Source organism: Ranitomeya variabilis, chromosome 4 (genome assembly GCF_051348905.1).
Source record: "Ranitomeya variabilis isolate aRanVar5 chromosome 4, aRanVar5.hap1, whole genome shotgun sequence".
In the NCBI taxonomy this organism is placed as follows: domain Eukaryota; kingdom Metazoa; phylum Chordata; class Amphibia; order Anura; family Dendrobatidae; genus Ranitomeya; species Ranitomeya variabilis.
Window position 1 is genome coordinate 392,748,647 of NC_135235.1, and position 72,089 is coordinate 392,820,735.

Below are 72,089 nucleotides of genomic sequence, written 5' to 3' on the forward strand. Positions count from 1 at the left end.
TCTGCATAACCTTTGCTGGTAATTATAGGGGACCCTACATAATTTTTTATGGGGTACCCCATTTTAATAGCCAGTAAAGGCTAAGTATACAGTTGTGAGCTGCTAATAGCCTGGGAACCTCCATGGGTATTACCCTCTTCCCAGACTATAAACAGCAGCCCAAAGCATTCCCTCTGCTGGATAAGAAAATTATGCAGAAGCCCATGCCATTTTTTCAGAGAAATAATCTTTTAATCATTAAATACATGTACAGTGCACTGCACACACATTGTACTAATAGTATATGTCACTGACATCTGTATAACTATTCTATATGTATATACTGTATGTAATTCATCTATTCTATGCTGCCGGGTCCTGCTGTGATTTTACAGTACGTGGCTTCTGAATTTCCAGCATTTCTTTTATCTACTATATATATGTGTGTCATTGACATCTTTATATCTATTCTATCCTGTCACGCTGTGATTTTACTGTACGTGGCAGATAAATTGCTGGCTTTTATTATATATAAAAAGTGTTTTAAAGAATGAAAACACTGTGTAAATGATAGCAATTCTCTATGTAAAAGTTCTTGTTAAAATCGCATTGCAATTGGATATCAATCGCACTGTTTACGGAGGTAAATCTGATGCTAGGTATGAAAAATGTTGTACTCTCATGACACTCGTGCAACTCTTGGCAGTGAGAATCAAACCAATTTTTTTATACGTTTAGTGTGACTCCAGCCTTAGTCTTCTACTGCCTGGTGTGGAGGAGTTGGTTCTTCGTAGAAGCGTTTGGAGTGTTGATCTGTGACTACTGCTTGGTGTTTTGGTTGTGTACAAATCCTCAACCTCTTCCATTTGATTTACCTTCATTTTCTCCCTGGTGTTACTGTTGTCTGTGAGTGCATATTTGTATGTTTGGCATTTCATTTATCCCTGTACGTCCTCCCTTGTTAGACTGATTTGTGTAAATTCTTACATTATTACTCCCCGCTTCCTTGGATTTGGAGGGGAACAGATATAGGGTTGATTCAGAAGTTCAGCAAGGTACGTGGCCCTGGCGTATGCACCATCAGAAGTAATAAGGGAAGCAGGAATAGCTAGGGCTCCCCTAGCATTAGGGACTGGGAAGGGGCCCCTGGGCCAGGGTCTTCAGACAACAATTATATGTGGCACTCACCAATTTGAACTCCTAATCTATATGAGAATTCTATTATTGGAACATCTATTTTGTCACACATGTGAAAGACATTTTTGTATTTTTGCCCTGAGAAATAAGAACACAGGCCTCAATTCATAAAGACCGTCGTTTTTCACGCCAGTCTTGATGAGGGGGCATGGTGGAGTGCAAGGCATCCAATTTATTAAGAGGTGCAAATCGCACTGTAGTTGGGGACTGGAGTAAGATTTGTGATGAAGGAACTCCACCACTCATCCTTAATTTGACAGGCAGGAGTCATCACGCTCTGTCCCAGCTTCATCAACTTTGTTGGAGCTAATCAAAAATGGCCTTGAAAATGTCAAAAATTCACTAAATTTTTGTGCATCCTAGCGTTGCCTTAAAACAATCTGGCAACTTCTCTAACTTATTTATGCCAGTTTTCGGGTGTAAAAGCTTTGCTAAATCGTGGCCACAATGTTAATGACTCCAGGTTAAATATACTGTGTATTAGAAAATTAGAATCATAGAATGTTAAAGTTTGAAGGGACCTCCAGGGTCACCATGTCCAACCACCTGCTCAATGCGGGATTCACTAAACCATCTCAGACAGATGTCTGTCCAGCTTCTGTTTGAAGATTTCCACTGAAGGAATAGAAAAAATAGGCACTGTGAGCTTGTCCTTATGTGATTCTCTAAAAGATAATCATTTAGGTAACTCTCACCTCGGAATAATCATTACAGAATAATACAGATCTCTTAGAAAGATATTGGAGATTTTATTTTTTTTACAATTCTATTTTTTAAACACCTCCATCTGAAATGTCTCGTTTTCATTTGAGGGTAAAGAAGGATTTGCACAACCATTTGGATTGCTGTTTATTACATTAAAAAATGCATCCATGTGACAAGTTTTTACATGTGAAATAACAGAGGAAATACAGGAAAAAGAAACATGCATAGCTTAGGACTATGTGGATCACCAGGTAAAAATCACCAAACCCTCGGATATAGAAAAAAAGATAGTGGACCGCAAGATTTTTTATGTGGTATTTAAGGGTTTAGAGCTTATCAGGTCCTTGGATAACCTAACATCATTACCAGCATATGCCATACTCCGAGAACCAATTGCAGTACATATGAATATTAGAAATGTGTGCAAACAGCAAGGAGGCACATAGGTGGTTGCTCTGAGCACAAAATTTCAATTGAAACCCCTAAGAAGTGGTATCGGTTTCGCTATAGCTGAAAATCAAGGGTAGTGTATGTGACAAGAACTTCTGGCAAGGTGGCCATGATCTCAGGGCGAGCCTTACTTTGAACTGCATTGGTTTCATCATGATGATAAAGCTGGATCCTCTGGTAGGACATAGGCTCCGTTCCCCTGGCCTACAAGATGTCCCAGTGCAACGTCACTGTATTGCGAGACCTGTGCTGGGTCACTGTGTGCGCAGCGGAGGACTAAATTCTTTAGATTAGGTGAGTATAAACTTGCTTTTAACAGGGGAGGTGGCATAATTTCTTTTTGGGGGAAATGTAAGGGCCATAAATAAAGGTTACAGGGAATTAATATTTTCTAAAGGGGGCACTCAAGGGTCATTGTTTTAAGAAGGCAGCACATTGTCATTTAATACATTTAGTGGGTTCTTGATGTGAAGAGCCAACATTGCGTACTTTCTATGTTGTATACCTGATGTGGACCCTTTGATGTCTAACAAGATGAGAATTACTCATAAAACATTTCCCACATTCAGAGCAAGAAAATGGTTTCTCTCCTGTATGACTTTTCTGGTGCCGTACAAGTTTGGAGTTATTGAGAAAACATTTATCGCAACTTGGACAAGAAAATGGTTTTTCTCCTGTGTGGAACCGGTTATGTCTATTAAGCTCTGATGAGCTACGAAAACATTTTCCACATTCCGAACATGGGTATGGCCTCTCATCTGTATGAATCCTTTGATGTTTGATGAAGTCTGAGTTCCTTATAAATCGTTTCCCACAATCCATGCAAGAATATGGCTTCTCCTTGGTGTGGATTCTCTGGTGACTGTTTCGTTCAGAGCTACTTAGAAAAGCTTTTCCACACACTGGACAGGAATAAGGCTTTTCTCCTGTGTGGATCCTCTGATGTCTGTTCCGTTCTGAATAGCTGGTAAAACGCTTCCCACATTCTGAACAGGAATACGGTTTCTCTCCCGTGTGTATCCGGTGGTGTACAACAAGATATGAATTACTGCTGAAGCATTTACCACACTGAAAACAGGAATACTGCTTTTCTCCAGTGTGGATTTTCTGATGCGCAATCAAGTTTGAGTTGGTACTAAAACTTTTATCACATTTTGGACAAGAATACGGTTTCTCCCCTGTGTGTGTTCGCTTGTGCGCTATAAGGTTTGAGTTACTGCTGAAATATTTACTGCATTCTGTACAACTGTATGGCGTTTCACATATGTGAATCTGCTGATGTTTCTGAAGAAGTGATGTTGTTTTAAACCACTTTCCACAAGTAGTACATAGCATATCTGTCTCTTCTAGAGATTGATTTGTGTCTTCACTCCCATATTCATCAGTAAAAGTAGACAAAGTGGTATATTGTGTATCATCTGTGGGTGTATAAATATCAATGTTTGATAAATTGACTTCTTCATAGGAGGTGGATTCATCCATAATATGAGAAAACGTGTATTGTGAATGACCTATGGGTATGTAAAGGTCCGTATCAGTGATACCTCCTTCTTCACATGAGATGGGTTCCTCTTTAATATGAAGAGACATGTAATGTAGAGGATCTGCAGGTGTATAAAGTTCAGCAAGCTTTGCATCTTCATCAGACACAGATTCCTCCTTAATAATTGGTAGATATTGTTGCATATGATCTGCAGATTTATAAAGGTCATTGTCTACGAGATTTCCTGCAGCAAATGGAATGGATTCCTCCTTGATATAAGCACAAGAATCCTGTTGTGTATGATTTGCGCCCATATGAATTCCTGCATAAATTAATTCATCGGCCTCAGTGGAGTCATATTCCTCTTTTATATGTATAGATATATATTGTGTGTGATCAGAAGTAATTGCTTGATCATGTGTGACAGATTCCGTCTTTATACAGTAAAAATGTTGTGAATGGTCGTTTGGGGTATAAATCGGAAATATTTCTTCTTTAACAGGGGTAGGAGAATACTGCTGCTGAGTATTCTTTGTGAATTTATAAAGATCAGAGGCCTCCTTAATTTGGCTGGACCGATCTGGTTGTGTATGATGTAAGGATGTATGAATGTTAGTAGAATTTTTTCCTACATAGCATAAATCTTCATTTATATGATCTGTAGTTATATTAATGAGATTTTCTTCATCAGATGATTCTTCTTTAATAGTTGTATATGGCCATGTTATATCATCCACAGTTGTGTTCACCTTGGTATTAGTGAGAAGTTCTGTACCGTCTGATACAGATATCTTAGTAGCGTTCTCCATACAGGTGATCATATTTAGTTGCTTTGATGAGTATTTTTTATAGTCTGAAATTTTTAAAAGGTACTTTGATTTTCATTCATGTTGTCTGGTGAAGAAATGAGGTTTCAAATACTTCAAATATCTCTGTATTTCTAGTGACATGTGCTGGGGAGAAAAAGAAAACAAAAAGAAAAAAAAACAGTTTGGTTAAAGGGTTTCCCCAAACATTGCATGCAAATAATTGAAATCCAGTAACATTTCTTAGTTAAGTGTGTATTCTTATTGTTAAAGAGGCCCTCCCAGCCCTTAAACCTGTTTAAATGTTAGCGTAGTATCAGTGTGTTAATATACTCACCTATCGCTATCTTCTCCAGTATTCAGCGCAGCTTTGTACCTCTTCTCATTCATGCAACAGCAATTCAGACTCTGAGCCACACTGAGATGTGTGACCCAAAAGTGGCTTTTTACAGTGTAGCCTATGGAAGGTCAGAACGAGGCTCCATAGACTTACACTATATGACCACATTCACATATTCAGTATGTAGTCAGTATTTTATTTCAGTATTTACCGGTAAGTCAAAACTAGGAGTGGGTGAAAAAAATACATAAGTGGTGCATATGTTTCTATTATATTTTTCCTCCAATTGTTCCACTTCTGGTTTTGGCTTACAAATACTGATGTAAAATACTGACTGCAATAGAAAACATTAAGATCGATAACACAGCTCCAGTGAGTGGGCATTCACCCCCCCTCTCACACAGAATCGTAGAAGGAGAAAAAAAACTTACAATCTACAACCCTGCCAGTAGTAGAATTACACAGTTGCCATCTGGGAAGTGAGAAAATTACGTATAGCTGAGAAATGACAAAACTAACTTAGGGTATGTGCACACGTTGCAGATTTCCAGCGGATCCTCGTTTTTTTTACGCGCAGATTCACTGCAGATCTGCAATTGATTTACAGTACAATGTAAATCAATGGGAAAAAAAATACTGTGCTAATGGTGGGGAAAAAATCCACACGGAAAATGCAGCAGATTCAAAAGGACCATGTCAATTCTTTTTGAGGATCTGCAGCGTTTCTGCACCCATTCCATAATAGAAATCCACAGGGTTAAAAAAGGTATGAAATCCGCACCAAATAAGCAGAAAAAACCAGCACAAAATCTGCAAAAAAAGCGTGGATTTTTACCTGCGTTTTCTGCCAAGAGATGCAGAATCTGCACAGAAAATTCCACAGTCTAATCCGCAGCGTGTGCATATAGCCTATAATTCCTTTTAAAGCCCAGACTCCCTGGTGTGAAGAGGCGCAGAGCCAATTTGGTACTTAAGGACCAAGCCAATTTTTACAATTCTGACCACTGTCACTTTGAGGTTCTAACTCTAGTACGCTTCAACGTATACCACTGATTTTGGAAAAATTTTGAAAATGTCGCAATTTTCAAACTATTAATTTTTGTACCCTTAAATTAGAGAGTGGTGTCACACAAAATAGTTAATAAATAACATTTTCCTCATGCCAGCTTAACATCAGCACAATTTTGGTAACAATTTTTTTTTATGTTAGGACGTTAGAAGGGTTAAAAGTTGACCAGCGATTTCTCATTTTTCCAACAAAATTTACAAAACCATTTTTTTAGGGACCACCTCACACTTGAAGTGAGTTTGGGGGGTCAATATAACAGAAAATACCCAAAAGTGACACCATTCTAAAAACTGCACCCCTCAAGGTGCTCAAAACCACATTCAAGAAGTTTATTAACCCTTCAGATGCTTCACGAAAACTAAAGCATTGTGAAAGGAAAAAAATGAATTTTTTACTTTGTTCACAAACAATTTACTCTGAAACCAATTTTTTTTTATTTTCAAAAGGGTATCAGGAGAAAATGGACATTTGTTGCAATTTCTCCTGAGTACGCCAATACCCCATATGAGGGGGAAAGCCACTGTTTATGCGCATGGCAGGGCTCAGAAGGGAAGGAGCACTGTTTGACTTTTTGAACGCAAAATTGGCTGGAATCAATGGTGGTGCCATGTCACGTTTGGAGACCCCCTGAAGTACCTCAACAGTGGAACCCCCCCAATTCTAACTCCAACCCTAACCATAAACCTAACCCCAACACAACCCTAACTTTAGCCCAAGTCTAACCCTAATGGAAATAAATACATTTATTTTATTATTTTTACCTAAGGGGGTGATAAAGGGGGGTTTGATTTACTATTTTTTTTATTTTGATCACTGTGACAGGTTTTTGTTTTCCTCATTAATGTACACTCTGCACGCATCTTGACTGAAAAAAAAAAAAAGTAGACATTTTTGTAAATTTATTAAAAAAGAAAAACTGAAATATCACATGGTAATAAGTATTCAGACCCTTTGCTCAGTATTAGGTAGAAGCACCCTTTTGAGCTAGTACAGCCATAAGTTGTCTTGGGAATGATGCAACACGTTTTTCACACCTGGATTTGGGGATCCTCTGCCATTCTTCCTTGCAGGTTGGATGGTGAACGTTGGTGGACAGCCATTTGCAGGTCTCTCCAGAGATGCTCAATTGGGTTTATGTCAGGGCTCTGGCTGGGCCAGTCAAGAATGGTCAGTGTTGTTCTGAAGCCACTCCTTTGTTATTTTAGCTGTGTGCTTAGGCTCATTGTCTTGTTGGACGATGAACTTTTGGCCAAGACTCCGGTCCAGAGCACTCTGGAAGAGATTTTCATCCAGGATATCTCTGTACTTGGCAGCAATCATGTTTCCTTCAATGACAACCAGTCGTCCTGTCCCTGCAGTTGAAAAACACCCCCATAGCATTATGCTGCAACCACATTTCACTGTTGGGATTGTATTGGGCAGTTGATGAGCAGTGCCTGGTTTTCTCCACACATACCGCTTAGCATAATCAATAAAAAGTCTTATCTTCGTCTAATCAGACCAGAGAATCTTATTTCTCATAGTCTGTGAGTCCTTTATGTGTTTTTAGCAAACTCTATGTGGGCTTTCATATGTCTTGCACTGAGGAGAGGCTTCAGTCGGGCCACTCTGCCATAAAGGCCCGACTGGTGGAGGGCTGCAGTGATAAGAAAAAGTTCCACAAAGTCAACTATCTCCCTACTGCATCTCTGGAGCTCAGACACAGTGATGTTGGGGTTCTTCTTTACCTCTCTCACCAAGGCTTTTCTTCCACGATTGCTCAGTTTGGCTGGACAGCCAGGTCTAGGAAGACTTCTGGTGGTCCCAAACTTCTAACATTTAAGGATTATGGAGGCCACTGTGCTCTTAGGACCCCTGAGTACTGGAGAAATTCTGTTGTAACCTTGCACCTTGTTACCTTTTGTTGTTGCCTTGCCACAGTTCTGTCTCTGAGCTCCTTGGCCAGTTCCTTTGACCTCATGATTCTCCTTTGGTCTGACTGTGAGCTGTGAGGTCTAAGGTTGCTTTCACACTAGCGTCGTACGACGCACGTCGCAATGCGTCGTTTTGGAAAAAAAACGCATCCTGCAAAATTGCTTGCAGGATGCGTTTTTTCTCCATAGACTTGCATTAACGACGCATTGCGACAGATTGGCACACGTTGCATCCGTCATGCGACGGATGTGTTGTGTTGCGTCGGACCGTCGGCACAAAAAACCTTACATGTAACGTTTTTTGGTGCGTCGTGTCCGCCCCTGCCTCACCGGACATCACAATGGGGCAGCGGATGCTGCCCCCGTTGTGTTTTTTTGCCACAGTATGCATCGGTATGTCGTCATGTTGCATTGCGACGTGCGTCGTACGACGCTAGTGTGAAAGTAGCCTTATATAGACAGGTGTGTGCCTTTCCAAATCAAGTCCTATCAGTTTAATTAAACACAGCTGGACTCCAATGAAGGAGTAGAACCATCTCAAGGAGGATCACAAGGGAATGAACAGCATGTGACTTAAAGGGAACCTGTCACCTGAATTTGGCGGGACAGGTTTGCGGTCATATGGGCAGGGTTTTCGGGTGTTTGAGTCACCCTTTCCTTACCCGCTGGCTGCATGCTGGATTATATTGATTGAAGTTCATGCTCTGTCCTCCGTAGTACACGCCTGCGCAAGGCAATCTTGCCTTGCGCACGCGCAGTATGCTTTGCCCATCTGCGGGCAAAGCCGAAGAGCATTAGTGCACATGCGCCGGCGCACTATGTCCCGGAAGTATTTCGCTGTGTTCCGGGACATAGTGCGCCGGCGCATGCGCACTAATGCTTTTCGGCTTTGCCTGCAGTTGGGCAAAGCATACTGCGCATGCGCAAGGCAAATTCAGGTGACAGGTTCCTTTTAAATATGAGTGTCTGAGCAAAGGGTCTGAATAATTATGACCATGTGACATTTCAGTTTTTGTGTTTTTTTTTAATTAAATTAGCAAAAATGTCTACATTTCTGTTTTTCCTTCCAATCAAGATGGGGTGCAGAGTGTACATTAATGTGAAAAAAATGGACTTTTTTTTTAACCCTAGAACGCATACCTGGGGCCTCGCAGGCCTGCCAGGTTACTTGTTTTCTATTTTCTGTAAAAGTACTTTAGTTAGAATTTTGAAAATCTAGGTAATCCTCAGGTATATAGTTGTTAGTAATTTCCAGTTATTCATATATTTTTATGTTACAGACATTTCGGTATAACAACCTTTTTTTGGGACTACCCCATATTCACGCACCTGGGACCTTTTAAGGCCTGTACTAGGTTTACATGTGATACTCAGTCTTTTTGTCTGTATTGTTGCTGGGGAAGAACTTTTGTGACTCTGCTATTGGAAGTATTGACACCAATGACAGGAAAATAAACCTGAAATCATACTGCATTATAATAAGACAAAAGGAGGTGTTGACAAGATGGACGAAATGATTGGAGAGTATTCGTGCAAAAGGCAGACTAAACATTGGCCTGTTGCCATTTTTTCCAATATCCTTGATGTGTCAGCCCTCAATAGCTACATTGTTTATTGTCAAACTAATCCAGAATTCCATGCCAACAGGAAAGACAAGAGACGTCTATTTTTGACAGAACTTTGTTATGAACTTTTGATGCCTACTATGATGGAGAGAAGCAGCATGCTATGCTTATCAAGGCAAATTACGGAGGCAATGATCCGATGTGGAATACGCTTTCTGGAAAATCCAGAGCAAAGAGAAAATAAAAGAAAGCGTTGCTATATTTGTCCAGCAAAGAAGGAAAGAAAATCGGAGCGTTTCTGTTCTACTTGCGGACAAAATGTATGCAAGGAACATTCAGCCGAAAAAATAATATGCGAGAATATGTAAAGTTACAAATAAATATTCCTGCACCAAGTTTGCTACAACCAAAAAATGTTTTCATAAAAAAATTGCATATAGAATGCCTATATTTGGCGTGCCCGTTTACTTACTTTTTTGTTGTTTTATGCACATAATTATGTTTTGAAATATACACATCTTAGGCTGTGTTCCCAGTACCGCTGGGGTTCGCCAGAAGGGGATCCGTAATGGATCTGACCTCCTGGGAACTCCAGCTAAGGCTGCCGGAATGGCGGGATTCCACCAGCCTTAGCTGGGGTCACCAGGAGGTCAGATCCATTACGGATCCCCTCCTGGCGGACCCCAGCGCTAGTTGGAATGCATCCTTACCTTGCTATTGTAAAATAAATTTTGAAAAGTATTTTTATTTGAGTTATTCCGTGTTATTTGCACACAGGCCTAAAAGGCCCCAGGTGCATGAATATGGGGTAGTCCCAAAAAAAGGTTGTTATACCGAAATGCCTATAACATAAAAATATATGAACAACTGGAAATTACTAACAACTATATACCTGAGGAATACCTAGAGTTTAAAAATTATAACTAATGTACTTTTACAGAAAAAAGAAAACAAGTAACCTGGCAGGCCTGCGAGGCCCCAGGTATGCGTCCGCCAGCCTTAGCTGGGGTCACCAGGAAGTCAGATCCATTACGGAATCCCGTCCTGGCGGACCCCTGCGCTAGTGGGAATGCATCCTTACTTTGCAATAAACTTTGAAAAGTATTTTTATTTGAGTTATTCCATGATAATTGTAAACAGGCCTAAAAGGCCCCAGGTTCGTGAATGTGTAGATTTCTATGGGTATGGGTTCTAGGGTTAATTTACCAAATGGCTGCAATGAAACAAAGAGTGAAAAATTTAAAGAGGTCGGAATACTTTCTGTACCCACTGTATATTCCATGAGTTGGAATCGGAAATGTGTATATACCATATACTCACTGTTAGTTCTCCAATAACCAACCTAATAGTGGTAACAGCCGCAGCCTCATCCATTAATCCTCGATCAATTGTGTAATTGTCCTGATCTTACGGGCAGCAGAGGGCTGTTTGTGACAGAAAGAGAACAGCTTAGTGGGGTCAGCGTGACCACCCTGGCTGTGATCTTTGACACTGAGCAAATTCTGAACATGGCCTTAAAAAGACATCCAGCTCACACACAGACTTTCCAGATTACTCTATGCTCTAAGGCCGGCGTCACACTGGCGAGTTTTACGGACGTAAGAGCGCAGAAACTACGTCCGTAAAACTCGCATTACATACGGCACAATTATTCTCAATGGGGCTGCTCCTATCAGCCGTATATTACGGTTCAGTATTATACGGCTTTCTACGGCCGTACAAAATCGCAGCATGCTGCGTTTGTCAGCGTATTGCGCAAAAAAATCGCTAATGAAAGTCTATGGGGGCGAGAAAAATACGGATTCCACACGGACCTGCAGTGTGACTTGCGAGAAATACGCAGCGGTGTTAGTGAAAAGTCGGTAATTCAATTGCCGGCTTTTCATTTCTCCTGCACAAACCCGACAGGATATGAGACATGGTTTTCATACAGTAAACCATCTCATATCCCCTTTTTTTTGCATATTCCACACTACTAATGTTAGTAGTGTGTATGTGCAAAATTTCAGCGCTGTAGCTGCTAAAATAAAGGGTTAAATGGCGGAAAAAATTGGCGTGGGGCTCCCGCGCAATTTTCTCCGCCAGAATGGTAAAGCCAGTGACTGACGGCAGATATTAATAGCCAGGAGAGGGTCCATGGTTATTGGCCCCCCCCCGTGGCTAAAAACATCTGCCCCCAGCCACCCCAGAAAAGGCACATCTGGAAGATGCGCCTATTCTGGCACTTGGCCACTCTCTTCCCACTCCCTGTAGCGGTGGGATATGGGGTAATGAAGGGTTAATGCCACCTTGCTATTGTAAGGTGACATTAAGCCAGATTAATAATGGAGAGGCGTCAATTATGACACCTATCCATTATTAATCCAATTGTTTGAAAGGGTTAAAAAACACACACACACACACACATGATTTAAAAGTATTTTAATGAAATAAACACAGCGGTTGTTTTAATAATTTATTGTTCTCTCATTCCATTTCCAGGCCCTCGCTTGGAAAAATAATAAACGCACAAGATACATACCTTCTCATGTCCGATCACTTCCCACGATGTAATCCATCTGAAGGGGTTAACTAATATTACAGGCACGAGCCCTGCTAAATGCAGCGGTGTGCTCCTGCTTGTAATTCCCCGCGAATGAATGAAATGTAGGTCATTGACATACATTTCCTTCAGTCGCGGTGATGCGCCCCCTGGTGGATGTCCTCATATGACCTGGAGCGTGGGAAAAAGTTCCCAGGCTGCAGTTCATGAGAACATCCACCAGAGGGCGCATCACCGCGACTCAATGTAAGTACAGATCCAGCTTTCCTTTCAGCACCCGGGGATTACAGGCACCAGCGAGTGGTTTATCGCAGCTCGTGCCTGTAATATTAGTTAACCCCTTCAGATGGATTACTTCGTGGGATGTGATCTGACATCAGAAGGTATGTATCTTGTGCGTTTATTATTTTTCCAAGCGAGGGTTTCCTAATGGATTGAGAGAACAATAAATTATTACAACAACCGCTGTGTTTATTTCATTAAAATACTTTTGAATCATGTGTGTGTGTGTTTTTTAACCCTTTCATACAATTGGATTAATAATGGATAGGTGTCATAATTGACGCCTCTCCATTATTAATCTGGCTTAATGTCACCTTACAATAGCAAGGTGGCATTAACCCTTCATTACCCCATATCCCACCGCTACAGGGAGTGGGAAGAGAGTGGCCAAGTGCCAGAATAGGCGCATCTTCCAGATGTGCCTTTTCTGGGGTGGCTGGGGGCAGATGTTTGTAGCCACGGGGGGGCCAATAACCATGGACCCTCTCCTGGCTATTAATATCTGCCCTCAGTCACTGGCTTTACCACTCTGGCGGAGAAAATTGCGCGGGAGCCCACGCCAATTTTTTCCGCCATTTAACCCTTTATTTCAGCAGCTACAGCGCTGAAATTTTGCACATACACACTACTAACATTAGTAGTGTGGAATATGCAAAAAAAAGGGGATATGAGATGGTTTACTGTATGTAAACCATGTCTCCTATCCTGTCGGGTTTGTGCAGGAGAAATGAAAAGCCGGCAATTGATTTACCGGCTGTTCACAGATATCGCGCTGAATTAAATATAAATACAGAATATATATATATGTGTCTCAATGACTTATATATATATATATATATATATATATATATATATATATACTGTATATATGTTTTCCCTAACATTTGAGCACATAAATCCATTAGATGTCGGTTTTGCAAGCCTGCGCGAAAATCTCGCAGTACGGATGCCATACGGATTACATACGGAGGATGCCATGCGCAAAATACGCTGACACACCCTGACTACGGATCACTATTTTGGGAACATTTCTCCGTATTACGGCCGTAGTACGGACGTAAAAAATGGACCGTATTGTCTTACGCCGAGTGTGACGCCGGCCTAAAGAGCCGATATCTCCTGGACAGCACAGGAAATGGTGATTGGTGAGTACAGTATCTCACTGCCACTACACTAACATTTAAGTTTCTATGCTAATATACAATAATGTTAGTTGTATGTCGTTTTCTATATTCCTTCCTATTCTATAACATTTTCCCTCACGGCTTTTCCCCACTCGCTGCCAATGACTGCCCGGTCTTTCCCTATACAAGCAAGCAAGAAGAGACGTATCATTAAAGGGGAGTAGGTGCGAAGAAACCACTTGGGACCCGCATTTTCTACTAGTCTCCCGTGCAGTTTGGTCTCCAACGGTTTTCAAACTGTATTTTGCTTTGTAAAGCAGCAGTGTTTCAGAGTCTGATACATGCTGTACGTCGGTCTGGCAGCATATATCAGCTCCGTCAGGTTCTTATAAGTCACTTCTCCTTTCTGACATGTGGTATCCGTTGTCTGTTTTAGCACCAAATTCTTCAACATAATTTTGCGCAAAATAAATAAAAATGCTTTTTGTCTTTTACATTTTTATGCCTTTTAAAACAAAAAAGATGCATGATCCATTAAAAATGATCCATGCAACTATTAACATTTGTACCAACATTTCTGGAGTGTAAAAAATAAAAAAACACTCATATGTACATTCACACAGAAATGTAGAAACTCTTTAAAAAGCCACAAACAATATATTCTCTGAAACCATGGATTACAAAAAGCAGGCTCACAATAGAGAAAAAAACAAAACAGATGAGCAAGTAGAAAATAGACTACAAAACAGGTGCAACATAAAAGAAGAATTTTGGTGGAAAGCAAAAAAACCTGCCTTAAGCCCTTCCCGACCTTATTTTTATGCTTCCGTCCACATAACTGAATGAGGGCTTTTTTTTTCACGAGGAGTTGTACTTTTGAATGACAATTTATTTTTTGATGTGATGCACTTGAAAGAGGAACAAAAATCCAAATGCATTGAAATTGTAAAAAAAAAAATATGCAATTGTACAATTGATAGTTTTTTTTAAAAAATTTTACCGTGTTCACTACATGGCAAAACTGACCAGTCAATATGAATCTCCAGATACCAAACATGAACAGCTTTATTTTATTTAAGTGGTGAACATTTTTGGAAATTTGCACGAAAAAAATGTTTTGCTTGTATCACTATTTTCCGGGACCTGTAATGTTTTCATTTTTAGGAGTATGGGGATGGGTAAGGGCTTATTATTGAGCCCTGAGTAAGCGATACCAAATATGTGTTTTTTTAATGGGGGTGATTTGAACTTTTTTTGTTTCATATTTTTTTAAACCTTTTTCTCTTGTTTTACTGTATTTAAAGTAGTGGTCCACTACTTGGACAGCTCCTTCTCATTCCCCATGTTTGGCCCCATAAAATAAAAACCCTATACACACCTCACACGCTGGTGCCGATCCAGTGATGTCAGCACTCATGTTCTCGGGGCTCATGTGCCATTAATATGTGGGCACGGTCCGGGCCCAATCACCGCTGATGTCACTATTCCCGCCTTCAGATGTATTAATATTCAAAAGGAAGTAAACGGCCAGCTGCATCTCCCACTCTCATCTCCATTACCCCTTTAATAGTCTCTTTAAGGGACCTGAATTTACGATCACCACTTGTGCTATATATAGTGCATCAGTACTGCTATGTATAGCTAAAATCACCATCTCCTATGAATGCCAGCCACAGGCTGACTTTTACAGGAGGATTGTAATGGCAAGCACAGGGATCTTCAGCAGAACCGTGGATCTCATGTCAACCCATCAGAACCCCGCGATGACATCATGGGGGTGCCAATAAGCACGTGAAATGCCTGTTAGTGCATGTTAGAGGCCTCTGTCAGAGATTGACAGCAGGATTTAACAGGTGTTAAAGGCACATAACTGCTGATTTAAATTAGACGTGATGTGCTGGGAAAGATGCAGGCTCGGTGTGCGAGCCTGCATCAGAGGTAGGGACAACATAATATATGACGTAAAAGTACGTCAAAGGTCGTGAAATGATTAACCCCTTTCTGAGCTCGGACGGGATAGTACGTCCGAGGTCAGAACCCCCGCTTTGATGCGGGCTCCGGCGATGAGCCCGCATCAAAGCCGGGACATGTCAGCTGTTTTGAACAGCTGACATGTGCCCGCAATAGCGGCGGGTGAAATCGCGTTTCACCCGCCGCTATTAACTAGTTAAATGCCGCTGTCAAACGCAGACAGCGGCATTTAACCGGCGCTTCCGGACGGAAATGAGCGCATCGCTGACCCCGTCACATGATCGGGGGTCAGCGATGCTTCTGTATAGTAACCATAGAGGTCCTCGAGATCTCTATTGTTACTGATCCCCGGTAGCTGTGGTCAGCGCTCATAGCACACCTGCATTTCTGCTGCATAGCAGGGATCTGATGATCGCTGCTATGTAACAGAGGCGATCGAGTTGTGACAACTTCTAGCCTCCTATGGAGGCTATTGAAGCATGGCAAAAGTAAAAAAAAAAAAAAAAAGTAAAAAAAAAATGTGAAAAAAATAAAAATTATAAAAGTTTAAATCACCCCCCTTTCGCCCCATTCCAAAATAAATCAATAAAAAAAAACAACAAACCTACACATATTTGGTATCTTCGCGTTCAGAATCGCCCGATCAATTAAAAAAAAGCATTAACCTGATCGCTAAACAGCATAGCGAGAAAAAAATTCGAAACGCCAGAATTATGTTTTTTTGGTCGCTGCGACATTGCATTAAAATGCAATAACGGGTGATCAAAAGAACATATCTGCACCGAAATGGTATCATTAAAAATGCCAGCTCGGCACGCAAAAAATAAGCCCTCACCTGACCCGAGATCATGAAAAATGGAGACGCTATGGGTATCGGAAAATGGCACAATTTTTTTTTTTTTTTTTTTTTTTTTTTAGCAAAGTTTGGAATTTTTTTTCACCACTTAGATAAAAAATAACCTAGTCATGTTAGGTGTCTATGAACTCATACTGACCTGGAGAATCATAATGGCCAGTTTTAGCATTTAGTGAACCTAGCAAAAAAGCCAAACAAAAAACAAGTGTGGGACTGCACTTTTTTGCAATTTCACCACACTTGGAATTTTTTTCCTGTTTTCTAGTACACGACATGCTAAAGCCAATGATGTTGTTCAAAAGTACAACTTGTTTCGCAAAAAATAAGCCCTCACATGGCCATATTGACGGAAAAATAAAAAAGTTATGGCTCTGGGAAGGAGGGGAGCGAAAAACGAACACGGAAAAAAGGAAAATCCCAAGGTCATGAAGGCGTTAAAGAGTAACCATATTTTTTAATTTTTACTTCATAAATCAATATTACAAATGAAAATAAGATCTATTACACAGTTTCTTATCAGATACATCTGCTGGTTTCTCCACCGGGATTGATCAGTCTTTATCAAAATTCTCAATTCTAGGAGAAAAATCTCTATTCAGTGAAGACAGAACGTTACATTACTGAGATAGAAGATTGCAGTTGTTACTGGTAAGATTCTATATAGAGTGGAGGAGCTAGAATCAGAGCTCCTCCTTTTCTCATCTACATAGGGTACTGATAAGATTTATCTCAGTAATGTAAAAAATCTGTCTTACCTGAATACAGATTTCACCCAAGCATTGAGAATTTTGAAAAGTAATGATCAGTCCTGGAAGAGAAAGTAGTAGATTCATCTGATAAGATCTATTACAAATCATGCACAGGAAAGTGTAAGGGTTTGTGCACACGTCAGGATTTCTTGCAGAAATTTCCTGGCCAAAACCGGACATTTTCTGCAAGAAATCCGCATGCGTTTTTTGCGCGGTTTTTGTGTGTGGATTTTTAGCGTTTTTTCTGGAGATTTCCCAATGCAATAATATAGTGGGAAATCCGCAAAATTAATGAACATGATGCGTTTTTTTAGTGGAAAAAAAAACGCATCATGTGCACAAAAATTGCGAAATGCATTCTAAATGATGGGATGCATATGTATGCGTTTTTATAGCGAAAAACGTGAAAAATCCGCAACGTGTGCACACAGCCTAAGGGACTTTTTTCAATGTTAATTGCCCCGTATTGCTATTCCTCAACCTACTACACAGATCTCTTCTGCGTGGTGCAACATCAAAGACGTGTCAAACTTTCAAGGAGAAAAAAGAAAGAATGCCAGCACTCACCCGATCTGAAGGTAAATGAGTCAATTTTTATTTTTATTTCCATCCTGGACAATAACAAAGTGCGGTAATCCTAACAATGCAGGCACAGGGATTTGAAAAGAAAAGGATAGACATGATGGACTGTCTATCGTTTTCTATTTACGATTTATTTTTCTGATCGGTATCTCAGGATAGATTTTATAAGAAACAGCTGTAGGATTGTAGCTCATTCAGTTCAGAAGGTTGTACAGTTTTTAGCGTAAATATCCATCTTGTTTCCTTTTGGAGTATTTGTTTCTCCCAATCCGCCCCAGCTTTCCTTTCCTAGGTTTGAGGGACCAATAGGGAAAGTTTAGTTGGGGATAGTCGACGTTGAGTGGGGGCACCATATGCGCAGGTTTCTTTTAGGGTGCCAACCTCCACGATAGGCAGGCGAAAGGAGTGTAGACATCTATAAATCTAGGGTATTCATAGGGTCACTATTTCCCACCTTACATAGAGGTAGGTGTTGTTCCACTCATATAAATTTTTCCCTCCAGGGTTTATTTTTAGTCGACGTTGAGTGGGGGGGCACCATATGCGCAGGTTTCTTTTAGGGTGCCAACCTCCACGATAGGCAGGCGAAAGGAGTGTAGACATCTATAAATCTAGGGTATTCATAGGGTTACTATTTCCCACCTTACATAGAGGTAGGTGTTGTTCCACTCATATAAATTTTTCCCTCCAGGGTTTATTTTTTTTTTTTTTCTTTCTTTTTCGTTTTGTATTGTTTTTTAACTTTTGTTCTTGTCCTTTGCTCGCTTTCTTCATCCATTAAAACAAAAAAGTGGTAATTCAGTATGATGGAGAAGTACCCAGCCTCTGCTTACCACAGTTGGTGTCATGATAATACACTGAGAGATTCCTGAATCATGTCAATTGGTGAATAGGATAAAGTTTATTTCCATAACTTTTCCTATTTCTAAAGTGTCAGAGATGTAGGCAGTATAAAGAAGATGTAGCATTTTTACTGTAACACAGGTTGGCACTTTGTGGGACGCTACAGCATTAACATATGCATTCACGTTCCATTGTTCATAATTATCGGCAGAAGTAGCCTATACATCCCGAGTCACGCTCGGTCTCTGCCTAGTGGTGCGCATGCGCTCCACGACAGGGAATCCCTGCGTTTCACTAAGCGGGAGAACGGCTTCAGAGAACCGGAAATACGCTGTAGAGCTCATGGTACGAGTCACATGCCAAAGTCTGTTGAACGCGACACCGAGCGAAATCTATTAATATCACAGAGGGGTGAGACCCGCAAGAGCGGAGGACATGATTAGCATTCTCCCCTGATGAAATCCGTAAGGAAGAAACGCGTCGGGAGACTCTTTCCACAGCACAAAGCTTCAATATAGTGTCCGGTACAAAGTGGACAGGAACAGAGAAATGGCTGGGGATGGCCGGTGTGGGGTGAGATCTACCCATGGACATGGGTTTGTTTAAACATACCGTCTTATGTATATCAACCTCTTTATATATTGTTCCACCCACATTAGCCTCTTGGTATAAGGCTTGTATAATTTGCTATGTCAGAGACTATGAACGAATCCATAGGGGACAGGGACATTGTTTGAATGGAAAAAACTGGTTCCCATAAACATGTGGATGGTCATTTATTTTTCAAAGGTATGTTGAAGCTTTAAGGAAACGCTGTGCTGCTGAACTGACATGTTTATATATGGTATTTGCATTTCTTGGTTATATGAGCAGAATAACGGTACGTGGATCTTTTGAACAAATTATTGATGAGGCAGACAGGTGAAATTGCTTCATTCACAATTATTGAAAGACAAATCTGTAAGGCCAAAAGTTAGGCAGGCCTTTGATGTTGAGATATTGCTTGATATATATTTAGTGGCTTGTTTTGCTCCGAAAAAGCTGTAAACTTATCCCGTAAACTAAGACTCCTTGAGTCCAAATTATATACATTGATTATAGTCTATATTGGACAACAGGAGTGTTCAGGATGAAATTATATTCAGCACTGTCAGTTTTTTTTACGTTTGTAATTGTTGTTTGTCTTGTTCTTATTTCACCATTTTTGTGTTGGTAATAGGGCACAAATCACATTAGGGTTCTCACATTTTTCTTTTCGTTTTTAATTTTGCTAAATTAATTGGCTTTTTAATATACCTAAATAAAGGCTAATTTTTATCCAGTTGCTAATACATATTTGATCCTTGATTGGATAAACGCACCACGCTTTAAAGTGAGTACTGGCATTCCTTCTTTTTTTCTCCTTGAAAGTAGATCTGTTACAAAGTTTATTATCTTCATGTGCAATATTAATTTATGAAGTAAAAATTAAAAACGACGGTTACTCTTTAAAATAGGGAACATTAATAAGAAAAAAATAGGCACAAATACAATAATGGATCAAGCATGAAATGTATCAAAAGACACATGCTGAGGTTAAATCCTGCTTTTTTGCCATGATTAATGCCAAATTACGGTAAAGCACAAAGCTTTTGCCCTGATTTCTCATTAATTGTAACGTCCTGGTAACAGCAGTCTGACTGACCACAATGTAAATGTATCATTGTGACCATTCAGCAGCCACAGTAGGTCTCAATGATGGCTAACTCAGGATGCAGATGACTCTGGCTGGGACTCTGACAGGCAAAGTGTAATGCATCCGTTTGTGGCAGGCAGAGTTCAGTGCTGTCTCAATCGCCGCTCTGCAGCCCTTATCAGGACATGCAGAACTGCCTAGTATAGGGTACACCAGACCTGGGCAAACATCGGGCCACATCCAGCCGTCTGGCACGCGGACTGAACCAGTGGCCCAAGGGCCGCACCATACCCTCTCCCGCCCACTGTCACTGAGGAAGCAGACAGCGGTGACTACACTGGTGAAGGATAGGGCCGCCGGCTCCATCTTCCACCAATCAGCACGTGAGACAGCAGATGCGACCACATCATTTCATCACGCTGCTACTGAGACTCAGTGCACAGGAGCGGAGCATTGGGGAACGGGAGCAAGGCGAGTATGTGTTGTGTTTCTTATTTTCATGTGCATGGGATATTTGTATGTATACAGGAGACTGTGTGCGGGTTGATGCTGTATACAGGAGGCTGTGTGCAGCCTATCACTGTATACGGGAGGTGGGGGGGTGGCGCTGTGCCGACTCTTACAGTATATAGGGGGGTTGGGTGCCGGCTCTTACGGTATATAGGGGGATGTTGGCATACTCAATTTTGCTCAATATTAAGTGATATAATTTAATACAAACAATAATTCATGTTATTATTAATATTGAGTAGAATTAATTTCAACCTATTGGTTTGGCCTCCATAAAAGTCACGGTCTTTCATGTGGCCCCTAGGGGAAAATTAATTGCCCACCCACGGAGTACATTAATATTCCCAGTATGCCACTCCTGCTGAAACCTAAGCAGGTCTCCCTTTGCTACGAATTTCAGTGTGAAGGGTAGATAAGCACCACACCACTGAAAACGGGGAACATGAACTTTATTCGTCCTGGGAGCAGCCAGCTTTCAGTTAAAGAGGTATGCCCAGAGCTGCTAAATTCACCACTTATGTGCACACGATCAGTAAACGCTGCAGGTTAGACAGCGGCTTGGGCTGTTACAGCATCGAGGATGGGATTTTAAAAATCCCATGCCCACTATGTGTGCAGAGACACCTGCGGAGACGGACATGTGGAGCTTCTCTCCAGACCGCAGCACGTCAAATTTCTCTTGCAGAGACGCTAGACTCCGAAAGAGAAATGTCACCCGTACAATGTATTGGAGGCGGTGAATCCACACGGTTCAGTGAACACATGCGTTCAATAGACGGCAGCGTGGGGCCGCAGTGAACATGCAGTTCCAGATTGTGGGCACACTCCCTTACGCCCAGAGGTGACTGACTGCTTTCTCTGCACAAATGCATTGCAAAGCCAGCTGTCAATCAAAGTGATGCGGTGTGCTTGCAGTCGTCTGTCAGTCATTGCTCAGCACACAGTATCAGATCCTGCAGTGCCTCTCTGACTGAAAGCCGGAGGTTCCCTGGAGAAATAAGGTTCATTTTCTCCAGGATACTATTTAACATGTTGAATGGAAGAATAAAAGTTGGAAGCAAAGATGCCACAATGACTGAAAAACTATCACAGACGACGCGAAGACGGAATGTCGCCAAAATGTTTTTGAAGGGTCTCTCAGGCCAGAAATGACTTCTAGAAGGCCTCTGACTGGGTTAAGCGCCCCGGTGGGTGGCCGCTGCGCCAGTAGCTGGTTAGGTGCGCTTATCCGGCCATGTCCAATGTAATGGGCTGAAATCAGCAAATGGAGACAAGCGGGGTCGTGAGCGGTGGATTTAGGGGGCAGAGAGGGAACTACTTTTATTATTTCTAACCAGTATGAGCCCTCTGGAAAACCTTCTCTAGTCATGAAACCTCCTGGGTTCACCTCTTGTGGGACTGTTCCCATGGAACGAAGTCTGATTCCCTGGGCTTTGTTCACTACAATGCGGTAGTGAAACATGGTGGGAACTGCTGCGCTATCATTTACGGCTCCGAGCAGCAGGAAAAGGAGCCCCCGCCATCCACCAGCGCATGCAAAGCTCGGAGTCTGCTGCTAGCCCCAAATGTACCTGCATCAACGCATCCTCTGTCTGTTGTCTGTCAAGGCTGCCAAACCGGAAGTTGTCAATAAAGCTTTTCCTGCCTGTGCGTTCCAGCTGCGCTGGCTTCCGGACTGCCTCCCGTATGTGCGTTCCAATGTGCTACTTATGTGTGCGTGTCAGCGGCTCTGCCCTTGCTTGGGAGATGGAACGCTGGTAGTTGTAGTCCAAGAACGCTGGTGATTACAGAGTTGCTGAAGGAGTTCTGGACTACAATTCCCCCTCAGCTTCCATTATTAGCTAAAGGTGAAGTGGATGGAGTGCATACAATGCAGTGTGAGGAGGGAGCGACTGTCAGTGTAATATGTTGGAAATAGTCAGCCTGCAGCTCAGCCAGTCATTATGCCCCAGAGACTGACGCTTTTCTGGCCACTTTGGGTGCATAATGCTGGTAGTAGGAACAAGCGGGGGCTGGGTGAGCGAACAATTGGGTATGTGACTCCGGTACCTGCTCTGTCATGGGCTCCATGTACCTGGCTGTACTGTGGAAGCTTCTGTGTTAGTGACTACTATGAGAACTCTGGCCACCATAGTTATATGGCCACTTTTTCTATCCCTTATCTCATGTACCTGTGGCCGTCACTATTGGATTGCGGTAACCTGGCGACTTTGGCTGCGATACAGGTCATGTGATTCCACTAATACATCTCAGCATAATGAAGGTACACCGGGTACAACTGTGACTTGCAAGGTACGACGCTCTCAACAAGCCAGTCTCAGACATCCCACTTGTGGACCTGCGTGGCTAGTACCGTGCGGATCACAATGTGAGCGCATTATTCTGCTGCGTAACAGCAGCCTAGAGCAATCTTAGGCCACAGGACCAGTGTTGTGGCCAAAGTCGCCATGTAATCCCGGCCTAATGGTAGCACTGCATCTAACCGTGTTGTAAGGACATTATTAATGTCGCTGTTGTAGGTTTACAGTGTCTGGTAAGGTAAGACGAGATGAAAAAGGTGCAGCACACTACCGCATCTGTGGTGAACACAGCCTGAGGGGAAAAAACACTTTTACTTCTCCTGTGAAGCGTTGTCTCACACCGTTATGGTGGAATTGCTGTCATCCGTATGAGGCTAGGTGTACACCGCCATTTTGGCCACAACAGAACTACACTTGTGAATTGGATAGCATTGCTACCTAGACAGCTGTGCCAAGCAAGTTGCATAAAATCAGACCCCATTCACTCCAATAGCACACCAATGTAGCAGCAGCACTGAGCGGACTTCAGCCGCGCTAATGGCTGTCACAATATTGTGCAGCCCTAGCTTAAGGGTATGTGCATACGTTGCAGATTTGACGCTTCAGATCTGCAGCAGTTTTCCATGTGTTGTACAGTACCATGTAAACCTATGGAAAACCAAATCCGCTATGCACATGCTGAGGAAAATTCTGCACAGAATTGCTGCAGTTTATTTTCTGCAGCATGTCAATTCTTTGTGCGGATTCCGCAGCGTTTTACACAAATTCCTTAATAGGAACCTGCAGGTTAAAAACACAGGTAATTCTCAGGTAAAACGCAGGGCTTTTTACCTGCTGATTTTTCTGATTCTGCGCAGAAAAATCCGCATGAATCCACAACGTGTGCACATACCCTCAGGCTGCCATCAGTCACAATCCGTCGAATTGTGAAAAAAACAGATACGGCAAAAGTTGCCGCCAGATCCGTTTTTTTCTCAGACTTGTATTAGCGACGGATGGCCTCACGTTTCATACATTTTATGCCGGATCCGTCGAAAATTGTTTATCCGGCGGCCTGAGAAAATGGACATAGCAACATTTTATGTGTCCGTCGAAAAAACGGACAGTGACGGATCCGTTGACGTCCGTCGTATGCTAGAATGGAAGCCTATGGGCCCAGGATCCGTCAAATGACGAAATCCGGCAGCAGATTCAATTTTTTTTTTTTACTGAGCATGCTCTGATTTTTTTAGGATCCAATTAGCTGGATCAGCTAGTCGGATCCGGCAAAAAAACCTTATCCGTCGCATCAGTTTTTCACAATCTGCAACGGATCCTTTTTTTCACAATTCGATGGATTGTGACTGATGGCAAAAAACTGATGTGTGAAAGCAGCCTAACAGGGACAGCTATACCCCTACTATAACGTAGCTGTCCACAATGTAAAAATGGACTATCAAAGGTAATATTACCACAGCAAGGGATCGCTCACATCTGCATATATAAACTCGCTGACATTCTCAGCCAGAAAAGTTGGCAAGTTTCATGTGTTTTTTTCCTCACCCAGCATCCGTATGACATGCGCATTCAATCTGTATGCAATGCTTTTTGACATCCTCTTTTACATACTTTAATTATCTGTCATTTAAAGCCAGTTTAGGCTACGTTCACATTTGCGTTGTGCGCCGCAGCATCGGCGCCGCAGCGCACAACGCAAACAAAAACGTGGCAAAACGCACGCTAAAACGCTGCGTTTTGCGCCGCATGCGTCCTTTTTGGCCGAAAGTTGGACGCAAAAAAAATGCAACTTGAAGCGTTTCTTGCGTCCAACGCTTGCGGCCATGCGGCGCAAAACGCAGCACAACGCATGTCCATGCGCCCCCATGTTAAATATAGGGGCGCATGACGCATGCGGCGACGCTGCGGCGCCCGACGCTGCGGCGCTGACCGCAAATGTGAACGTAGCCTTACAAACTAATAAATCAATTTTAACCCCTTCCTGACATCAGACGTACTATCCCGTCGAGGTGGGGTGGGCCCGTATGACCACCGACGGGATAGTACGTCATACGCGATCGGCCGCGCTCACGGGGGGAGCGCGGCCGATCGCGGCCGGGTGTCAGCTGCATATCGCAGCTGACATCCGGCACTATGTGCCAGGAGCGGTCACGGACCGCCCCCGGCACATTAACCCCCGGCACACCGCGATCAAACATGATCGCGGTGTACCGGCGGTATAGGGAAGCATCGCGCAGGGAGGGGGCTCCCTGCGGGCTTCCCTGAGACCTCCGGAGCAACGCGATGTGATCGCGTTGCTCCGAGGGTCTCCTACCTCCCTCCTCGCCGCAGGTCCCGGATCCAAGATGGCCGCGGCATCCGGGTTCTGCAGGGAGGGAGGTGGCTTACCGAGCGCCTGCTCAGTGCAGACACTTGGTAAGCCTGCAGCCCTGCACAGCAGATCGTCGATCTGACAGAGTGCTGTGCACACTGTCAGATCAATGATCTCTAATGTCCCCCCCTGGGAAAAAGTAAAAAAAAAATTCCCCACATGTGTGTAAAAAAAAAATAAAAAAAATATCCTAAATAAAGAAAAGAAAAAAAAAAAATTATTCCCATAAATACATTTCTTTAGCTAAATAAAATAAAAAAAACAATAAAAGTACACATATTTAGTATCGCCGCGTCCGTAACGACCCAACCTATAATACTGCCCCACTAGTTAACCCCTTCAGTAAACACCGTACGAAAAAAAAAAAAAAAAACGAGGCACAAAACAACGCTTTATTATCATACCGCCGAACAAAAAGTGGAATAACACGCGATCAAAAAGACTGATATAAATAACCATGGTACCGCTGAAAACGTCATCTTGTCCCGCAAAAAACAAGCCGCAATACAGCATCAGCAAAAAAATAAAAAAGTTATAGTCCTGAGAATAAAGCGATACCAAAATAATTATTTTTTCTATAAAATAGTTTTTATCATATAAAAGCACCAAAACATAAAAAAAAATGATATAAATGAGATATCGCTGTAATCGTACTGACTTGACGAATAAAACTGCTTTATCAATTTTACCAAACGCGGAACGGTATAAACGCCTCCCCCAAATGAAATTCATGAATAGCTGGTTTTTGATCACTCTGCCTCACAAAAATCGGAATAAAAAGCGATCAAAAAATGCCACGTGTCCAAAAATGTTACCATTAAAAACGTCAACTCGTCCCGCAAAAAACAAGATCTCACATGACTCTGTGGACTCAAATATGGAAAAATTACAGCTCTCAAAATGTGGTAACACAAAAAATATTTTTTGCAATGAAAAGCGTCTTTCAGTGTGTGACGGCTGCCAATCATAAAAATCCGCTAAAAAACCCGCTATAAAAGTAAATCAAACCCCCCTTCATCACCCCCTTAGTTAGGGAAAAATAAAAAAATTAAAAAATGTATATTTCCATTTTCCCATTAGGGTTAGGGTTAGGGCTAGAGTTAGGACTAGAGTTAGGGCTAGGGTTAGGGCAAGGGTTAGGACTAGGGTTAGGGCTAGGGTTAGGGCTAGGGTTAGGGTTGGGGCTAGGGTTGGGGCTAGGGTTAGGGCTAGAGTTGGGGCTAGGGTTAGGGCTAGGGTTAGGGCTAGGGTTGGGGCTAGGGCTAGAGTTGGGGCTAGGGTTAGGGCTAGGGTTAGTGTTACGGCTAGTGTTACGGCTAGTGATAGGGCTAGGGTTATTGCTAGGGTTAGGGTTAGGGTTGGGGCTAAAGATAGGGTTAGGGTTTGGATTACATTTACGGTTGGGAATAGGGTTGGGTGTGTCTGGGTTAGAGGAGTGGTTAGGGTTACTGTTGGGATTAGGGTAAGGGGTGTGTTTGGATTAGGGTTTCAGTTATAATTGGAGGGTTTCCACTGTTTAGGCACATCAGGGGCTCTCCAAACGGGACATGGCATCCGATCTGAATTCCAGCCAATTCTGCGTTGAAAAAGGAAAACAGTGCTCCTTCCCTTCAGAGCTCTCCCGTGTGCCCAAACAGGGGTTTACCCCAACATATGGGGTATCAGCGTACTCAGGACAAATTGGACATCATCTTTTGGGGTCCAATTTCTCTGGCTACCCTTGGGAAAATACAAAACTGGTTGCCAAAAAATAAGTTTTGTGGGAAAAAAAGATTTTTTATTTTCACGGCTCTGCGTTGTAAACTGTAGTGAAACACTTGGGGGTTCAAAGTTCTCACAACACATCTAGATAAGTTCCTTGGGGGGTCTAGTTTCCGATATGGGGTCACTTGTGGGGGGTTTGTACTGTTTGGGTACATCAGGGGCTCTGCAAATGCAACGTGACGCCTGCAGACCAATCCATTTAAGTCTGCATTCCAAATGGCGCTCCTTCCCTTCCGAGCTCTGTCATGCGCCCAAACAGTGGTTCCCCCCCACATATGGGGTATCAGCGTACTCAGGACAAATTGGACAACAATGTTTGGGGTCCAATTTATCCTGATACCCTTGTGAAAATACAAAACTGGGGGCTAAAAAATCATTTTTGTGAAAAAAAAAAGAATTTTTATTTTCACGACTCTGCGTTATAAACTGTAGTGAAACACTTGGGGGTTCAAAGCTCTCAAAACACATCTATATAAGTTCCTTAGGGGGTCTACTTTCCAAAATGGTGTCACTTGTGGGGTTTTTTAATGTTTAGGCACATCAGGGGCTCTCCAAACGCAACATGGCATCCCATCTTAATTCCAGTCAATTTTGCATTGAAAAGTAAAATAGCGCTCCTTCCCTTCCGAGCTCTGCCCTGCGCCCAAACAATGGTTTACACCCACATATGGGGTATCAGCGTACTCAGGACAAATTGCACAACAATTTTTGGGGTCCAATTTCTTCTCTTACCCTTGGGAAAATAAAAAATTGGGGGCGAAAAGATCATTTTTGTGAAAAAATATGATTTTTTACTTTTACGGCTCTGCATTATAAACTTCTGTGAAGCACTTGTTGGGTCAAAGTGCTCAACACACATCTAGATAAGTTCCTTAAGGGGTCTACTTTCCAAAATGGTGTCACTTGTGGGGGGTTTCAATGTTTAGGCACATCAGGGGCTCTCCAAATGCAACATGGCGTCCCATCTCAATTCCAGTCAATTTTGCATTGAAAAGTCAAATGGCGCTCCTTCCCTTCCGAGCTCTGCCCTGCACCCAAACAATGGTTTACACCCACATATGGGGTATCAGCGTACTCAGGACAAATTGTACAACAAATTTTGGGGTCTATTTTCTCCTGTTACCCTTGGTAAAATAAAACAAATTGGAGCTGAAATAAATTTTGTGTGAAAAAAAGTTAAATGTTCATTTTTATTTAAACATTCCAAAAATTCCTGTGAAACACCTAAAGGGTTAATAAACTTCTTGAAAGTGGTTTTTAGTACCTTGAGGGGTGCAGTTTTTAGAATGGTGTCACACTTGGGTATTTTCTATCATATAGACCACTCAAAATGACTTCAAATGAGATGTGGTCCCTAAAAAAAATGGTGTTGTAAAAATGAGAAATTGCTGGTCAACTTTTAACCCTTATAACTCCGTCACAAAAAAAAATTTTGGTTCCAAAATTGTGCTGATGTAAAGTAGACATGTGGGAAATGTTACTTATTAAGTATTTTGTGTGACATATGTCTGTGATTTAAAGGCATAAAAATTCAAAGTTGGAAAATTGCGAAATTTTCAAAATTTTCGCCAAATATTCGTTTTTTTTCACAAATAAACGCAAGTTATATCGAAGAAATTTTACCACTATCATGAAGTACAATATGTCACGAGAAAACAATGTCAGAATCGTCAAGATCCGTTGAAGCGTTCCAGAGTTATAACCTCATAAAGGGACAGTGGTCAGAATTGTAAAAATTGGCCCGGTCATTAACGTACAAACCACCCTTGGGGGTGAAGGGGTTAAAGGGAACCTATCACCCCCGGGCCTATTTAAGGTAAAGGAGCCAACTTCAGCAGCACTAAGGCTGCATTCTGTGAAGGTGGCTCTTATGCTTTTGATCCCTAAGAATGCTGAAATCACTTTTATAAATTTAGCGCCATACCTCTATTGCGCCAGGGCAGTATGATTTCTCCCTGACTCAAGAGCCTCGCAGCTGTCCATCATCCCATCGGGCGCCTCCTCCTCTCTGTCTTGAGCCGGTGCCCGCGTTCTGCAATCATCTCTCAGGCATGCGCCGTGCGCGCTGCCCTGGAACTCACATCAGCTGATGTACTGATATCGCGTCTGCACACAGCGGAGGCCCCAGATCCCACCAAGCAGTGTGTTATGATTTATTCACACCGCGGGACTGGGAATCTGGCGCTGTGCGCAGGCGCGATCTACTTACATCACTTGATGTGAGTTCCAGAACAGCGGGCACGGCGCATGCCCGAGAAATAACTGCAGAGCGCAGGCGACGGTGACGGCACAAGACAGAGAGGAGGTGGCGCCCAGTGGGATGATGGATGGCTGCAAGGCGCTTGAGTCAGGGAGAAATCGTACCTCCCTGACGCAATACAGGTATGGCGCGAAATTTCTAAAACTCATGATTTCAGCATTCCTAGGGATAATTAACATAAGGGTATGGCTCCACGGTACGGTTTGCCGGCGGGTTCGCCGCAGCGGCGAAGCCGCTCGGCGCTAAGCCCCGCCCCCTTTCTGGGACGCGATGGTGCCGGATGTGTACAGTACACATCCGGGATCATCGCCCCCCTCGCCATAGGGCCCTGTGATATGCCTTGCGGGGACGCTGCGTCCCCCCAAGGTGTACGGACATGCTGCGATCTGAAAAGACGCGCAGCATGTCCGGAGTCGCAGGGCCGCCGCGTGCGGGTTTCCACGCATAGTGGAGACGGGATTTCATAAAATCCCCTCCACTATGCTGGAACATCTGGACGCTGCTTGTTTGACGCTGCAGCGTCAAACAAGCAGCGTTTACGTACCGTGGAAACATACCCTTAGAGCCACCTTCACAGAATGCAGCCTTAGGGTATGTGTCCATGTTCAGGATTGTATCATGATTTGATCAGGATTTGACGCAGGTAAAATCTGCACCAAATCTGCACCTGAGGTCACTGGCAGGTCACCTGCGTTTTTCATGCGTTTTTTGACGCGTTTTTTTCATACAGATTTGTGTTTTTGTAAGCTCAATAAAGATATATAAAAAAAAAATGGTGATGTCATTTCTTGTCCAACCTCTTCGTTTACATACTCCATTGAAGAATAATGTTTACACCCACAGACAGATAGATGATAGCTAATAGATAGATCTATTGTATCTATTATCTATAAATATATCTATCGATAGATATATCTATAGATAGCTAGATAGATATATCGATACATAGATAATAGATAGATACATGATAGATAATAGATAGATACGATAGATAGATAATACCAAGGCCGATGTTTAGTATATCTATGTATCTATAGATATATCTATCTATAAATATATCTATAGATAGATTATCCATCTATCTATATAATCATCTAGGGGGTACTTCCGTCTGTTTGTCTGTCTTTCTGTCTGTAACGGAAATCCCGAGTCGCTGATTGGTCGCGGCCGGCAGTCCGGCCGCGAATTGGCCCCTCCCTACTCCCCATCCCGGACCAACTTTTATATAATAGTAAAAGTAATAAAAAAAATTAAAAATCATGCTATTCTGACCTTCCGTCGCCTCCGCAGCTTTCCCGCTCCTCCCGATGCTCTCGCCAGCTTCTGTTCCCAGAGATGCATTGCGAAATTACACAGATGACTTAGCGGTCTCTGGCAAAGACCGCTAAGTCATCTGGGTAATTTCGCAATGCATCTCTGGGAATGGAAGCTGCCGGCCGCATCGCGAGGAGCGGGACAGCTTCGGTGGACGACGGAAGGTGAGTAACTATTTTTTATTTTAATTCTTTTTGTGGGCTGTGTTATTTACTACGTGGCTGTGCTATATACTACGTGGCTGTGCTATATACTACGTGGCTGTGCTATCTACTGCATGGGCTGTGCTATATACTACGTGGGCTGTGTTATATGCTACATTGTTGTGCTATATACTACGTGGCTGTGCTATATACTATGTGGCTGTGCTATATACTACGTGGCTGTGCTATATACTACGTGGCTGTTCTGTCTACTGCGTGGGCTGTTATATACTACATCTCTGTGCTATATACTCCGTGGCTTTGCTATATACTTCGTGGCTGCTATATACTACGTGGCTGTGCTATCTACTGTGTTTTACTGTGCTATATACTACGTGGCTGTGTTATATACTACGTGGGTTGTGCTATATACTACATTGCTGTGCTATATACTACGTGGCTGTGCTATATAATACGTGGCCGGCCGCGACCAATCAGCGATATTGGTGCGGAATTTAACCCCCACTCACAGCGCGACGTACATACATACATATTCTAGAATACCCAATGCGTTAGAATCGAGCCACCATCTAGTATATATATAATCGTCTAAGGGTCTGTTTGTCTGTAACGGAAATCCCGCGTCGCTGATTGGTCGTGGAAGGCTGGCGCGACCAATCAGCGACAGGTGCAGTCCAGCCGTGAATTGGCGCGGGATTTAAACCACGCTTCACTGATTGCTCGCGCCCGGCCGGCTGCGACCAATCAACGATATTGCATCGGGATTTAAACACCACTTCGTAAATAAACTACATACATATTCTAGAATACCCGATGCGTTAAAATCGGGCCACCATCTAGTAGATATGTAATAGCAAGGCCGATGTTTATGAATGAACGTTTAATTTAAAAAAAAATGGGAAAAAAATGGCGTGGGCTCCCGCGCAATTTTCTGCACCAGAGGGGGAAAGCTGGGGCCAATATTTGTAGCCTGGGAAGGAGGTAATACCCATGCCCCTCTCTAGGCTATGAATATGAGCCCACAGCTGTCTGCGTAGCCTTTACTGGCTATAAAGATAGGGGGACCCCCCCAAAAAAAGATGTGGGGTCCCCCTATATTTTATAGCCAGAAAGGCTACCCAGAGAGCTGCGGGCTGATATTCATAGCCTAGACAGGGGCCATGGTTATTGGCGCCCCCCCGGCAACAAATACCAGCCGCCCCAGAAATGGGGCATCGGTAAGATGCGCCAATTCCGGCACTTAGCCCCTCTCTTCCCACTCCCGTGTAGCGGTGGGATATGGGGTAATAAGGGGTTAATGTCACCTTGCTATTGTAAGGTGACATTAAGCCTGGTTAATAATGGAGAGGCGTCAATAAGACGCCTATCCATTATTAATCCTAGAGTAGTGAAAGAGTTAAAAAACAAAATAAGGACACAGCTTGAAAAAAGTATTTTAATATTCTTAATTTAACCATACTTACCATACTCGATCACCTGCAAAAAATTAAAAATAATAAACCGTATACTACCTGTCTGCCATAGTCCAATTAATAACGAGTGTCCCACAACGATCTCCCCTATAGAACAGTGACATCAGGTTATGTCACTGCTCTATAGGACCTCCAGTGACACACTGACAGGAGACAATGGCTCCTGCTGTGTATCACTGAGGTTACCTCAGTTCGGGGTCTCACTTTATGGCATTGCTGCGTGGGAACTTTCTCACACAGCAGTGCCACAAGTGAGACTAGGGACTATTTTTTACAGTGGCGGAGGAATACAGTGTGGAAGGATACCTTCCTTAATTGTATTCCTGGAGCCCCTGGAGAGCGGTCGCATCAGCTGATGCTGCTGCTCTCCACGGGAGATCGTTGTGGGACACTTGTTTTAATTGGATTTCTGCGGATCAGGGAGTATAGTGTTTGTTTATCATTTTAATATTTTTTACAGGTGACACTGGCTTCGGGGATCCAAGTGACAAGTGATGGTGAGTATGTAATCTATGTTTAATGTACTATATGTTGTATGTATGTACTGTATGTATGTGTTGTATGGTGTATGTTGCATTTTGTATGGTGCATGTCAAATGTTGCATGTTGTTGCATGTTGCATGTCGTCGCATGTTGCATGTCGTCGCATGTTACATGTCGCATGTTGCATCGTGTTGCATGTCACATGTTGTCGCATGTCACATCTTGCATGTCGCTGCATGTTGTCGAATTTTGCATGATGTCGCATGTTGCTGCATGTCGCAAGTTGTCGCATGTTGTTGCATGGTGTATGTTGTATGGTGTGTGTTGTATGTGTACACGAGTCCAGCTCTGCTACATCTGGATGCCTGACATCAAAGGGCCTCCTTGATATGTCTGTTGGAAACGCACTTGGTACGTGAGAGGGTCAATGTCTTGAGTAGGAGATGGCTGCAGAGGTCATATCACTCCACTTTCTCTACGTACGCAAGAGGAGTATCGGTGCTGGTCCCTGCAGGTGTGCGTTATGAAGAGGTGAAGGTGTATGTTGATGTGGAAGGGCAATATGCGATAGTGAAATGTAGACTGCTTGGGGTTTTGATGTATGTGGTGGCTATGTACATCCCTCCCCCCTATTCTAGCAAAAAAAATTAGAGAAGTTTTGGAATTGATTGGACGGGGAGATCCGTGGCCACTTTTAATTATAGGAGACCTCAATAACATTTGCGATGATTTTTGGGCTAGAAATAAAAACATACAGCGTAGGACGGAAAGTCATACTACGGCATTTGGAACATATGTGCGAGAGATCGGTATGATTGATCTGTGGAGAGTGCGACACGTGGGGGAGAGGGGATACTCTTGCTACTCACCGGCTCATGATGCGCTATCTAGAATAGACATGGCGCTCGGGAATAACATGTTTGACACTTTAGTGGGAGAAGTAAGGTATTTGCCACGGGCGTTCTCGGATCATAATCCGTTGGAGGTGGAGTTGAGTCCGGTGGGGACATGGGCGTGACAAAGGGGAGAGTGGAAAATTCATCCTAACTGGTTGCATAGTGTGAGCTTGGAGACCATACAGCGAGAGGTAGAGGAGTTCTTTGAGATTAATGAGGGTAGTGCGGATATGCTTACCATTTGGGAGACTATGAAGGCTTTTTTGAGAGGGCTGCTGTTTAGGGATATTAGTAGATGTAAACGTTGGTCAAAACAGGTGGAGAAGGACACGAGGGAAAGGCTGAGAATTGCTGAAGATGATTTGATTAAACTGGGTACTGCTGAGGCTGGGAAACTGCTAAAAGAAGCCCAGAACCGCATGGATAAAATTCTAATGGAGAGGGCAGAGAGAGTTCCAACATCTGGCGTTTTACCAGGAGGGGGAGGTAGTTGGACATATGTTGTCATTGGTAGCTTCTGCTCAGAAGAGTACATCATTCGTGCATTCATTGGAACTTGACAATGGTATGAAAGTATCGAAGACCTCTGAGATCTTAAGAGTCTTTATGGAATTCTACGCGGATCTGTACTCCTCTGGTGTGGTCCCATCGGAGGGACACAATATGGCATTTTTGGAGGGCATCGCCTTGCCTGGAGTGGTGTGTGTGGGGGCTGCGGTGCACTTGTCTGTCTGGTAAGGTCCGGCTTCCACCTGTATTGTTTTAGCATAACATGTGCATGAAAAACTAATCACATCATTACTGTGATCCAGAACTTGGAGGGTTATAGATATATACTAAGACAGTGTTATAGATATACAGTTGGTTATAATATAATTGCTTTACACTTAAATAACTGTCACATTTTGGTACATATATATGTTATATATATTTATTATATATTTCTTATTACTCACATTCACAGTTATTTGCTTGATGTGTTTATTTATATAAAATTTAGAGTTATCGCTTTTTCAGCTTTCTCACATATGATTTTGTAAATTTTGTGTTGATTCACATTTTTCACTAATTATTTATGAATATATATACACATATTTAATACTACTTACATATTTTATATAGACACATTTCATGTATATTTGCTAATATTCACTTGGGTTATCAATTATTATTTATTATCTCTTGTACTGTATATCTTTTATATTTATTTATATATTTATTGGGTTTTTCCAATTATATATTAATTAGGTGCCTATACTTGTATTATTTATATATAAATTTTGTCTCCAATTGTTCTGTATATTTTATAATATGTGCACATTATGGCCGGTTTATGATTGTACTTTTAATATTTAAATTATCTTGATTGTGATTGCATCAGCACTTTATCTGATTTATTGTCATTTTTGTGCCATTCGATTTGTGTGAACCACAGCCCCCCACATACAGGTTATATATTTATATACATTATTTTTTATATATCTTAGCATATATTCAGTTATTTTAACGGCTAAAAATTTTTATTAAAATAATGATAATTGTTGTGTAATGTCCTTTTAATATAAATAAAATAAATTTGATTAAAAATCATTTATTGTGTTGTCAGTAAATATTTTTTGGGGGGTACATTGCCTTGCCTAGACTGAGTGAGGAGGATAGGGAAAGTTTGGAGGGCCCTATTTCTGATGAAGAACTAAGTCGAGCTTTAAGGGCGATGGCAAGAGGTAGGGCACCAGGAGTAGATGGGCTACCAGCCGAAATGTATAAAGAGATGGAAGAGGTGTTAATACCCAGATTAAGAGTGGCATTGGAGGAGGCCAAGCTTAGGGGAACCTTGCCAGCTTCCTTGAGGGAAGCCATAATAGTAGAAATTCCGAAGGAAGATAAAGATCTGCAACGGCCTGAATCGTATCACCCGATCTCTCTACTTACTACAGATGTTAAGCTCCTGGCCGGGGTGTTAGCGGCCCGATTAACAGGTGTTGTTTCTAAATTAATTCACCCAGATCAGTCCGGCTTTATGCCTGATAGGTCTACAGCAGTGAATCTAAGAAGACTCTTTTTGAATTTACAACTGGGGGCTAATAACGGTGGGCATAGAGTTATTGCTTCCTTAGATGCCCATAAGGCATTCAGTAGTGTGGAATGGGGGGTACTTGTGGCAGGTATTACACTGTTTTGGCTTTGGCCCACATTTCGTGTCTTGGGTTCAGCTGCTATATGAGCAACCATCAGCTAGAATGAGAGTGAATGGCGAGCTTTCTCACACGATACAGCTGCATAGAGGAACGAGACAGGGGTGTCCGCTCTCCCCTCTTTTGTTTGCTCTGGCCGTGGAACCGTTGGCCGCCAAAATTCGACAGTCCACCGAGGTTTTAGGGTTTGAATATGGGTCGATAGAAGAGAAGATAGCGCTTTACGCAGACAATATACTGCTATTTCTGGGAAACCCGCATGACTCATTGAGCAATGCTATGCGGCTCATCGAGGAATTTGGCTCTCTATCAGGACTAAAAATAAACTGGAATAAATCATTTTTATTCATGGTGGATGATGTGGGGGTGAGCTGGGTGATTCTACGGAAGGGGGTAGACTTAAGATAGCAGACAAATTCAAATATCTGGGGATATTAATCTCTTTGCCGATTACAAATTACTTGCATAAGAATCTGACACTGGTACTGGAAACTCTTAAGGCTAATGTAGGGGCTTGGTCTAAGCTGCATTTGTCTGTTGTGGGACGAGTTAATCTTATCAAAATGATTCTGATGCCTAAAATATTGTATGTTCTTCATAACTCACCTATCTGGATACCACGTGGGAAATTCAAACTGATTAACTCATTATTTAGAAGTTTGGTGTGGGGGAGACAGCACCCACGAATTAGGTTGGAGATGCTTCAGCGGCCTAAAGACGCGGGGGGTCTGGCCTTGCCTAATCCTGAGATATATTTCCTTGTGGCCCAATGTCAACATTTAAAGGGCTGGGAGCAGGTGACGTCCGCCAACGGGGTACAACTCTTAATAGAAAAGATTACCAAAAGAAATCCGGCGGGTACAGTGTTTAGAGGATGGCTCCCTTGGGATGCTTGGGAAAATATATCCAACATTGCTTTTGATATATAAAATATGGGGAAGAGTCAAACATATTCGTGGGGTCACTTGTCTTACCAGGTTTTCTCCACTATGGTTTAATAATAATTTACCAGAATTTTTGGCAATGGGGTGTATATCAGGATGGCAGGCTAAAGGGATTCGATATGTTTATCAGATTTTAGAGCGACGGGAGTTGAAGTCCTTTTCCCAGCTGCAGTCTGAGTATGGCCTCGAGACATCCGGGGGTTATCAATATGCACAAGTTCGACATGCCATTTTGGCTCAGAATATGGGGGATTGCCTCAAAATCCAAAATGACTTAGTATTGGAATATATCTGCGGAGCGGGAACATCGAGGGGTGTTATCTCTTCCTTATATAAGGACTTACTCCATACTTATTGGGATATCCGTTTGGGGCGAGGGCTAGATGGGAAAGAGAGTTGGGTCGCTTGGAGGATGAAACATGGGAATCTGTTTTGGAATGGGTACCGAAGCTATCAATGAATGAGCCGTATAGACTTCCTCAGCTTTATGTTATACACAGAGTATATACAGTAGGTCTCCGGATGTCCTATATAGAGCTGGGTTGAGACCCGATTCCGAATGCCCTAGGTGTAGGAATGTTCCACATGCTCTGGTCGTGTCCGAGGTTGACTGTTTTTTGGTTAGTGGTTCCCAGCCGGATAGAAGGGGAGTATAGATGTGTAATTCCAAGGGAACCAGTGGTGTGCGTGCTGGGATATGTGGATGAGATAATTGTAGATAACACATTGAAAATAGCAATCACTAGACTGTTATACATGGCTCGGAAGTTCAATACAAGAAATTGGATGAAAGAGGAGCCTCCCTCGAGGGGAGAATACATCAAGTATGCGGGGAAGGTCATAGCCTTAGAAAAGGGAGTATATCAGAAAAGAGGGAAAATGGTTCTGTATGACAAATTGTGGACGCCTTGGTTGGAATTGGGTTAGGAGGAGATTAAGGGAAAATAGGCCTGAGGAGGTTTCACCTATAAAATAATGGTATATAAATTCATAGTGAAGGACATTATATTATACTAAAGTATATAATGCTACAAGACATGTTAAAAGAAAGACGTGAGCTGTCTAAGTGGGAAAGGGTGGAGGGATGGGAATGAAGGGGGTGGGATGGGTAAAGGGGGTTAATGCTGGGGGGGAAATTGAAAAACACTTGTTATTGTTAAATGTTTATTGCATTTTATTTTTTAAATCAAATAGATTTTTATTGATTTATAACCAGCGAATCACATACTTGTGACCATGTGACCACCCGCTGTCACTGGCAACATCAGAGAATCCTTACAGTGTGTGGTTCACACACTGTCAAGATTCAGTCGTCTGCAATCACATAGTCAAGTCTAGACTACCACATTAGTACTAGGATTAAAATATGTATGTTCGTGTTTTTTTGTGTGTGAATGAGAACAAATTTTTTTAAATTCTATTTTCACTTTTTTTAATGGGTGTTGGGGGCTTATTAGTAATTAAAGGGACTCTGCCCCTCCAAAAATCGTATCTGAGCTAAGCCCACCGGCATCAGGGGCCTATCTACAGCATTCTATAATGCTGTAGATAAGCCCCCGATGTATCCTGAAACATAAGAAAAACAAGTTAGTATATACTCACCCAGGGGCGGTCCCACTGTGGTCCAATCCGATGGGTGTTGCAGTCCGGGGCCTCCCATCTTCTTACGATGACGTCCTCTTCTTGTATTCATGCTGCGGCTCTGGCGCAGGTGCGGGGAAAAGTCAGAAGGCCCGGCGCCTGCGCACTGCAGTACTTTGCTCTGCCCGCAACAGGGCAGACAAAGTACGCCAGAGCTGCTGCAGGAAGGAGACGCCATCGAATGAAGATGGGAGGCCCCGGACCTGGACCGCGACGCCGACCGGACCACAGCAGGAACGCCCCTGGGTGAGTATAATATAACCTTTATTTCTCATCTTTCATGTTACATCGGGGCTTATCTACAGCATTACAGAATGCTGTAGATAAGCCCCTGATGCCGGTGGGCTTAGCTCAGGTACGATTTTTGGGGTGACAGATTCCCTTTAAGGGGAATTAAAGGGAGCCACAGCTCTCTCTTCCTCTTAGTTATATACAGTTGTGGCCAAAAGTATTGATACCCCTGCAGTTCTATCAGATAATACTCAGTTTCTTCCTGAAAATGATTGCAAACACAAATTCTTTGGTATCTTCATTTAATTTGTCTTAAATGAAAAAACACAAAAGAGAATGAAGCAAAAAGCAAAACATTGATCATTTCACACAAAACTCCAAAAATGGGCCAGGCAAAAGTATTGGCACCCTCAGCCTAATACTTGGTTGCACAACCTTTAGCCAAAATAACTGCGACCAACCGCTTCCGGTAACCATCAATGAGTTTCTTACAATGCTCTGCTGGAATTTTAGACCATTCTTTTTTGGCAAACTGCTCCAGGTCCCTGATATTTGAAGGGTGCCTTCTCCAAACTGCCATTTTTAGATCTCTCCACAGGTGTTCTATGGGATTCAGGTCTGGACTCATTGCTGGCCACCTTAGAAGTATCCAGCGCTTTCTCTCAAACCAATTTCTAGTGCCTTTTGAAGTGTGTTTTGGGTCATTGTCCTGCTGGAAGACCCATGACCTCTGAGGGAGACCCAGCTTTCTCACACTGGGCCCTACATTATGCTGCAAAATGTGTTGGTAGTCTTCAGACTTCATAATGCCATGCACACAGTCAAGCAGTCCAGTGCCAGAGGCAGCAAAGCAACCCCAAAACATCAGGGAACCTCCGCCATGTTTGACTGTAGGGACCGTGTTCTTTTCTTTGAATGCCTCTTTTTTTTTCTCCTGTAAACTCTACGTTGATGCCTTTGCCCAAAAAGCTCTACTTTTGTCTCATCTGACCAGAGAACATTCTTCCAAAACGTTTTAGGCTTTTTCAGGTATGTTTTGGCAAACTCCAGCCTGGCATTTTTATGTCTCGGGGTAAGAAGTGGGGTCTTCCTGGGTCTCCTACCATACAGTCCCTTTTCATTCAGACGCCGACCGATAGTACGGGTTGACACTGTTATACCCTCGGACTGCAGGGCAACTTGAACTTGTTTGGATGTTAGTCGAGGTTCTTTATCCGACATCCGCACAATCTTGCGTTGAAATCTCTTGTCAATTTTTATTTTCCGTCCACATCTAGGAAGGTTAGCCACAGTGCCATGGGCTTTAAACTTCTTGATGACACTGCGCACGGTAGACACAGGAACATTCAGGTCTTTGGAGATGGACTTGTAGCCTTGAGATTGCTCATGCTTCCTCACAATTTGGTTTCTAAAGTCTTCAGACAGTTCTTTGGTCTTCTTTCTTTTCTCCATGCTCAATGTGGTACACACAAGGACACAGGACAGAGGTTGAGTCAACTTTAATCCATGTCAACTGGCTGCAAGTGTGATTTAGTTATTGCCAACACCTGTTTGGTGCCACAGGTAAGTTACAGGTGCTGTTAATTACACAAATTAGAGAAGCATCACATGATTTTTCGAACAGTGCCAATACTTTTGTCCACCCCCTTTTTTATGTTTGGTGTGGAATTATATCCAAATTGGCTTTAGGACAATTCTTTTTGTGTTTTTTCATTTAAGACAAATTAAATGAAGATAATAATAACAAAGAATTTGTGTTTGCAATCATTTTCAGGAAGAAACTGAGTATCATCTGACAGAATTGCAGGGGTGTCAATACTTTTGGCCACAACTGTATATGGCCAAAGGCGGGCACAGTGACACCAGTAATGATTGGGTGCAGGGCTCACGTGTCACAGAAACGCATGTGAGCCTCAGAAATGCAAGTGGTGACACTGCTGGAACGGCGCCGACATGGGAGGTAAATATACGTGTTTTTATTTTAATGGGGACAAATACTCAGATTGAAATGGGGTTGTCCTAGTAGTGGACAATCCCTTTGCAGTAACCACCACACCGCTGCACGACCAGCTCTGCCCCCTCACCTACTGTATCCTCACCCATCCCTTGTAGATTGTGAGGCCTCGCGGGCAGGGTCCTCTCTCCTCCTGTACCAGTAGTGGATTTGTATTGTTTAAGATTATTGTACTTATTTGTTATTATATATACCCCTCCTCACATGTAAAGCGCCATGGAATAAATGGCGCTATAATAATAAACAATTTTTCCAGCGTGCATTCAAAAGCTGGTGAATTTTAACTTCTTCACAAAGGAGGTACAAACTTGCGTGTGTGGGAGAAGGGGCGAGTATAGACTGCAGTGTTCACCAACATGTGTCTCTCTTTAAAACAGTTGCAAAAATGTAACTCACATCATGCCTTGACATCCTGCCGCTGCCAGGGCATGATCGGAGGTGTAGTTTTGCAGCAGATGGAGAGCCGCAGCTTATAATGCCGAATTTTCACAACGTCCGTCGTTACGCTGCGCCGACGCTTAGCAACGGCCCCGTACTGACGGAAGTGTGAAAGAAGCCTTAGTGGATACTTCTGCACAACATCTGAATAGTAAAGAGGCATTGTACTCAGACCTTATTGGATTGGAGGTGGACTCATCGGTTTGCCTATTTTGCCATTTTGGTGAGTCCATGCTCTTTAGAATACAATAGCAGTATCAGTTCACCTAGCACAGTGACAATTGTGGAGAACAAAATGAAGCGTCAATGGAAAACAAGATTATTAACCAACTGAGGGCAGATTGCAAAATCCCCAAAATAAATTAAAACAAAAAAAAAATCATAATGAAATCCAATTTGTGTGAATTTCATCATGGCAACTTATAATGTGACTGTGTGTATGGCCATGTTCACATAATGTGCAAATTGAAAAAATTGCAAGTGGAGGGTTCAAATTAACAAGTGACCTATATAAGAAACCCCGGAAATGGATACAAAAATATAACTTTTAATGTAAACAATTAAAACAACACAAACACCATAGATAAAAAGTTCACACTAAATTCACCCTACTATAAGATCCTTGTCTTGACGCCTGTCAGCAGAGGTTGGCACCCTAATTTTTTCTATGTAGTGCATCACATGTTGTCTTCACATTGCTAATTTCTGATTGTGAGTGAGCTTCGGCTGCCCGCCCATCTTGCCTTTTCTCAGTTTTCCCCAATATTGGGTGATTGACTTCATTTATCCTAAGGAATTTTCAGGGCAGTCAGGATCAGCCACCGAGGAGCTGGGACCTCATTTTCGCACACACAAAATTAGGGTGCCAACCTCCGCTGGCAGGCAGGTGTCAAGACAGGGTCTTGAATGTAGGGTGAATTTAGTGTGCACTTTTATGTATGGTGTTTGTGTTGTTTTAATTGTTTACATTAAAAGTTATATTTTATATCCATTTCCAGAGTTTCTCATGTTTACATAACGCAATTGCAGTAACTTTTTCTTGAAATATTTAGACCTGCTAGGGGAATTGAACCTGCGATCATTTAATCGCTTGTACTAGATACTGCAATAATGTAAGAACTACATGACGGTATTATATGAGAACTATATTGTGGGATTATGTATGATCTATGTGGCAGTATTATGTGAGAATTATATGGTGGTTTTATAAAACGCTGAATAGGAGGATTTGTGGGTTATGATCCGAGCTGCCAGCTCATTGTACACTCTCTGTTTTGGATGAGCTGGCAGCGCGGATCATAACCCACAAATCCTCCTATTCAGCGTTTTAGCTACGGTCGCGTGTCGACCGGTGGATCTGCAACAGCCGGCACCATATGCTTATGAATACTTTACATCAGGTGAGCAGTTACATTACTGGCGAATCTTCTCTTAAATTGTGAGATAAGACACTATCTGCGGTTTTTCTTTCCTACAAGGTATATTTCTAATGGTGGTTTTATGTGTGATCTATATGACGGTATTATGTGAGAAGTATATGCCTGTATTATGTGTGATCTATATGCTGGTATTATGTGAGAACTATATGGTGGCATTATGTGTGATCTATGTGGGAACTAGAGGCAATGGGGGAGCTACAATACCCAGAGAGATTAGCAAAGTCTAGAAAAAGATGACTGAGGGGCGATCTAATAACCATGTATAAGTATATAAGGGGACAATACAAATATCTCTCCGAGGATCTGTTTATACCAAGGAAGGTGACGGTCACAAGGGGGAATTCTCTGTGTCTGGAGGAGAGAAGGTTTTTCCACCAACATAGAAGAGGATTCTTTACTGTTAGGACAGTGAGAATCTGGAATTCCTTGCCTGAGGAGGTGGTGATGGCGAACTCAGTCGAGGGGTTCAAAAGAGGCCTGGATATCTTCCTGGAGCGTAACAATATAGTATCTTACAGTTATTAGGTTCTTTACAAGGACTTAGATCTGGGGATTTAATCTGACGGAATATAGGCTGAACTGGATGGACAGATGTCTTTTTTTGGCCTTTGCTTAATTATGTGTGATCTATATGGCGGTATTATGTGAGAACACTATGGCAGTATTATCTGCAGAAAGGGGACCTATTCTAGGGTGGTTCTGGCTGAGCACCTGCACACGGGTCTGGGGTAATAGAGGGGGAAGCGTGACCCCCAGTTTGGTGCAGTCAGGGGAAGGCTGGTGAGGCAGCTGAAGAGAGGGGTCTCATGTTTATCGTTACTATATGGCTACATTTCCTTCCCGTACTTCGCCTGTCGCCTCGCTTTCACACATCACCAGGACAGGATGGAGAAGACAGGATCTGAGGAGGGGAATAGGGTCTTAGCATGCAATGTCTGGATCAGAACAGGCCATCAATCCACAGCAATGTTTCCTGGATTTCTGTGGAGTTGACGGTCCATCCATGTGTATAAAAGACAGCGCGCTCTATGTACAATCCCTGGCTGCTCCGCGCACCAAACAGGGTGCCCCCCCATAGACCAGCACACTGCTCTCCTGAAATACTCTGTGCTGCTGTCACCCTGCTCCCTCCACCATATATCTCCCAGAATCCTTGCTGCCTGCCATCCTCGGTGACTGCCTACTTGTCAGTATAAGGCTTCTTTCACACTAGCGTCGGCACGGGGCCGTCGCTATGCATCGCGTTGTGAAAGTGATGCCCGACGTGGGCAGCTGATGCAGTCTTACGACGATTCCGCTGCCCCATTGTAATGTCCGGGGAGGAGGGGGCGGAGTTTCAGCCGCGCATGCGCGGTCGAAAATCGTGGACACGACGCGCAAAAAAAGTTACATGTAACTTTTTTTGTGCCGACGGTCCGCCAAAACACGACGTACCCGTCGCAGGACGGTTGCGATGTGTGGCCATGCATCGCTAATGTAAATCTATGGGGAAAAAAACGCATCCTGCGGACTTTGCAGGATGCGTTTTTTCTCCTAAACGACGCATTGTGACGTACAGCAAACAACGCTAGTGTGAAAGTAGCCTAACTTTGCAGTCACCAACAAAATGGCTGCTCACTGTGTTCCTGAATATCATCATCTCTTAGACTACTTTCACACTAGTCCGTCAGTACAGGCCGTCGCAAACCGTCAGCCCGACGGACAGTGTGCTAAATGTAGCATAACGTAGGCAGCGGATGCAGTTTTACAACGCATCCGCTGCCCATTGTGAGGTCCGGGGAGGAGGGGGCGGAGTTTTGGACGCGCATGCGCGGTCGAAAATTGCAGACTCGACGCACAAAAAAAGTTACATGGAACGTTTTTTGTGCCGACGGTCCGCCAAAGCACGACGGATGCGACGTGTGGCCATACGTCGCTAATGTAAGTCTATGGGGAAAAAACGCATCCTGCAGACAACTTTGCAGGATGTGTTTTTTCTCCTAAACGACGTATTGCGACGTAGGCAAAACGACGCTAGTGTGAAAGTAGCCTTAGCAAACACCCAGAAGGGGAGGAGAGGAGACATCACACACGTCAGCAGACTCCGCCCATAATTACTGCAGTGCTGTAATGTGAGCTGGTTGTACACTAGGTTTTTGTTCAATTTCAGTAGCTGCTCCCCCTAGTGTTTAGAAGTGGAAATTCCAAACCTTTTCAAATTATTTTTCATATTTTACTAAATTATAAACAAATTTTATTTTTTAATAAAGAGTTTTTTTGTGGCAAAATTAGGGGTCTCGGCTTATACTCGGGTCGGCTTATACTCGAGTATATACGGTAATTTGCTTAAAAATGTAGCAACTTTGTAAGGTGTTTTCATTAAAATGTTCCTACAAGAGCTAGGTTGCAATGCTGCTTGTGACATGGTTCCAAATGACCCAAATTGACACACAAATTACTCTTACCAATGTAGTGCAATTTATGTCCAAATTGGTGATTGTCATTTGTAATGAGTGGGATCATTTGTCACATTTCATTCTTGAGTTGGCTTTTTTGACTTTGTCGTTTACTGATATACCCTCAATAGGTAATGCAAGAGCACAATTGTTGCTGCTATCTTAATGTGGTTTTATGGAGGGCTTTTTGAGTTTGACGGCAGTAAGGAATTTCCGCTTTCTCACAAGACAAAGTCAAATATTTTGCTATTTAGATGTGGTTACCATAGCAGACGTGAAGAGGTAATCCAGCACTATTCCAAATAACATACCTCTGTTATGGGATTGTGTTCCGTCACATTGCAACTGTCGGGATATCCGTTTGCTTCACTTCACGTAATCGCACACAAGATGAAAGGTGGCACTCTCTGTCCCATAAAATGATCTTTTTTAGTGACTAGATGGTGGCCCGATTCTAACGCATCGGGTATTCTAGAATATGCATGTCCACGTAGTATATTGCCCAGCCCACGTAGTATATTGCCCAGTGACGTAGTATATTGCCCAGTTACGCAGTATATTGCCCAGTGACGTAGTATACAGCAGAGCCATGTAGTATATTGCCCAGCCACGTGTCACAGGTTCTAAAAATAAACATATACTCACCTTCCGAGGGCCCCTTGTAGTTCTGTCGCCTGCGGGGAGACTGGAGCGGGCGCCGGGCACTGACTGCTGGGGAGTAGGGAGGGACTAATCGGACCATGGCCGTCGCTGATTGGTCGTGGCTGTTTTGCCACGACCAATGAGAGACTTGGATTTCCATGACAGACAGAGGCCGCGACCAATGAATATCCGGGACAGACAGACGGAAGTACCCCTTAGACAATTATATATATAGATGAGCGAGCATGCTCGGGTGTTATCAGAGTATCTCAGGCGTGCTCGAGTAATATGTTCAAGTCCCCGAGGCTGCATTGCCCGTTTGTTAGGCAATCCCTACATGTGTTGTGGCTGTCTGAAAGCCACGAAACATGCAGCTGTGGGGACTCTAAACATATTACTCGAGTACGCCTGAGATACTCTGATAACACTCGAGCGTGCTTGCTCATCACTAGCACGCATTCAAACATGGATACGGGCAGGCGGGTCACACAGGGGACGTCGGCTGTTCTGCGTTGGGCTGACGCTTCAACAAGTTCAGATACGGAAAGACATGAAGACCTCCACTTTATATAGGACACACCTGTCTTGCACATCACAGAAAACTTTACATATAAAAAAGTTTTTATTCAAAAACCTACATATCAAGATTACAAAAACACTGACATATCAATGTTGTCAATAAAATGCTGTGGACCTTGTGCTTTTGATTGAATAATCAATTTGGCTTCTCTTCTTAGCAGTATTTTGTAATGTTTCCCTCCTTGTTCAAGTACATTCACCCTCTCCAAACCGCAGAAATTTAGGAGAACAAGAAAATCCCATCATGAATGCTGGACAACGGACACAGATTCCAGCACGTCAGAGGACACAGGGAATTTAAGATCCCATGACCCCCTCTCTTTCCCAACCGTTACTCCTCAATGTCTCCTCCCTTTACAAGACACATCAAGAGAAACAGTAGGAAGCACAAGCAGCAATCCGGGAGTGAAATGAAAGCAGGTGTTGTGGAGGAGTAACTAATTGATAAAGCCCAGTGCAATAATGTAGTTAATTTGACTGATCATGTTTTGGACGCAGATTCCTCGTCAGTATTGTTAAAAGGTTTGGGTTTTTCATTATCAGAGAAGTTTGATATTGTGGACTTTAAAATTGATCTATTTAAGGGCTCTTTCACATGTCCGTGATCTGCTGTGAGGACACTGAGCTTGAACTGTGGTGACCTCATCTCTGGCTTTTTCCCATGGTGCTGAGGTCACCGCAGTTTAGCCCGACTAGGAATGCAGCCTCAGTGACCGGACATAACCTCGATGATGTAACCGCTGGTCACTGATGCTGCGCTCACAGCAGCTCATTCCTCCGAGGTTCTCAGCCTGGACGGTCGCATCTTGGCACCATCCAGTATGAAAACTATTTATCCCCCAGACATGGATTATGGTGTGGGACAGAACGACAGACAGGTGAGGGATATTGGGATTTTTTCTAGAAGACGAGGGCTTCGGTGGAGTATAACTGTGTTTGTTATTTTTAAATAAAAATGAACAGTGTATTGTTTTATTTCTAAAAAAATACTTATTTCTGGCTGTGTCTTTATTTACCATGTAGTGGCAGTAGGTGTAGGCTGATGGGAGTAGTAGTCCCATCAGCCACCGCCTGCTGCTATTGTTATCACTTGAATATAACTCATCTTTCTCCCCTGCTCGCGCTGATCGCCGGCAGAGTAGGGGGAATATGAGAGCCGTCTTCAGCACCCAGCGCCGGTGAACAGCGCTTACTGTACCGCTTCTTCCCTGGCACCCGTCCGTATGTACTGATGTGGCACACAGTTGCCACGTGTGCCGCAAGTATTACACACACGGATAATGGCCTAAAACTGTTACAAAAAATGCATTTATTTAAATATTTTTCTTCATCCAGTAATTCTGATTCCAGTTTATATCAAGGTAACGTTTCCCGATGATGCTGTACTACTACTAAGTATTAAAGTTTGCCAAGTGGTGCCAAAAAATCTGGGAAGGTGTATTTTATGTAATTCTACCAACATAGCCATTTACCATGTCTACCCACTTTTATGCAGCTGTCCTCTGCTATGGTCTCCTTTTTATTACCGTTTCAATGTTCTTTTATATCAAATGTAATAAAGGTTATTTAGTCTTATTTTTGTCTGGCATTTCTCCTTTTCCTTTTTTTGCTATACCTTCAGAAGAAAAGTAATGTGCATACTGTAAAGTGAAAATAGTTTTTCCACAATAAACATTTTTAAATTTGTTTGCCTTCTACCCAAAAAAAATGAAATAAGAAGTGATAAAGTCGCATGTGCCGAAAAACTGAACCATTTAAAAAATACGGCTCGTCCTGCAAAAGACAACTTTCAGTGGCTTGTGTAGAGAAAAATAAAAGTTAATCATATTAAAATATTGCAACGAAAACAAAAAAGTTCATTTGTTTTGTCGAAAAGCAGAAAAATATAAAGAATAACCTATATAAACGAATACGTAATAGAGCACAGTGTTTATGAGGGGCTGAGTGTACTTGGTACATGCGTGGCCAGGCAGCTTCAACGCACCGTTCCGTCCCTAGAATTTGTTGAACCCCTCCTCCATCTCTACTGATGAACTGTGCTTGTTTGTCCAGAGTCAGCAATGTTTCAGGAGAAAACTGGTGTCTGCCTCTATGTTGACCGACAGTCCTTGCTTATCCAGAGCCAGCAATGTCAGGGGAAAGCTGGCGTCAGCTTCCACATGAAGCACTCTCCTCTTTGCTGCGCCCGCGCGCTACACATTGTACTGAAGTGGCTGCAGCAGACAGAGTGCCAATCTAGAAACTCCACTAGTGACTAAGCACAGGCACCAGCTTTCTCCTGAGTCACCCAGTGGGAGGCAGGCATATCCAAATTCAATAATTGATGTCACTCAGCCAAAGATGCCCCGAGCACGCCAATTAGCATGTGGGAATAAGCGCTTTTTGCACAATGGAGGGACAGGCTTAAAACACTAAAGGTCGGATTTTTATAGGAGCCTAGTCCCCATGTATATGCTTAGTTTAATTTGTATTTTGGGGGTAACAGATGCCCTTGGAGAAAATAAAAGATAGAATTGCTGGCTGTTTGTTTTTTTTCATTTTGCCTGTCAAAAATTGTAATTGTGATAAAAAAAATTGCAAGTACCACTAAATTGTTCTAATGAAAACTACAGGCAAAACAATAAGACCTAACACAGACCTGTTGTCAAAAAAATGACATGTCTCAGAATATAGCCACACATTTTTTTTTTTTTTCAAAGAGTATTTATTGTAGAAAAATAATAAAACATAAATAACTATATCTAAATACATTTATATATACACACACATATATCTACATAAATGTAACTGTCACAATAGTACTGACCCACAGAATAAGGTTAACACCTGATTTGTGGAGCACGATAAATTAAGTAAAATACAGTGGAACTTCAAAAAGTAAAATACAGTTATACTTCAAAAAGAGTTAATTACATTTTCTTCATAAGTTATATGTAACCCTATATACAGCCGCTGACAAATACAACTCATCCAGTAAAAAACAAGCCCCGATACGGCTGTTGCCAATGAAGTAAAACAAAAATAATGTTGTGAATCTTAGAATGTGACAATAAAAAAAGTAAAAAAAAAAAACGGTTATGCAAACACCAAAACAAGTATGGGTCTATAGTGCCGTGTTAAACACTAAACTCTGCTAATAATGTGATCTGCAATTGTCATACATGGGGGGGACTGGAAGGAAGTGAAACATGGGTTCCAGGAAAATTAAACTTGGGATAATGCACACTAGTTACTTTTATTATTCAGGTTTTTGGCTCCATTCTAGCACAGCTTTAACTCCTTTCTGACATTAGACGTACTATCCCGTCGAGGTGACCTGGGCCCGTATGACCATCGACAGGATAGTACATCATATGTGATCAGCCGCGCTCACGGGGGGAGCGCAGCAGATTGCGGCCGGGTGTCAGCTGATTATCACAGCTGACATCCAGCACTATGTGACAGGAGCAGTCACGTACCGCTCCCGACATTTTTACCCCCGGAACACTGCAATCAAACAAGATCGCAGTGTTCCAGTGGCATAGGGAAGCATCGCGCAGGGAGGGGGTCCCTGCGTACTTCCCTGAGACCCTCAGAACCACGTGATGTGATCCATCTCCTCCATCCTCCTCCCTGCAGGCCCCCGGGTCCAAGATGGCCACGGGGTCCTTCCGGGTCCTGCAGGGAGGTGGCTTGCCAGCAAGTCTCCTGCACTGCCTGTCAGATTGCTGATTGACACAGTGCTCTGCAAAGTGTCAGATCAGCGATCTGACACTATGTAGTGATGTCCCACCCTGGGACAAAGTAAAAAGGTAAAAAAATAAATAACGTGTAAAAATATATTTTTTTAAATTCCTAAATAGAGAAAAAAAGTTTCAATGAATACATTTCTTTATGTAAATAAAAAAAAATAAAAAAATACACATTTAGTATCGCCGCATCCGTAACGACGCAACCTAAAAAACTGTCCACTAGTTAACCCCTTCAGTGAACACCATAAAAAAAACAAAAAAAAAAATGAGGCAAAAAACAATGCTTTATCATCATACTGCCGAGCAAAAAGTGGAATAACACGCGATCAAAAAGATGGATATGAATAAACATGGCACCACTGAAAACATCATCTTGTCCCGCAAAAAACGAGCCTCCATACAGCATCATCAGCGAAAAAATAAAAAAAGTTATAGCTCTCAGAATAAAGTGATGCAAAAACAATTATTTTTTATATAAAAGTTTTTATTGTATAAAAGCGCCAAAACATAAAAAAATGATATAAATGATGTATTGCTGTAATCGTACTGACCCGAAGAATAAAACTGCTTTATCAATTTTACCAAACGCGAAACAGTATAAACAACCCCCCCCCAAAAAAATTCATGAATTGCTGGTTTTTGTTCATTCTGCCTAACAAAAATCGGAATAAAAAGCGATCAAAAAATGTCATGTGCCCGAAAATGGTACCAATAAAAACGTCAACTTGTCATGCAAAAAACAAGACCTCACATGACTCTGTTGACCAAAATATGGAAAAATTATAGCTCTCAAAATGTGGTGAAAAGAGTCTTTTAGTGTGTGACAGCTGCCAAACAAAAACCCGCTATAAAAACCAGCTATAAATAGTAAATCAAACCCCCTTTATCACCCCCTTAGGGAAAAATAATAATAATAAAAAAAAAAAAATGTATTTCCATGTTCCCGTTAGGGTTGGGGCTAAAGTTAGGGTTGGGGCTATGGTTTGGATTAAGTTTACGGTTCGGTTAGTGGTGTGTCAAGGTTAGGGGTGTGGTTAGGATTACGGGTGTGTTGGGTTAGGGTTGAAGTTAGAATTGGGGGGTTTCCACTGTTTAGGCACATCAGGGGCTCTGCAAACGCAACATGACGTCCGATCTCTATTCCATCCAATTCTGCGTTGAAAAAGTAAAACGGTGCTCCTCTTCCCTTCCGAGCTCTGCCATGCGCCTAAACAGTGGTTTACCCCAACATATGGGGTATCAGCGTACTCAGGACACATTGGACAACAACTTTTGGGGTCCAATTTCTTCTACCCCCACATACAGTACAGGCCAAAAGTTTGGACACACCTTCTCATTTAAAGATTTTTCTGTATTTTCAGGACTATGAAAATTGTACATTCACACTGAAGGCATCAAAACTATGAATTAACATATGTGGAATTATATACTTAACAAAAAACTGTGAAACAACTAAAAATGTGTCTTATATTCTAGGTCCTTCAAAGTAGCCACCTTTTGCTTTGATGACTGCTTTGCACACTCTTGTGGCGCAAACCACCAGATGATTACAGCGTTTACTCACATGTAATTTGCATCTCATTTCTCTTTCTGAAGTTTTCTCTGAATACATCAGTGTCGTCATAGCTCATTTATGATAAGGCAAGCATAAATACTCTGACATAATAGAGATGAATCTGTACGAAACAATAGATGAATAGTTTGCTCTTAAAGGATGGTAGAACAATTGAGGACACCTTTATCTTACTGTTACCCCCACAGCAGACCCCAAGGAATTAAAATTTACAAAGTGGGAGGCTGTGAATAAGGAGAATTTTCAGTCTTAGTTGAGTTGGAGGTACTCTTTAATAATAGAGGAGTGTCTGCGGGAATAAGAGAAGCGCAATATGGTGTTATCCAGAGAACAGTATTATTACACTGGAATACAGTGATTTTGGTGCCAATGATGTCTGAATGGTTTTATGGTGCTGATTAAGAATATGACTTCTGTTGTGCCAGATTGGCTCCAGTTTCTGAGAGATTTTCAATAGTTAATTAAGGTAGAATTCTGGCTTCAAACAGTCGCTTTTATAGCACTGTAAGCCTACAAATTGGAATACAAAATAATTATATGGGATATTTCATTACCTAAGACACTGTTAAAGAGCAAAAAAAATTAAATAAAAATAGACCGAAAGCTATTGAATTTGTTATCACACACAAGTCGCATTGGGGGAATGCATTATGTTCATACATGTCCATCGTCTCAAAAACTAGAACCAATTCATCAAAAGTAATGGGATTATTGAATTCAGCACCCTCAAAATACCCTAAAACATCAAAAAAACTTGGCCCCTGAAAAAAAATGTTTTGTACACCTGTGTTATCTTTAAAGGGCCACTGTCACCCCCTCCAGCCGTTATAAACTAAAAGAGCCACCTTGTGCAGCAGTAATGCTGCAGTCTAACAAGGTGGCTCTTTTAGTTTTTGATTCAGTTATTCCCTCAATAAAGCGTTTTAAAATTTGCCCTAAATACCTGTCCTTAGACCTGGAGGCGGTCCGAAGCCTCCTCGGTGAATCTCCCAACGGCCGTCACTCTTCTCTTCTGGGGATGTGGTCGCCGCCCCCTTCGCGATGTTTTTCTTAAATCCAGCGCCTGCGCTGTGCGTGCCTGCCTGGGACAGGCGCAGTCTTCATTGTCCGTCATAGGTCAGATGCAGGGTGCCTGACTGCGCCTGTGCGGGCAGTGCGGCCACCCTGTTGCTGAATCCCCGCCCCGCACTGTTATTCATTATGCACAGTGCGGGGCTGGGGTTCCTGGGCATGCGCACTGCGCTGTTCAGACGCTCCCCCAGCTCCCCCACCTTCCAGCGTTGTTATTTGCGGCTGCTTCATTCCAAACGCTGGCAAGGAAACCTGTATATTCCGGCAACGCTGGAAGGCGGGGGACCGTCTGAACAGCGCAGTGCGCATGCCCAGGCGCAGTCAGGCACCCTGCATCTGACCTATGACGGACAATGAAGACTGCGCCTGTCCCAGGCAGGCACGCACAGCGCAGGCGCCGGATTTAAGAAGAAACAGCGCGAAGGGGGCGGCGACCACATCGCCAGAAGAGAAGAGTGACGGCCGTTGGGAGATTCACCGAGGAGGCTTCGGACCGCCTCCAGGTCTAAGGACAGGTATTTAGGGCAAATTTTAAAACGCTTTATTGAGGGAATAACTGAATCAAAAACTAAAAGAGCCACCTTGTTAGACTGCAGCATTAGTGGCTCTTTTAGTTTATAACGGCTGGAGGGGGTGACAGTGGCCCTTTAATAATATTTCACTTGGCAAATATTCGGCTAGCACAAGCTCTTTTGATAGGTACTGAAATAAAACAAATGTGTATTTAACGAGTAATTCCAACAAGCATCACTCACATTTTTTGCTTCAGCAGATTATACTGTATTCTCTCCCCTCTCTTTCTCAGCTTTGTGTAGAATAAGAGACGACAACCACCGGAGGACTAGGTTTTTGTCCGCAAGTAATGGCGAATGATAAAGTAATATTGGCAGGACCTTAACCAGTCCACCAGTACCCAAAATAAAGGATGAAGTTTAACTTTACAGCCTTGACGTTAAAAAGGGGGGTGGACACCAGATAACTTTTCACACTACAGATATAGTGTCTTCCTTGTGAATTCTTGCATGTGATATCAAGTGGGACCGGCACCTAAAGGATTTTCCGCAGACTGAACAAGAGAAGGGCCTCTCATCTGTATGTATGCGCTCATGTGTTTTAAGTTGTGACAACTGTCTAAACGATTTGCCACAAACAGTACACGAGAAAGGATTTTCTCCAGTGTGACTCCGCCGGTGTGTGATAAGAGCTGAAGTGCACAGAAAACATTTCCCACATTCAGGACAAATGCTCTTCTGAAATGTTTTATGGATTGTCTGATGTGTCTGAAGATCTATCTTGGTGGTGAAGTGTTTCTGACATCCAACACATTGATAGATCTTTACTTCATCATTAGGAGAGCAGGTCACAGGATTTATGGTTTTATGTTGCTGGGTGGGATTTACAGTAACAATATTATCTTCCTGCATGTCAACATTATCCTTGAGAAACTCTTCAGTGGCAGTATTGTCATCTTTAATACGAACAAGTCTGTATTCAATCTCACCATCTGGGTCATGAACTTTTTCCTTTGAAAGAGCCTTATGATGTCCATCTTTACATGAGATTGATTTATTTGGTTTTGGTAGTAGCGGATTTGATGGTCGCTTCTCAACATAAGATTCATCTACTGCTTGTCTATGACAAATAGGTGCAAAAGCACCATTATTCGATTTGTTGCTTTTGTCACGCAAGGCTTCTTCCTCTTGAACAGGAGCGGATGAATCTTGTTGCCTATGATCAGTAAATTCACAGTCATCTTTGTTTGCGAGAGTTTCCTCATCACATGATGGTGGTTCCTCCTTAACTAGAGTACATGTAATATCAGCGTCTGTAAGTTCTTCATGCTCTTCTTCTTGTGAGATGAATTCATCCTTATCATGTGTTGATATATATGAATGATGGCCATCAGAAGTATAAATTGAGGTGTTCATGAGAGTTCCTTCTTCATATAGCATGGATTCTTCCTTGCTGTCAGAAGTATATATAACAAGGCCATCCTTATTTATATCTGCAGAAAGGAAAATACCGTAATCATAACCATCAAATGATTGAAACAAGTTTTTTTTTTTTTTTTTTTTTAGAAGTTACTGCAACACTGTTATTTAGTAGTTAAGATCAGAGCAAAGAGCTGATTTTTCTGCTTATAGAAAAAGTGCCACTCTTGTCTATATATGTAAACTAGCTCTCTCACAAAAGGAAGACACTAACTCAGAAGTACTTCAGAAGTACTATCTAAGAGAGATAGCTACCAATAAGTCAATGCCCAACCCTTTAAATGAGCCTTGGCAACATAGTCATGGTTAGCCGGTCTCTTGAACGAGACCCTGAACTGCCCTCATGTGGACTCTCATTCATGGGGTGTGCTTGGTATTGAAGCTACACGCCAATCAATTCAAAGGAGGTCAACTGCAAGAACATGTAAATCCATTAACCAGAGTGATATTTCTTGAAGCTGAAAAGCAGACTGTTATTCCATACTTGGATAACCTAACTCAAGAAGGCATAAAGTAAGGAAAATAACATAACTGTAGACAAAGACAAGGACTGTACATCCAAAAATTATACATTGATCCACTGTGGCTAAACAAATTTTGCAAGAATAAACATGAGGTCCTTAGTTAACATTTTGATTAGAATGAATAAAGTCCACTGCCTTGTTACAGGGAATCGCTCGGTGAGTCCCCAACCTGACAGTAGTGTCGCATGGCGACCACTGCCACTGCGCCAACACAGGTAGTGATCCAGGTTCCCCACAGCACCCATGTCGACAGGCAAAGACAACCCCACAGATAGTACTACAGCAACAATAGGCACTATTCAGCACCAACACCAAGTGAACAGATCTAGAAAAAAAACAAACAAACATACAACCTTTTATGTGGTCTCAAAAAGAAAAAGCTAAGAGCAAAATTGGTGGACTCATGCAAGGAGACATCCACAGGTCACCTGGGTTGCTTCCCCTCTTTATGCAGTGTCATGGTGATGATGGTCGTCTTGCTACGCATGTCTTGTTGGGACTGAGAGGCTCGCCATGAGATTGCAGTGGGCTTTATACATTTTGATCAAAATTTTAATATTATATCTGTGTATAATATTGCAGTCCATGTCTTTTTCTACAGTTATGATAACAAGGAAGGAAACCTGCTATTGAGTCAAGAACTTGGGCTACACCGAGTGTTAGAAATCTGCCACATAAAAAGGCTTTGATGCAGGGTCCTGTGTTCACATAAAAAGTATACTTGGTATACTTGACTGTAGAGTATTACTTTTAAGTAAATTGCAAACGTTCAATCCTTTTTAACCTTCACTGGGAATGTGAAAAATCAATATTGCTATCATGATTTATTTTCCTATCCTTTTAGAATACCTTTACATGCGGTGGTGTGTACATGAAACACATCCACTGCTTTGGGACACCATCCCCCAATAACAAAGCATAATGTAAGCAGCTGTAGCACAGATATAAAGTGAGCCATTCATGAACAATAGCCATCACATGAGCATTAAGCCAACAGCCGTCACTCCCGCATACACCTGACCAGATATAGGCAGGTTTCCATGACTAGCTTAGGTTCACGGAGGGCTTAAGCCTATCTAGGGCACACAATACAGTCCAAAAGAAATGATTTATCAGGGAAATTATGTAGATTTATACTTTCTAAAAATAGATTTCCTTGGGAAAATAATGTCAAAGGATGGGGAATCAACTATAATATGGAAAATCTGACTGTAGTCTACCAAGGTGTTCACAATTGTAATATCAGTCTGGGTGCGCATCATGGCATAAAGGAGGACACACTTTAAGGCTACTTTGACACTTGCGTTTTTCAGCTTCCGTCACAATCCATCGATTTTTGAGAATGCAGGATCCTGCATTTTCTCATAGACTTGTATTAGCGACAGATTGTGACGGATGGCCATCCGTTTCATCCGTCGTGCACTGGATCTGTCGGAAAATAACGGTCCGTCGTGCGGAGAAAACGTTCATAGGAACATTTTTTGTGCACGTCGGGAAATCGGTCAGCGACGCATCCTGCGGTGCCCTTTGGCGTCTATAATGGAAGCCTATGGACGCAGGATCCGTCACTGAGCATCACACACAGGAATCCAGCGACGGATCCAGTTTCTCCCCGGCCGGATTTTCAAATCCGGGGGAAAAAAAATATATATATCTCTCTCTCACACAAAAAAACACAGTAAAAAGTCACAAGTATGTCCTCTTGTAAAGGCCATCATTCCAACTTATTTTTAAATGTAGTGCAATGATTCATAAAATTAAAGCAAATGGAAACTTTCAATTAGTCTGTCGGCCACTTTATGATAAATATTGCATGGAACCATGTATTCAACAAGTGACATACACTACACACCTATAAATATGAATTAAAAGGCATGTACACTGTGTGCAGAATTATTAGGCAAGTTGTATTTTGATCAAGTTACTTTTTATACGTGTTGTCCTACTCCAAGCTGTTCAGGCTTGAGAGACAACTACCAATTAAGTAAGTAAATCAGGTGGTGTGCATCTCTGTAATGAGGAGGGGTGTTGTCTAATGACATCAAAACCCTATATAAGGTGTGATTAATTATTAGGCAACTTCCTTTCCTTTGTCAAAATGGGTCAGAAAAGAGATTTGATGGGCTCTGAAAAGTCCAAAATTGTGAGATGTCTTGTAGAGGGATGCAGCAGTCTTGAAATTGCCAAACTTTTGAAGCGTGATCACCGAACAATCAAGCGTTTCATGGCAAATAGCCAACAGAGTCGCAAGAAGCGTGTTGGGAAAAAAAAGGTGCAAAATAACTGCCCATGAAGTGAGAATAATCAAGCGTGAAGCTGCCAAGATGCCATTTGCCACCAGTTTTGCCATATTTCAGAGCTGCAACGTTACTGGAGTAACTAAAAGCACAAGGTGTGCGATACTCAGGGACATGGCCAAGGTAAGGAAGGCTGAAAAACGACCACCTTTGAACAAGAAACATAAGATAAAACGTCAAGACTGGGCCAAGAAATCTTAAGACTGACTTTTCAAAGGTTTTATGGAATGATGAATGAGAGTGATTCTTGATGGGCCAGAGGCTGGATAAGTAAAGGGCTGAGAGCTCCACTCCGACTCAGACGCCAGCAAGGTGGAGTTGGGGTATTGGTATGGGCTGGTATCATCAAAGATGAACTTGTGGGACCTTTTTGGGTTGAGGATGGAGTGAAGCTCAACTCTCAGACCTACTGCCAGTTTCAGGAAGACAACTTCTTCAAGCAGTGGTACAGGAAGAAGTCGGTATCGTTCAAGAAAAACATGATTTTCATGCAGGACAATGCTCCCTCACATGCCTCCAACTACTCCACAGCGTGGCTGGCCAGTAAAGGTCTCAAAGAAGAAAAAATAATGACATGGCCCCCTTGTTCACCTGATCAGAAGCCCATAGAGAACCTGTGGTCCTTCATAAAATGTGAGATGTACGGGGAGGGAAAACAGTCCACCTCTCGGAACAGTGTCTGGGAGGCTGTGGTGGCTGCTGCACGCAATGTTGATCGTAAACAGACCAAGCAACTGACAGAATCTATGGATGGAAGGCTGTTGAGTGTCATTATACAGGTCCTTCTCAAAACATTAGCATATAGTGTTAAATTTCATTATTTACCATAATGTAATGATTACAATTAAACTTTCATATATTATAGATTCATTATCCACCAACTGAAATTTGTCAGGTCTTTTATTGTTTTAATACTGATGATTTTGGCCTACAACTCCTGATAACCCAAAAAACCTGTCTCAATAAATTAGCATATCAAGAAAAGGTCCTCTAAACGACCTATTACCCTAATCTTCTGAATCAACTAATTAACTCTAAACACATGCAAAAGATACCTGAGGCTTTTAAAAACTCCCTGCCTGGTTCATTACTCAAAGCCCCCATCATGGGTAAGACTAGCGACCTGACAGATGTCAAGAAGGCCATCATTGACACCCTCAAGCAAGAGGGTAAGACCCAGAAAGAAATTTCTCAACAAATAGGCTGTTCCCAGAGTGCTGTATCAAGGCACCTCAATGGTAAGTCTGTTGGAAGGAAAAAATGTGGCAGAAAATGCTGTACAACGAGAAGAGGTGACCGGACCCTGAGGAAGATTGCTGAGGAAGCAGTGGACTGAGTCTGGTGTGGAAACATCCAGAGCCACCGTGCACAGGCGTGTGCAGGAAATGGGCTACAGGTGCCGCATTCCCCAGGTAAAGCCACTTTTGAACCATAAACAGCGGCAGAAGCGCCTGACCTGGGCTACAGAGAAGCAGCACTGGACTGTTGCTAAGTGGTCCCAAGTACTTTTTTCTGATGAAAGCAAATTTTGCATGTCATTCGGAAATCAAGGTGCCAGAGTCTGGAGGAAGACTGGGGAGAAGGAAATGCCAAAATGCCTGAAGTCCAGTGTCAAGTACCCACAGTCAGTGATGGTGTGGGGTGCCATGTCAGCTGCTGGTGTTGGTCCACTGTGATTCATCAAGGGCAGGGTCAATGCAGCTAGCTATCAGGAGATTTTGGAGCACTTCATGCTTCCATCGGCTGAAATGCTTTATGGAGATGAAGATTTCATTTTTCAGCACGACCTGGCACCTGCTCAGTGCCAAAACCACTGGTAAATGGTTTACTGACCATGGTATTACTGTGCTCAATTGGCCTGCCAACTCTCCTGACCTGAACCCCATAGAGAATCTGTGGGATATTGTGAAGAGAAAGTTGAGAGACGCAAGACCCAACACTCTGGATGAGCTTAAGGCCGCTATTGAAGCATCCTGGGCCTCCATAACATCTCAGCAGTGTCACAGGCTGATTGCCTCCATGCCACGCCGCATTGAAGCAGTCATTTCTGCCAAAGGATTCCCGACCAAGTATTGAGTGCATAACTGAACATTATTATTTGATGGTTTTTTTGTTTGTTATTAAAAAACACTTTTATTTGATTGGACGGGTGAAATATGCTAATTTATTGAGACAGGTTTTTTGGGTTATCAGGAGTTGTATGCCAAAATCATCAGTATTAAAACAATAAAAGACCTGACAAATTTCAGTTGGTGGATAATGAATCTATAATATATGAAAGTTTAATTGTAATCATTACATTATGGTAAATAATGAAATTTAACACTATATGCTAATTTTTTGAGAAGGACCTGTACACTGTGTTCCAAATTATTATGCACAAAGAGTTTAGGAGTGATAAGGTTAGAATTTTTTTGTTTGTCATTTAAACTCATTGATGGTGATGTGTGTCAGGGCTCTTTATATCACTGAAAGCAATTGCAGATACCTGTGCAAATTAGTTTGGCAGGTGTGTCCAAATAAAGGCAAGACTACTTAAGAAGGATGTTCCACATTATTAAGCAGCCTACATTTTTTGCCAAAATGGGAAAGAAAAAGGATGTGTCGGCTGCTGAGAAGCAACAAATTGTGGAGTATTTAGGTCAAGGCATGACTACAATCAACATTGCCAAGACACTTCATCGTGATCATCGCACAATCAAGAAGTATGTAGCTGATTCCCAGCACACACGTGTGCGTGCTGATAAGGAAGAATTGAGGACTCTTTCCAACAGGCAATTGCGTAAGGTTAAAAGAGCAGCTGCAAAAATGCCTTGTCATAGCAGCAGACAAGTTTTTGAAGCTGCTGGTGCCTCCAACGTCCCCAGAACAGCAAGATGCAGGGTCCTTCAGAGGTTTGCAGCTGTGCGTAAGCCATCCTGTCGACCACCTCTATCCACTGCACACAAGCAGAAACGGCTCCAGTGGGCCAAACAATACATGAAGACTGACTTCCAAACTGTTTTGTTCACCGATGAGTGCCGTGCAATGCTCGATGGTCCAGATGGATGGAGTGGAGGATGGCTGGTTGATGGACACCCCATGAAAACACGGCTAAGGTGCCAACAAGGAGGAGGTGGAGTAATGTTTTGGGCTGGAATCATGGGGAGAGAGATTGTCGGCCCCTTTATGATCCCTGAAGGGGTAAAGATGAACTCCATAATCTATGTGGAGTTTGTAAAACAACACTTCCTGCCATGGTTCAAGAGGAAGAACCGTGCTTTCCGCAGCAAGATCATTTTCATGTATGATAATGCACCGTCTCATGCTGCAAAAAACACATCTGCATCTCTGGCTGCTATGGGCATAAAAGAGGACAAACTTATGGTGTGGCCACCATCTTCCCCTGACCTCAACCCCATTGAGAACCTCTGGAGCATCATCAAAAGGAGTGTCTATGATGGCGGGAGGCAGTTCACATCTAAGCAACAGCTCTGGGAGGGTATTCTGTCCACACGCAAAACAATTGAAGCAGAAACCATCCAAAAACTGACAAATTCAATGGACGAGAGAGTTCAGAAGCTTCTTTCGAACAAGGGGTCCTATGTGCAAATGTAACATCACCTAGAATAAAGTTTTCACTTGAAAACTGTTTGATTTCATTTTGTAATAAGCTGATAATGCTTATATCTTCACAATTGACCAATTTTTTTGTCCAAAATAAAAAAAAAAAAGGTTGAAAACTTTGCTGTGCATAATAATTTGGAACATGCATTTTGAGTGTTTATTTTTTTTAAAAAGATACTGTTTTCATAGGCAGTTTGTTCCAAAACATTGCAATTATACTAGAATAGTAGATGACTGGAAAATAACAATGACTGCAATTCAGATAGGTAATTTAGAGAAAATATGAGGAAATATTATTTGCATAATAATTTGGAACACAGTGTAAAGAAAGGTGGCTATATTAGTCACTCATTTTGGGGGGTTTTGTTTTTGCATGTCAGAAATGTTTATTTCTAAATTGTGTGCAGTTATATTGGTTTACCTGGTGAAAATAAACAAGTGAGATGGGAATATATTTGGTTTTTATTAAGTTGCCTAATATTTCTGCACAGTAATAGTTACCTGCACAAACAGATATCCTCCTAAGATAGCCAAATCTAAAAAAAAAAAAAAACACTCCAACTTCCTAAAATATTAAGCTTTGATATTTATGAGTCTTTTGGGTTGATTGGAACATAGTTGTTGATCAATAATAAAAATAATCCTCTAAAATACAACTTGCCTAATAATTCTGCACACAGTGTAGATATGGATGGAATTTTTCACGGGAATCTTGTCCATCAGAGAGGCGAGTAATCTCTGGCTGCTGAACAGAAGGCTCAAGAATATCTTACCTTGTGGGATTCCCATTGCGGCTTTTGATTAGCCAGGGTGGTGTGGCATCATCATTCCGGCGTGATGGATAGATAGTGTCACACCAGCCAGGCTAATCAAAAAGCCACATTGGGGATTCTGGAAGGCAAGAGATTTGCAGAGCGTCCGTCCAGCGGTCACAGAGTACTGACCTGGGCCAGAGACCTGCATATCGATCCGCCCAACGCTACTAATAATATAATGGGCAAGGCTTCTCACACGTCAGAGGTTATATGCAATAATTCTTACCGTGTGATCTAAATGACTGCTCATTACTCAACATGTCCGCATAAAAGTCATGGTGTCCTTCTAAATAGTCTCCCTCCTAGAAAAACAAGGATGGTACAATGTTACCAGAACCTATGAACCAGCCATCATTCAGACATTGCCAATGATGCCAAGGTATAATGCCCCAGCATTCCCTGTTGTGTTCACCTCTCCATTCAGCAGCTGGATGATCTTGTAGGCGAGTTCTAGAATCTGTCGATCATTGGTTTCATCATTGCTCTGGCAGGGAGGAGGTGGTGTCATTGCTGTTGGGGTTTGTGGCCTATCTAATTCTCCCAATTCCCTCATTTTTGCGCGTTTACGAGACTTCACCACTGTGTAATCCTTGGTAGGAAGAATGAAAACATTATCACCAACTAAGTCCAACATTTTTCACACTGGGCCAGCCCACCTTACATTGTTAATGTATTCAGAAAATAAAAGTAAACCTTAAAATCAGAAAAGTTCATTTTATACAATAGTGGGTGAGGTTACTAGTGGATTTCAAAAGTACCCAACCAAATACAGAGAAAGAAAGACTTCCTGATTTATTATTATTAGCGATAAAAGTAAAATGTGATGTCATTCCCAGTTTCCCTCACCTCTCCAGTCAACAGGTAAATGATCTCCAGGGTGATATTTAATAGCCTCTGGGTCATTCGGCTTCGGATCTTCTTTGCACTCTTGGGGCGAGAAGGACGTTCTACAAAATGAATGGTGTTGTTAAGTCACACTCAATATAGTAACCCTTTTGTTGCCAGTAGGTTTTTTCTTTTTACATTTTGCGCCTCTAGGAGCCAGGGCAATTTTCAGCAGACCCCTGGCTGTCACAGCGCCCTATTGGCCCTCTGCCTTCACAGACGTCAGGGGCATTTAGAATAGCATATGATGTATCATTGTGTCATATGTCGGTAAGGGATTAGAGGGCAGCTATTATAAGAACATAACCTACTGTTTAAATCAGGTTTTTGTGTTAAATGTATGTATTTATGTATGTAAATGATTTTTAGACTAATTTCCTTTTGTTTCTAGGAACAACACATGAATATCATCATGGACCCTGACCCTATCTTTTCTATATGTGTGCAATAAACATGTACAATGGTCTTAGGTCCCCTTCACAAGTCAGGTTTTCCACTAGGTGTGGAGAGTTTTCACACCGATTGGAGGCACTCACAACCATTATAATCTATGGGACTGCATACATGTCTGTGTGTTCATGTGACCCACACGTGGACATGTCCATTTTTTCCCAGCAGCCAGGATGTCAATGCATCTCGCACAAGTGAACACGGATGACAAAATGTGACATCCATGCACACCATCCATGTAACCCCTACTGGAAGAGAAATGACAGATGTTTAAGTGTTAGATGCGCAAAATATAGATGGATAGCTGTGAGATATATAATTAGTGCACAGCGTGTGAAGTTTACAGTACTTCTATTTAGCTACTAAATACAAAAATTATGTGAGGTCCTCCCTATTTTTCATGACCAGCAAAGGTAAAGCAGATTGAGTAGAATTAATTTCAGTCTATTGGTTTGGCCCTCCACAACAGTCACGATCTCTCATGTGCCCCTGGGCAAAATTAGCTGCCCTCCCCTGCTATAGCTTATCTTACTGATTGGGAGTACGGCATGGCTCATAAGTGAAGCAGTGGCATCTGGCTTTGCGGGCAAATTTTGCTGGATTGGTATTTGTTCACAGTATCACAACTTGCAGAGCCCCTGAGGTAACAATATACCCCTCAGAAGTGACACCATTTTGGAAACTACAGTCTGAAGGAATTCATCTATGTAGATAGTGAACATTTTACCCCACAAATGTTTCACAATTTTTTTTATCACTTGGCTGTACAAATGAAGAATTGTGTTTGTTAAAATATTATATAGATTTAGCTGAAAACTTTTTCCCTACAAAAGATAAGAAAAAAAAATCGAACCCGTGATTACTCAATTTCTCCCAAGATCGGCAATACCCTTCGTGTGCCTGTACACTACTATTTGTGTATATGTGAAGGTGTAATGTGTATACGTGCATAAAACTGCACACATGATCGGTAAATGTATTAGTATAAGTGTGTATTGTGCATATGCACGTGTATTTATGTATAATCTTAAATGCCAAATATCCAAGATTTTCCAGGTTCCTGAAAAAAACGGAAATCTCCAGGACGTCTTGAAAAGTTAAGTACAGATAGGTGAGAATCAATTTTACTCTAACTTTACTAAAATAATCTGCATTTGCCAAAATATGGATATTTTCTAATTAGCTTCCATGCAGATTTAGTTTCTATGAGAAATGAATTTCCCATGAAAATGTACACAAAATTAAATTTTGCTTGATCTGCTAATCTCTACTTTAAAGCCTTGCCAAAGCCTCCAATACTTCCTGATGGTTTCTTGTGTGTGTGTGATTCTCGTGCTCCATCATCAGACAGATCACCAGCGGCCAATTGCATCATTATCCATGGCAGAAAAAAAATGCACAGAAGCTCTGTATGGGACAAGAACTCAACTGATTTCTGCAGCAGCCACCCACTCATATGTGTCAGGCAAGGGTGGCCATGTTGGGTAGGGGACTGGCACAGTACATGAATGAAGGAAAGGTCAGAGGGAGAGGTGGAATCACGTCTATGGTGGAGCCGTAACCCAGTTGACTACTGAGTGGGCTAGCAACTTCTTAACACAGGAGAACAACTATGTTACTAACAAATGATTGTAATGGCTGTGTGGTTTTGCTGTAGTTTTCCTGCAAAATCAAGCCTCTGTATAAGGCTATATTCATCCTTAAAGGGAATCTGTCACCCAAAAATTTGCATATAAGCTGCGGCCACCGCTATCAGGGGCTTATCTACAGCATTCTGCAATGCTGTAAATAAGCCCCCGATGTATCCTGAAAGATAAGAAAAACAGCTTATATCATACTCACCCAGGGGCGGTCCTGGTTCGGGTCCCATGGGCGTCACGGTCCGGTCTGGGGCCTCCCTTCTTCATACGATGACGTCCTCTTTTCTTCCTGCGGCGGCTCTGGCGCACTTTATCTGCACTATTGAGGGCAGAGTAAAGTACTGCAGTGCGCAGGCGCCGGGCCTCTCTGACCTTTCCCAGCGCCTGCACACTGCAGTACTTTGCTCTGCCCTCAACAGGGCAAATCAGAACACCTGTGCAGGAGCCGCAGCAGGAAGAAAAGAAGAGGACGTCATCGTATGAAGATGGGAGGCGCTGGACCTGCACCGCGACGCCCATCGGACCAGACCGGGACCGCCCCTGGGTGAGTATAATATAACCTGTTTTTCTTATCTTTCAGGGTACATTGGGGGCTTATCTATAGCATTACAGAATGCTGTAGATAAGCCCCTGATGCCGGTGGCCGCAGCTTATATGAGAATTTTGGGGTGACAGATTCCCTTTAACACATTGCAGCTACATTGTGTTTGTTATATTGTTTTGCCATTTTTTTCCCAAAGATATTGCAAAAATATTGCTGTCCTACCATGCAGAAAAATTGCAACAAAGCCACCAGGTGTGAAAGCAGCCCAACAGTCAACTAAAACACGTGCTGGGGCTGCATCAAGACCACCTGGCCTTACCCTTGAGATGTGCATAACACCTCTGCTGTAAGCTGCACATAATTTAAGAGTCTGAGAAACATGAACAAATGCCTCAAGCCAGACTAGAAAAATATTCTCCGTTCTATCCACCCCACTGCACCCCAATCCAGTCACTAAGTCGCTGGCCAAGAGACAAGCAGCAAATACCTTTTTTTTTCTGTATCTTCTTCACGGTAGTGTTCGCCTGTACAGTACAGTTAAAGATTGTTGGGAGAGCGCCCTTCTTGAGGCTCTTCCTCATTCCCTCGTTAGTATAGGACTCTGAAGTAAAATGCTGAGAGCATATGCGAAATGCATCCGTCTTTTTCCCTTCAAATACTTTATCAGTAAAAGCATCAATGTCTCCAAAGTCTTGGCCTGTCTGCATTAGCCATGCCTTGATCATCTCCTTGCTCCTTGGGAAGGCATGGATCGTGATGTCCGGATTCTTCTTCTTCCAGCAGAAGGAACATCCTTTTACGATACAGGATGGCATTCTACATAAGTAAAGGGCAAGCACTCATTATTAGAGAAACAATGTCAGAGTTTTGCCAGCTCATCAGATAGACGGCTTCTGGGTCCCCAGGCACGGACTACATTTTCCAGCAGTGCTTGCTTTCAAGAGAGAAAATCAGAATAGAGCGAGCCAAACAGGATACAAGCCACTTAGCCTTTATTTAACCCCATTGCGCTGAAACCAATTCTCGTTTTTGTGTTTTCCTCCCCTTTTCCTAGAACCATAAGTTTTTTAATACTTTGTCAATATGGCCGTATCAGGGCTTGTTTTTTGTGGGATGAATTGTACTTTTGAATAACACCATTAATTTTACCATACAATGTGATGGAAAGTGGGAACAAAATTCCAAGTGTGGTGAAATCAGATCCCTTCCTACACCTCCCCCACATTTTCTTCATTTTTTTTTTTTTTTTGGGGGGGAGGGGTTAATATTTTTACATATAGCTGGTTAAAATGTCATGACAGCATGGTTCTCCAGGTTCGTACAATTATGGTGATATCAAACTTGTATTGTTATTTTTATTATTTTAGTAGCGAAAACAAAAGACAGATATTTGTAAAAAAAAAGTAATTATACATTTGCATTGTGTTGCCACTTTTCGAGAACGTAACTATTTATTTCTCGGTTGATTGAACAGTATGGGGGGGGGGTTTCTGTGGCTAGCTGACTTTTTATTGATACCATCTTAGGGTACATATAATGATTTGATCACTTTTCATTGCATTTTTTGTGAAGATGTGATGACTGAAAAAGGCAATTACAGAAATTTCAACTTTACAGATTTACTGTATGGGTTAAATAGTTTGATATTTTGATAGATCTGATCATACAAAATGTTTCTTTTTAATAAGGGGGAAATGTGGCAATTCAAGTTGTTGTTTTTTTTAGTTCTCTGTCAGCAGCATTTAAGGAGATTGCAGTATATAAGTATATACAGAGCAAGTGATTAAAAGAAGGGACTACAAACAAAGTAAAAGGAAAAAAAAAAAGTTGAAAATATACAAAAAACAAAAAGTTTGAATCACCGCTTCTTCATGTTTACCAGGCAATTAATTCTGCAAAAATTAAACTCAAAAGACAATTTGCCATTTTTTTGTACTTGGAATGTTATTTCTGGTTTCCAGTACATTGAATGAGAAAATGACTGTGGTCATTCCATACTATGAAAAGCAAGCCCTCATACAGCTTTGATAAAGGAAAAATAAAGTTATGGCTCATGAAAGAAGGCGAGGAAAAAGATGAAAGCAGAATAAGTAAATATTGGCTTCAGAGTGAAGGGGTTAATTAAAGGATCTGGTGGCTCTTATCTTGTTCGTCTAGATCTACATTGATCTCACGCTGACTATTGAATTCATACAACTACCCCATTGAATTGTTATATAATGCACTTTTTTTATTTTTTAGTCTCAACAACTTGAAAACTTTCCATAGAGACAACTTCAGTATAACAATACGCACCAAAAATGGGGACATATTCATCAAGTGGCAATACTGATTGTTGGCCAATAACAAGACTTCCCACCCTCAGATCTTATATGTAAGCATGTTATATTAGCCTTGTTGTTAAGTCATGAAAGGAACATAGCTGCCACATGTCTATTCACTGACTGTATATGGTGCACACATGCTTCCCTTGGTGAGCAGGGCTGTTGAGTCGGAGTCTGTGTCATGGAAATTGAGGAGTCGGAGGTTTGGCTTACCGACTCTACAGCCCTGATGTACAGCCCCATCATACTGGTCAGCACCAGTTCAGCTCACATAGGCCAGATTTCAGATCTCCTAATCGTTCCAGTAGAGGATGACATATGATAGACTGAAGTGCTTCCTTCTTCTCATGGCCTTGCAATTTCTTCAACCCAAATTTTGTAAATGATTCAATACCAATCTCATTATAACATTTTTGGCACTTTGATTTAGCCCTACAAAAATTGATCTTTAGAGCCACGTGCTATAAACAATGTGCTACAAAGTCAAGAGCCTTCCAATGTGCAGAGGTGATGAACAGAAAGCACAGACATCCAGAGCAGCTCCCTGGAATCCAGCTGCATGTGAGAACATGACATGTGGACAGCATAGTACAACCCCTGGCAAAAATTATGGAATCACAGCCTTGGAGGATGTTCATTCAGTTGTTTAATTTTGTAGAAAAAAAGCAGATCACAGACATGGCACAAAACTAAAGTCATTTCAAATGGCAACTTTCTGGCTTTAAGAAACACTAAGGCTATGTGCACACGTAGGTTCGGGTCCCTGCGGGTTCTCCCGCAGCGGATTTGATAAATCTGCAGGGCAAAACTGCTGCGGTTATCCCTGCAGATTTATCACGTTTTGTCTTGCGGTTTCCGCTGCGGGCTTTGGTTTTACTATTGATGCTGCATATGCAGCATCAATAGTAATGTTAAAAATAAAAAAAATGGTTATACTCACCCCCTCTGACGTCCCGATCTCCTCGGCGCTGCACGCGGCGGTCCGTTTCCAAAGATGCTGTGCGAGAAGGACCTTCGTGACGTCACGGTCATGTGACTGCGGCGTCATCACGGTCATGTGACCGCGACGTCCCCGCAGGTCCTGCTCGCACAGCAAACCTGAGACCGGACGGCCGCGTGCAGCGCTGAGAGGTGAGTATAGCATTATTTTTTATTTTAATTCTTTTTTTTTTTTTACCACAAATATGGTTACCAGGGCCTGGAGGAGAGTCTCCTCTCCTCCACCCCGGGTAGCAACCGCTCATTATCCGCTTGCAACCGCACATTATCCGCTTACTTCCCGCATCGTGGGCACAGCCCCATGCGGGAAGTAAGCGGATCAATGCATTTCTATGTGTGCAGAATCGCTGCGATTCTGCACAAAGAAGTGACATGCTGCGGGTTGTAAACCGCTGCGTTTCTGCGCGGTTTTTCCCGCAGCATGTGCACAGCGGTTTGCCGTTTCCATAGGGTTTACATGTAAATGTAAATGCTATGGAAACTGCTGCGGACCCGCAGCATCAAAATCGCCGCGGATCCGCGGTAAAACCCGCAAAGTGTGAACATGGCCTTAAAGAAATCAAGAACAAAAAATGTGATAGTCAGTAATGGTTACTTTTTCTTTTAACCAAGCATAGGGTAAAAATTATGGAGTCACTCAATTATGAGGGAAAAAATTATGGAATCATGAAAAACGAACAAAAAAAACCTCCAACACATCACTAGTATTTTGTTGCACCACCTCTGACTTTTACAACAGCTTGCAGTCTCTGAGGCATGGACTTAATGAGTGTCACACAGCACTCTTCATCAATCTGGCTCCAACTTTCTCTGCTGTTGCCAGATCAGCTTTGCAGGTTGGAGCCTTGTCATGGACCATTTTATTCAACTTCCACCAAAGATTTTCAATTGGATTGAGATCCGGATTATTTGCAGGCCAAGACATTGACCTTATGTGTCTTTTTTCAAGGAATGTTTCCACAGTTTTTGCTCTATGGCAGGATGCATTATCATCTTGGAAAATGATTTCATCATCCCCAAACATCCTTTCAATTGATGGAATAAGAAAAGTGTACAAAATATCAACATAAACTTGTGCATTTATTGAAGATGTAATGACAGCCATCTCCCCAGTGCCTTTACCTGACATGCAGCCCCATATCTTCAATGACTGTGGAAATTTGCATGTTCTCTTCAGGCAGTCATCTTTATAAATCTCATTGGAACGGCGCCAAACAAAAGTTCCAGCATCATCACCTTGCCTAATGCAGATTCACGATTCATCACTGAATATGACTTTCATCCAGTCATCCACAGTCCACAATTGCTTTTCCTTAGCCCCTTGTAACCTTGTTTTTTTCTGTTTAGGTGTTAATGATGGCTTTTGTTTAGCTTTTCTGTATGTAAATCCCATTTCCTTTAGGCGGTTTCTTACAGTTCGGTCACAGACATTGACTCCAGTTTCCACCCATTCGCTCCTCATTTGTATTGTTGTTCATATCCGGTTTTGGAGACATATTGATTTAAGTTTCCGGTCTTGACGCTTTGAGGTCTTCCTTGGTCTACCAGTATGTTTGCCTTTAACAACCTTCCCATGTTGTTTGTATTTGGTCCAGATTTTAGCCACAGCTGACTGTGAACAACCAACATCTTTTGCAACATTGCGTGATGATTTACCCTCTTTTAAGAGTTTGATAATCCTCTCCTTTGTTTCAATTGACATCTCTCATGTTGGAGCCATGATTCATGTCAGTCCACTTGGTGCAACAGCTCTCCAAGGTGTGATCACTCTTTTTTAGATGCAGACTAACGAGCAGATCTAATTTGATGCAGGTGTTAGTTTTGGTTATGAACATTTACAGGGTGATTCCATATTTTTTTCCTCAGAATTGAGTGATTCCATAATTTTTCCCCTATGCTTGGTTAAAAAAAGTAACCATTACTGACTACCACATTTTTTGCTCTTGATTTCTTTTAGTGTTTCTTAAAGCCAGAAAGTTGCCATTTGAAATGACTTTAGTTTTGTGCCATGTCTGTGATCTGCTTTTTTTTCTACAAAATTAAACAATTGAATGAACATCCTCCAAGGCCGGTGATTCCATAATTTTTGACAGGGGTTGTAGTGACTTCTATCTTCTTGTGACCTCCTATTACAGGGAACCAAACTGATAATAGTGTCCTTGTACATGAACACCTGCACTGGAGCACAATGGCAGCACTGTGCAGTTCTCAGATATTGGGTTGTACACAATAGTCAATATGATCTATAACTCAACCAATGGTTGTTACAGACGTCTGTGCAAGATGAGTCGGAGCACAGACCGGCTGTAGTTCTCCCTAGATCCGAGCGGCTCTACTTTATATTCGTCTATAAGACTGACACTTGGATCAGGAGAGCCATGGCCAGCTGGTGTATTGCAGTCCATGCTCAGACGTCTAAAGCAGCCATTGGTTGAGGGACCTTATAAGCTCCAAAACAGCTGTTGGCACCTGTCACACACCAAAAGGACAAGCCTTTCTCTGCTACATGGATCTTGGCAGTGAAGAGAAACCAACACCATGGAAAACCATACGAATCCCAGGCAAGAGTTATGATTAAAATGCCTTTATTAATTCCAGTAGCAACAATGGCAAAAAAATAATAGGTTTCTCTTCACTCTATGAGTAATGATTTACTCACTGTTTTTTTAGTACACCGGGTACTTTTAATGTAATATTATATATTTATTTTTATAGAAAAATTCTGTGTTATCCCGAAAGGTGTTACTATTGTGGTTCTATTATGGATCTTGGCAGTGTAGCATTTCAGTAGACAAGAATGTGTCCGATACATCAGTTTCTAATGGTTCTAATTTAGGCAACAATTTTGGCTTTAGTCCTAAATGAGACGTCCATGATTTCTCATATGTAAAAACAGACCTTTGTTCTTCAGTGTTTTGGATTGGTCATCATTCACTGATGAAAAAACTAAACTAAAAAAGCCCTGGAATTAGGCACACTAAAATTATAATAATAAGCTCATAGCTTCTCATAAAGAGGCTGTCCACAACCTCGCAACCCCTGTTTAAATAAAGTAGTGCGTCTTATAAAATAAAACCCCTGTATACTCGCCTCCTGTACTCCCCACCATTCCAGCGCCAGGCGTCACGTGACATTGTTATACCACGTGTGCCCTGTAACCAATCAGCGGCCACTAATGGCTGCTGCGCTCTCCCTACGTCCATTTATGTGATGTTCCTCCAAAGGCGTGAAGCTCGGACACATCCTACAAACAGCGGCCCTCCCATAGCCCTATCTATGGAAAAGGAAAAATGTCATGGTGCTCAAATGCAGCAACTACAACAAATATTTGTTTTATTAGTTTCCCCCAGCTGGTCAAGGTGTTTTTGCCAGAATTCCAATGTAAAACACTTTAAAATGTTTTACAATTTTTGCCACTT

General features: G+C 42.3%; 2 protein-coding genes across 3 annotated transcripts in view; both read right to left on the reverse strand.

The window, feature by feature from the left end:
* Positions 1 to 1,899: 1,899 nt before the first annotated feature.
* On the reverse strand, positions 1,900 to 22,317 carry LOC143767159 (uncharacterized). 2 transcript variants are annotated; one of them, XM_077255219.1, is made up of 2 exons: positions 22,213 to 22,317; positions 1,900 to 4,767 (listed from the first exon to the last, which is right to left on the reverse strand). In XM_077255219.1, exon 2 carries the CDS (start codon positions 4,633 to 4,635, stop codon positions 2,824 to 2,826), a length of 1,812 nt encoding a protein of 603 aa, XP_077111334.1. In that variant the 5' UTR covers positions 4,636 to 4,767; positions 22,213 to 22,317; the 3' UTR covers positions 1,900 to 2,823. The 2 variants fall into 2 exon arrangements, with proteins under 2 accessions (XP_077111334.1, XP_077111335.1); XM_077255220.1 differs by having other exon boundaries at positions 1,900 to 4,754; positions 22,213 to 22,242.
* A 30,910-nt stretch (positions 22,318 to 53,227) lies between these two features.
* LOC143767161 (uncharacterized) overlaps positions 53,228 to 72,089 on the reverse strand; it is a 19,937-nt gene continuing 1,075 nt past the window's right edge. The window contains exons 2-6 of the mRNA XM_077255221.1: positions 65,835 to 66,163; positions 62,675 to 62,775; positions 62,241 to 62,417; positions 62,055 to 62,130; positions 53,228 to 54,600 (exon numbers count right to left, since the gene is read on the reverse strand). Of these exons, the coding sequence (XP_077111336.1) occupies positions 53,579 to 54,600; positions 62,055 to 62,130; positions 62,241 to 62,417; positions 62,675 to 62,775; positions 65,835 to 66,162 (1,704 nt within the window). The 5' untranslated portion in view covers position 66,163 and the 3' untranslated portion in view covers positions 53,228 to 53,578. The remainder of the gene's footprint in view (positions 54,601 to 62,054; positions 62,131 to 62,240; positions 62,418 to 62,674; positions 62,776 to 65,834; positions 66,164 to 72,089) is intronic.

What these genes read in the sequence shown, in the direction of transcription:
- LOC143767159 (XM_077255219.1), bottom strand. Translation starts at nt 4,635, where the DNA reads ATGATCACCTGTATGGAGAACGCTACTAAGATATCTGTATCAGACGGT.